Source organism: Coccinella septempunctata, chromosome 3, assembly GCF_907165205.1.
Source record: "Coccinella septempunctata chromosome 3, icCocSept1.1, whole genome shotgun sequence".
NCBI classification, from domain to species: Eukaryota; Metazoa; Arthropoda; class Insecta; order Coleoptera; family Coccinellidae; genus Coccinella; species Coccinella septempunctata.
In genome coordinates this window covers 4,005,691-4,067,257 of record NC_058191.1, presented here as the reverse complement: position 1 = coordinate 4,067,257, position 61,567 = coordinate 4,005,691, and the positions used below count along the sequence as shown (strand labels likewise).

The 61,567-nt window shown below is 34.0% G+C and overlaps 3 protein-coding genes across 4 annotated transcripts; all 3 read right to left on the bottom strand.

Moving 5' to 3' along the window:
• Positions 1–20,064: 20,064 nt before the first annotated feature.
• LOC123309484 lies at positions 20,065–31,225 on the bottom strand. The gene is made up of 3 exons (XM_044892633.1): positions 31,139–31,225; positions 20,964–21,197; positions 20,065–20,444 (listed from the first exon to the last, which is right to left on the bottom strand). Exons 1-3 carry the CDS (start codon positions 31,223–31,225, stop codon positions 20,067–20,069), a joined length of 699 nt encoding a protein of 232 aa, XP_044748568.1. The 3' UTR covers positions 20,065–20,066.
• A 4,793-nt stretch (positions 31,226–36,018) lies between these two features.
• LOC123309832 (protein cramped) lies at positions 36,019–49,935 on the bottom strand. 2 transcript variants are annotated; one of them, XM_044893115.1, is made up of 12 exons: positions 49,688–49,935; positions 48,802–49,041; positions 48,461–48,727; positions 48,206–48,406; positions 45,199–45,389; positions 44,451–44,685; positions 42,264–42,808; positions 40,819–41,109; positions 40,583–40,738; positions 39,994–40,354; positions 36,235–36,392; positions 36,019–36,180 (listed from the first exon to the last, which is right to left on the bottom strand). In XM_044893115.1, exons 2-12 carry the CDS (start codon positions 49,025–49,027, stop codon positions 36,079–36,081), a joined length of 2,733 nt encoding a protein of 910 aa, XP_044749050.1. In that variant the 5' UTR covers positions 49,028–49,041; positions 49,688–49,935; the 3' UTR covers positions 36,019–36,078. The 2 variants fall into 2 exon arrangements, with proteins under 2 accessions (XP_044749050.1, XP_044749049.1); XM_044893114.1 differs by having other exon boundaries at positions 49,743–49,934.
• A 7,081-nt stretch (positions 49,936–57,016) lies between these two features.
• Positions 57,017–60,364, bottom strand: LOC123309467. The gene is made up of 2 exons (XM_044892606.1): positions 60,262–60,364; positions 57,017–58,066 (listed from the first exon to the last, which is right to left on the bottom strand). Exon 2 carries the CDS (start codon positions 58,049–58,051, stop codon positions 57,413–57,415), a length of 639 nt encoding a protein of 212 aa, XP_044748541.1. The 5' UTR covers positions 58,052–58,066; positions 60,262–60,364; the 3' UTR covers positions 57,017–57,412.
• Between the last annotated feature and the right edge of the window lie 1,203 nt (positions 60,365–61,567).

The window sequence follows — 61,567 nt, the reverse complement described above, 5'->3', positions numbered from 1 at the left end:
GCAATAATTATATTCGAATGCTTATTATAACTAGATTATCGACTGAAAACAAATCGTTATGGATGCGTCAATAAAGCGATCAAGCTATGTGTAACTTGTAGTATTAGCCAAGGAATCTGTTGTGTCTTGATGATGACTCCTATTATTTCTATTGAATAGATTTATTGCAATAAGCAGTCCAAACAGGACATCTTGGTTTATTACATGTAGGTACGCTCATTCATCATAAATAAAATAAAACACACTTTTCGCTACTTCATGATGTTCTACCGAATGATTAAATGATTTGCAAGAAATCGAAATAAGTGATTTATAGCTACTTTACTTTTGCAAGGAGAAAACCAAAATGTCCACTATGTCCAGTTTCCTACGTTTTGTGTTAATAAAATGCAGATGCTCCCACTTCAATGATATCTTACATATCAATTACATACAATAATTCCGAAAATGACAGTCTTTCACAGATTATTTTTATACAGGGTTTGCCTAAAGTAACGTTACTTCTAATATTTCGATTTTTTTTAGTTTTAGGTTTACTCGGCTTTTCATAATAGACTTGCATGCTGTCAAATAAAAAAAAGGTAGACAATTTAATTTTTAATTAATTAAATAGGATTAATGCAATTCCTATTCGTTGCTGTTAATTATTTTGATAATAAAAACGTTCCCGTAAATTATTTCCCGATAACTCTAGAATAAGTGAGGTTATAATTATGCGGTCTACACTGTTGCACTTGTAATTTAATAGATTATGAAGAACTAAAAAAATATAACTACAGGGTGAACCAATTAAAATTTTTTTTATAAGTTATTTTGGAGTGACGGTGCACCCTGTATACTTCTAATCTACTAATGTAGATAGGCTGAGTTATTTAAAAAAAATTTCATTCGAAATTTTTGGTGTAAACCTAACAAAAATCGAATTATTAGTAAGTTACGTTACCTTATGTACAGGGTGGGCAAATTTCGATGTTTTAGTACTACAGCTTTTAAACCAGAGGAGATAGACAAAATCTGATACCCCATTCTCGTTTTCTTTTCCTGAGAAACTTACAATAGTTGTAGTGATTTTTGGCACTTTCTCTTGTTTTCGAGTTATAAGCAAAAATTGGAAAAATGGCGATATCGAAATAAATTTATATCTCCGCTAATACTGATGATAGAGCTCTGAAATTGAAACATTATACAGGCACTTTTTTACGTAGAATCCAGTGGCGTACTCGCCTTTTCAGAAAGATTTTTAATTACGAAACTATTACCCAAAGTTATGTTTTCTTAAATGGGAACACTAGTTCTCTGTGCAATTTTTTGAAAGCTTAATTTTTACTGATTTCAAAAATATATAACATCATATGGTTTGTATCAATATAAATAATAGAAAACGGTCAAAAACCTTTTTTCTCAATATTTCTATGGTTTCAACTTTTGACGAGCACAGAAAAATAGAGTTTCCTATAACAAAAGCAGTCTCCTTCCGGCAATGTCATGCTTTCTACCAATTTTCACAAAATTTGAATCAAGATATATTTCATAAATTTTCATAATAATGAGAGGATTTATAGAAGGAGACAGTGGTAATCATACGATGCTATATTTTTCTGTGCTCATCAAAAGTTGAAACCATAGAAATATTGAGAAAAAAGGTTTTTGACCATTTTTTATCATTTATATTGATACGAACCATATGATGTTATATATTTTTGAAATCAGTAAAAATTAAGCTTTCAAAAAATTGCACAGAAAACTAGTGTTCCCATTTAAAAAAACATAACTTTGGGTAATAGCTTCGTAATTGAAAATCCGACTAAAAAGGCGAGCACGCCACTGGATTCTACGTAAAAAAGTGCCTGTATAATGTTTCAATTTCAGAGCTCTATCATCAGTATTAGCGGAGATATAAATTTATTTCGATATCGCCATTTTTCCAATTTTTGCTTATAACTCGAAAACAAAAGAAAGTGGCCAAAAATGACTACTACTATTGTTAGTTTCTCAGAAAAAGAGAACGAGAATGGGGTATCAGATTTTGTGTATCTCCTCTGGTTTAAAAACTGTAGTGCTAAAACATCGAAATTTGCCCACCCTGTACACACTGTATGAAAAATACAATACAAATTACTTGAACAGAACTCATCTGACATATTTATGACCTAGGTCATAATGGCGTATGAGAATACCTATTCGAAAAAAAATCATCCGTTTCAATAGTGGTATTAATAGTGAACCAATGTGTAATAATCAAATAACTTGTCGTAGTAAAAATCCAGTATTTCAGTTTCTAGTTTAAATGTGGATTTTCATCAAGTATACTGTATAACGTATCGACCATATCAATTTAATACTATTCCTATATATAGACGCGCAATTAGAATACTTGTATCTATGCCTATAGTTACTCTAATTGCACGTTTTTAAAGGCTCGTTTATACATTTGTATCACTATGTTTCACGAAATAAAAGTTACAAATTTGACCTAGAATTAGGAAATATGCCACTGAAGAGATGATTTTGAATGAAGCCAAAGCTATTTTTTGTGAAAGATTATGATATGAAAAGCACCAGGTAAATTTTATATTTAGTGATCAATCATATCAATATTATTACCTATACTTTGTTTTGTTATACAGTGACCTAATTGAAAAATTGAACATTAATAGTCACTTGTGCTTTCAGTGAAAAATTTAATTGAAATGTTTTTCATATTTCAAACTTAACCACCCCTTTACCTACAATGTTTCAAAAGGATTAGGAAATGTAAAACTAATTAAAAAATACATTCAAAATCTCAAATATAGAAACACCAATTTCATTAAATAATGAGATGAATGATCAACATTTCCTATACCGCAACACAAAACCTGCCAAGTTCAATTTCAATAGACAATCTAATCGTTAGCCTCAACAAAAAAAAAAACAATAAAAAAAATAATGAAATATGTGTATTTACTAAAATTCATTAGGAATATCAGCCTTCTAACTAGATATACCCTGTGTTGTTTGTGATTGCCGAGACCACCAGAATGGAAAAATAAAATTTCTTAGTGCAAAGTCGGAAGTTGGTTTAATATGAATGAAAAGTAGGCTTTTCATGGTTTCTTATTATAGCAAAATGAAAATTGTAAAGTTTGTTTATGTTATTCTTCAATGTACCTTATTCCTCATATTTTTAATTCTAAAAGTTATTGAAACACTTGTATGGTTGTGAACGAAAAAATGGAGCTTCTACAAAAATATTTGATACTTGTGACCACTACTTTCACTTGCCTCAATATCATCATTCTTTTTTTGTGAATGATACAAATATAACTTATTGAAAAAAGTTATAAATTTTGAGAATAATATTTATGGGTTCTGGAATCAGTAGGTATTTGATTATAAATCTATAAACTAAGACTAAGTACCTACTAGGAATGATTTTGTATATTTATTGAAATTTTTTATTTAGTTCTTTATTTCCTCCCACATCCGTTCAAAATGAAGAATCTATGCGCTTTGGAAAAGATGGATCAAGTGATTTCGAATTAACAAATTGCATTACTCGAAAATTGTTATGCAACTAAATATTAGTGCTACTGGCTACTGTAGGTATATACTTAGCGTTGAAAATCACCATAATGAAAATTAATTTTGGACGAATTCAAATAACACATCTCTAATTGGGTACCTGCTGATGATGAAGAAACCGGCAATTATTGAGGAAGAATATTATCGACAAACTCGTCCACTTTTACTCTTGGTTACTTAATATTCGATCAGTTTTCGTAGTCACATCGAACTATTTCTCAATTTCGAACTGATTGTGATGGAAATGTTGACCGAGGTTCCTCTCAAATGAATCAAATATAATTTTTCATTGCTGTGTTTCAATGCAGCCGGATAGTTTCAGAAGCGAAGCGTGAGAAGTAGACTTCTCTATAGGAGAGAAAATTGCAAAATTTTCACATGAATTCACTATTGTCATTGTCAGATATCCGATATATTTTTTTATGACTTATGTCATGGCGTGCTGAAAAAGTATGATTCAATAAGAATGACGTAAACTTCACTTATTTCCAAAGTAGATTAGTATACAGTGTGTCAATTTGAAAGCTCTAGAGATGGTGGTGACACTTTGTTTAAAAGGTGAATCGATTACCTTTTTAAAAATGCCATACATTTAAGTTTTTATGTTAGTACAAAAAATACGAAAAAATTAACAAGAGTAGAATAGTTACCTACGGTAGCAGGAGTTGAATTGAAAAATGAAAATAATTAGAAATATTTTCACTATGCGAGATTTAAAAAAAAAATATATAACCTGTTTTCAAATTCGACCATCCGTTTTGGAAAACCTCAATCTGAATCTTACTTTCAATTCTTTTACATCACAGGGATGTGCTTTATAGGTACATGCACAATCGACTAAATGTGTCAAATCTGGGGAGCCTGATGGCCATTCAATTGGTCCTCGTCTACCGATCCATTTCTCTCGGAAATGATCCATGAGTCATTGGCTCACCAAATTTAAATTCATATTTTCAACCTTAAGCTTTTACAAGAAGACCTCATTCACTTCCAACTAGATGGAGTTCCACCTCATTACTTTCATCCAATGAAACAATGGCTCAAGAGCTCGACTTAACTTGAACTTGAAGTCAGTCCGCAGTTTGTCCGCATGCGTTTGTGCTGCATTTCGCATTGTTTATGATGGCATGCATGGTTTATTTTGGCGAGTGTACGCATGATCAAACAATATGTTGTTCCTCTACCAAGCCTATTTTTGTTGCAGTTTCACTTGCGCAAACCCAAATTATTTTCAAACATGGGTTATCCTTTCACAGGTAACATCAAAGACTCGAGACGAGATAGGTAATATATCATAGACGAGACGAGATGAGCCTTTTTTCGGTCTCTTCTCAGACCAAGATGAAAACAGTAAAATGACGTAGAGAAATTTCGAATTCTCTAAATTTGAAAAAATTGAAATTCTACGAAGACAGAATGAAAAGTTCTGTAATTATTTCTTACTAATTCCAAACTGGACGCAAATGAGCAATACCTAATTATCATTACATAAATTCATTAAATGCTCTTAGTTGTATCTGTATAATTTTGGCCTCATTCATAATTTGTAGCCTACTCGGTGATAGCGCATTCTTTGCTCAAATTGAAGAAATATTTTCGATCGAAAACTCTGTTCCATTGCACGTGCCATATATTTTGCCTTCGTTTTGATCTTTGAATAAAATAATGCATATGGAAGAAAGTAATACAATACACTAAAATTCAAGTATACATTCGAAAGAAAATTTCTGCCTCTTCAGTCCAAAATTATATTGAACCTATCTGGTCTGCAATGTCATAGCAAATACACTGCTAACCTGACCCATTGCGGACATTACTATAGCTCGCCAATGCTTGGACGAACATTTGACTATTTGACATAACATTCCTCACCTCAAACGAAAAGAGCTAGAGCAAGCGTCACCCGATGTTTATACAATGTGTTAGAAACAGAACGAACATTTTTTGAGCCCACAAGAGCTACCAGGTAGAATCTTCATTTCGTTCATATCTCTACTATGTTGTCGCTCTTAAACAGTTTTGCTTAGTGTTGTTATTTCAGGTGGGGGTTAAACTTATGCAGAAACCTAACTTAATACTAATACGTATAAATACGAAATCTTTTCTTTATTTTCCCTTATAAAAATTGAACAAATCCATAATCAAGTAGTCATCTTTGAAGCAACGTAACTCTTCAACGAAGAGTTTCCCGAAATGCCTCCATGGGAACTCTTCGAGGTTCAAAAAATATATCTAAATTTATCCCCTTTAATTAATCATTTGTTCAATCTTCTGAGACATTACAAAGCGACGACAAGGGATTGAACAATTTCAAAATCATCCTGAAATTTATAACTGAATGATTAACCAGATGGTTTATGGTTTCTTCTTATACTACGCATTCACAACTAGGGCTTTCAACTGAACTTCACCTGAAAAGCATACTATTGCGTGACCTGTTTTTATACGATTCAGAATACACCATATTTTCCTGGTAAGATCAAAACCAGGAACTATATTCGAGGGATCACTAAGTATTCAGACTGCCAAGGTCCTTGTCCCTTATATTCGAATTAAGAAAAGAGTTGGACCATAAAGGTTTACGCGACTTCAGTCTTGGAATCGTATTTTCTGGAATGTAGGACAGAATTGGAAATGAGTCGGTGTAATTTATTCCAAGAATTTATAATTGCAGTCTTTTTAAGAATATTATGGTGCGGTAAAATGTTTGAAAGAATTGATAACCATTGAATAGGTGAAGATCTAATAGTTCCAGTTATAGTTCTCATGGAAAGATTCAGCTGTGCATCGATTTTTTGCACATGAGCACTATTAACCCAAACGGAGAAACAATATTCAGCAACCTAAAAAACCAAAGCTAGGAGTGCTTTCCGAAGAGTAGTTGCATCAGCACCCCATGAAGTACAAGCTACTTTATGTAGGATATATTCCTAGTTTTCAACTTAAGACTCAAATTTTATTTAGGATTGAAATTATATTCCAAAATATAATTACCGAAAATTACACTAAATTTTCTATATTTTTGATGATTATTCAAATGGAAATTCGAAACCTAGGTTTTATTTGGGTTAGGACGCCAACGCCACTCGAAAAAGTAGGTAATTCCTCAAAATTTCTAAATCTTTAGATAGATTATTCTCTATACATCTAAAAGAAGAAATGACTAATATTATCATAAATAAAAATATGAAAACTTCTATCTGACAGCATGTTTTCTAGTAAGCGAACACCTCCCACACTTCATATGTGTATAAAGTTTGGAAATCAAACCATCCTTCCATATACACTGTGTCATGTGCTGCAGATTGCGGATAAAAGCACAAATGCTGTTCAACAACCTGATTGACGGCGAGAGAAACAGAGAATAAGCGGTTGTTCATATTTTTCCATATATTCTGTATTATTTCTCGTATTTGATGAAATTCCTATAATTGCTGATCCTTTGACAACACCCGAAGAGATAAAAATATTTAATAAGAATTAAGAACATTAAAATGAGAATTCCAATCCTGCCTAAAATCATAGGATGAACAATTTCTATATATCAATACGATTCGTTCAGAAATTCGACCTCTTAGTGCACTTCATTTCACTTCCAATGAATTTCCATACAGAAACGAACTCCAATCATAAAATGTTTTTACTCGACGATTTAGACACTTCTTCTCATCACCCATCACACAAATACAAATTAACCGTTTGCCGGAGGACCTCATACTTACGGAAATATTCGACTGAACTGTTTTCTTTATGTGGGCCAACCTGTATACCTTCAATAATCAAGTATGCTATACTTGTAGCTGTAGTACTCTTAGAACATAGATACATGGAACGGCCATTCAATGCTACGAATGGATTGTTGTCCACATATTCAATGTTTCTCTGTCTAGAGCGACACTAAGGCAGTGGCGTTTTATTGAAAAATTCACATGCGTCCTGTCTATTCGTATTGAAAATTGATGCGTCTTCGAAATGTTTATTTTCCATTCCATGTATCTATGTTCTAAGTTCTAAGGTAGTATCTTGAGGCCTTCGAGACACTTTGAAGGAAATCCATTGAGGAGAAATGCATCCAATAATAATCTCCACAATCACAAAACGAACGAGGAAGTTCAGCATTTCCCCGATATCGATATGTCCGCATGAGACAATCCGAGTGGAAAAAGTGCAAATTATAATGTTTCATGAGTTCGACTACATAATGGGATCGAGAAATGCATTGTGTAGTTCAATTAGTAAAGACCGCTCAAAGGCGTATTCGTATCGTTGCATAAACGAGTCCAGGGATTATTTTTTATACACGAAATGAGAGGGAGAGAAAGCGTTGGAATTCTACTGAATTTCTTCGGACGTGTCCACAGATGCGTAAAATCGTAAATTAGATCGAAACAGGGTTGGCGTCATTTATGGAAATTGGAGTTCTTATTTTCAACGTTAAATAGGTGCAAAAATACAGAGTATCGCCCAAACATTTTCATAAGGACAGACAACGATTTTTCCGAAAACTTTGATCCACTTTCTGCCATTTCAGTTTTCTTATTTCGCATTATTACGTCCAAAACTTCCGCGCCAGTTTCGTATTTGAAGAATATAGGTGATGAATACAATTCTGAAGGTAATCTTATTATGGTCATGCATGCATGCATTTTCACACTTCGATGGTAAAAAATGAAATCAAATGAATATTATAACCCAATCTTTCATTTATCAATTCAAGAATTTCCTTTTGAACAGAAAATATTGAAAAATCTTGCTTGCCATAAATTATCTCATTTTATGTCGATTTATTCAGGCACCTAAACAAATGGTTGTGATATTAAAATAAAATGTTTGTTATTACTGTACTTCTGGTTTCAGCGGAAATACTTTTAGAACTCTTAGAAGATATATAGAGGGTGTAAACCTCTATATCTTCGCAAATTTTGGAAAAACTTGTTGTTTCGAATTCCTACATACTAAACTCAGAAGAAAAATTTTAAAAGAAGGAGAAATGAATCAGTTCACAGTTGAAGACTAGGAAAATTCATATATTTCATATATTCATATATTTTTTTAATTTCAATAAGTCGTGGCCTGAGCAATATGATGAGTTATATCGATAAAATTAGGTATACGCCACTGATTTTTCAGAAGAAGGAAATATTTTGGCAATGTATCTTCATTTTTAGATCATAAAAATTAATTAGAAATTATTGTTGCTACTACTAATCTACTTTGATGCTGTAAAATTGAGCAAATGTTAAAAATAAAAAAATGAAAAAAAAAATAGAAGTGTTCATGCCGAATTCTTGTATGCCAAAATTATGCAAGTATACTTCATATAATACTCTTCATCGTATGAGTCTATGAAGGCTTTGTGAATAACTATAAGCTTATACTGTTTAAGTAACATGCTATCACACAAATTCGTCGTCAAGTAGGGAATGGAATTTTGAAGGATGTTGTTCTGTCTTTCCTTGAATTATTTCATCTTTCCAAAATGTAAACAATGATAACCTCTATCGTAATTTTGTATGGAAGGGCTATTTTAAGGAAGAAGTTACTAATAGATTTCCCCCAACTTGCCGAAAGCATTTCTTTCATTAAGTCACAAGAATCCAAGAATCCAAACAATCTGAATCGTTTAGAAAAATTCTTGGTAAAAAGCTAACAATGAATAAATAATCAGAGTAAGAATCTCAATATGTTTAATTCTCTATAAGTATTGATTTGATGTGGTCGATACTCAATGAAAATCCACAATTAAACCAAAGGAATTGTATACGGTGATTTTTATTAGAATGAGTTCAGGTTTCAGTGTCCTTCACAATTATTATAAAATAGTTGCTAGAAATGTCCTACTCTTTGCTCCTGACACTATTCCACATCTTCTGACATATTCGTTACATTAGAGAAAATGAAAATTGTTAATTTGATGAATTATTATTAATGATTTTCTTCTAGATATATTAAGAAAAAATCACATAGTGTTAGATAACACGATCATGGAAAAAATTCATGTTCGCTACCAGGGCTGATGAGTCGAATCTGAAACATATTTAGAGCAGTTTTTTTTAACCTGTGGATCGCGACCCCCTAGCTAGGGGGTAGAGAGAATCACCCCATTAAAAAATCAATAAAGTTCGAAAGCAAAGGTTTGATTTTGCAACTGTGATATTTATTCATTTTTCGAATTTGAGCGATGTCTTACTCTTTATTTATGCAATTGATGAAAATGTCAATTCGCACAAATACTAGCTGATATAAAAAAGAAATTTTAGGGGGTCGCGAATTATTTTTTCTTACAATGGGAGTTATGTCATGAAAAGGTTGAAAAACAGTGACCCAGAGCAGCAAAGATTTCTACAGTTGTTAAAAATAATTTTTGGACAATTCATCAAAATTCAATTCAGTTATAAAAAGGCATCATGATAATTTCTCTTTCATGATATTCCGTTGCATCTAGGAACACAAATTTGATATTTTCATTTAATCATTTATATTGTAGAAATTTTCGCAAGAAATTATTCTGGGTACAATAACATGCTTTAATTCACTTAAAATTTTGCATTTCTTCTTCATTTACACAATATGCTTGATTGACAATATTGAAGCACAATTCATTCTGTGAATAATAGAAATTTTTGTTTCGCCCTTAACTCGGTATTCAATTTCAGAAGGTTCGTGGTCCAAAATTGTATCTTACCGGATTATTACGGATAACATTACGGCTAAAAAGCTTATAAAAACATAGCACTCATTCATGAATATAATTTATTCTGTCGTATGGAAGTTGAGCATGCCAATAGGTAATAATTTATATTCACAATATCATTATAATTTTTATATATTGTGACTCACCGAATAGTTGAAGAAAAGTATATTTTAAAGAACATAATATTCTTGACAATAGTGAAATTCTCACAAATGCTTCTGCATTTCTCATACATTAAAATAAAATGTATAATGTATACTGTATGCAAATCGATTTGATTGCTTTTCATTTGTACGACAAATAAAAAGATGACGTGAATTCAGATAATATGTCCACAGTTCCACAAAGCATTGTCAAAAGTGGACGAATCTAATATTTCAATTTTATATACTCACTCGATATTATTGAAATCTATCAGTAATACGGTCCTGTTCGATAAATCTCTGAAATTTTAAAAGTTATCCCTGCAGGACAGATGGACATTGAATGGAGTGCCTACATGCATGTTCATTGTGCATTACATAATCCTTGAATGGTAGTAGGAACGCATGAATCAGCGATCAACGGTTATAAATCTAGTGAAGAAAGTAAAAGAGTAAACTGGACCGTAATGATTAGATCACCACTTTCCTCTATATCATTCAATTCAAAGTGCTCATGGCTAATTACCAGGGGAGTAAAAACGTCAGGGACTTGAAGTTCCTAGTTAGAGTACAGTTTTTACAATATTTGCATAATTCTATTTTCTATTTCAACATCAAGGTCATATACAGGGTGACTCAAGACCCAGGGGTGCGTACACGGTCCATAACTTCATTTCTATCCAATAGAACTTAATGAATCGACTGAAAAAAAAGGTTGGGTTTCGTTGAATGGTTTTGATGATGTTATAAATTTTTCAGTGGGTCTATGCTCGACGATAATTTTACACATAAGTCGTGGGACTGAAAATAAAAAAAATGGTGTATATGAAATTGGCACAGCATTCCATTGTGCTCAAAATGTGACCAGATCCACATACATAGGACTACCGTTTTGAGAATTATGAAAAATATTCTTTTTAACAACAGTTGTTTGAAAATATCCTCCAATTTAATAATCTGTAATGATTTTGATGATCCAAACTCCCGTAACCAATATCTAAACGGATTTTTATTGTCAGTTCAGCCCAAATTTATTTGGTGTTGATGATGATTTATCATCAACAAAAAACGTAGAAAGTTTTACACATTGGTTTACTATTTTCACTAATCTGACATCAACAAAGCTATAGTATAGAACAGAAGAGATAAAATCCAAAATCGTATTATAGGTTAGAGTGTCGTTGTAAATAATAAAAACACAAAAATTACATATTTTTGTATTGTGGCATCTGACTATCTCTCCTTCTATCCTCATCTTTGGACACGTCAAGAAATTTTGTCAGCTCTAACGGTCTCGGGCCTCGTAACTATTTGTGGGTCCTCTACACCTTTCTCGTAGTCATGTCCTCCTGGTCCTGTGGTCTCGAATCTACCGAAAAATCGGTAGAATCTACCGAAAATTCGGTAGATTCTGATCGAAGGTTTGCTTGCTTGTCTCACTGATTTTTGGCGACTTCAGACATTTCATATTGGATGGAACCCTTTTTGTCTATAGGTTAATAGCATTATTATCATGAGTCCTTCTTATCAACATTAGGATTTGTTCAGTAATGATGACCCATGATAATTTTTGTTGCTATCGTAGGCGAACATCAGTAGGGCTGTATTCAAAAGTGGTCGGTTGGTTGTACCTGTACTTGGAAAAAAGTAGTTTATTTGTTATTTCATGTATTTGTGCCTCCTCGTGGATCATCCCATTTTTGTGACTCACAAATATTGTTTTCTGTACCTGAAATTTTGAAGGGGTGCAGGTATATTTAAAGGTTTCACTGAAAAGATACGAAATATATTGGGCATGTGGGGCCTCGATGATTGAATGAGTGTTAGAAACTGGCTGGTCTTGGAATCTTAGCAGGGAACATTGTAAATATTATTGAGTATGAGAAGATAATAAAGGAGGATGATGAGTATGTGGGATGTGAGATCAAGAGAACTCCCTACCTTGATTACAGTGATAAGAGAAATAATGAAAAATCTTTAGTTGATGTTTATTAGTTCTCTTCTATTGGTATGTCGTTAGTTTAGTGGAAATATTGAACTACTGTGGGACATTTGCAACGTTTTTATCGAATAATTTGTTTGGGTTTGGTATGAATCCAATGTTTGGACCTTGGGTATTTAATACACAACAATACTTATTCTGGACATCCCTTTTGTCATTCATAGGTTACTTTAGAAGATATTTTCGAAGCACTAGTGTTGAAACGAATATTTTTCAAACATTTAGGACCTGTATAACGAAAAAGGGTGTTCTAAAATGACTTATTTCTTTAATGTTCAGTCCCGCTGGAGATATTATTGAAAATCCCCCAAAAACAAATATCTGCAATAAATGCTTTTGATTATGCAAACAGATATCCTTTCAAGAAAATTAGAAAAATTTGGTTTAAGAGGCAAGAAAGAGTTGATAGAGAGTTATCCGGGAGGGGGACAACAATCTGTTGAGATTCCGTAGGTTCTTCCGGTTCTTCCGGAAGGAGTAAACCTTCCGTCCTTCCGAGAGTTTTTTGTTAAATTTATCACCTTTGGCGAAGATGCAAATATAATTGTTGGCTTCGCTATCTCTGGAATGGAATTGACTGTTGAGAAAGCTTTCGTTTGAACATTCCATGTTCAATATTTTTTCCAATAATATATTTGGATAGCCTGTAGAAAGTACATATTAATCACTCTTCAAATGAACCCAATGAATAAGTCACAAAATCCAGTGACCCTCTTGTCCCTCTTACATCAAACGTACTGTACATTCTGTACATACTTCCAGATTTGACAGAGTAATTCAACTGGTGTAGCTCTAACTTCGAGTCAATAGATATCTTTTCTGTTCTAACATATCTGTTTGGAAATAAATGAATAGCGTTTCTCATCAACTTGTTGATAGTAGCTCAAAAGATGAGGAAATAAATGGATACGCTATGTTGAAAAGTTTTGCAAACAATACTTCACAATGCTGAGATAAAAGCAAGTTATGGAACTTCTTCTATTATCCATCTTCATATTATCTATCGTTTATAATATCATTCATTTATTTGTTGTCATCGAATACTTCCTCTTAAGCTGTTCAAGGTAGTTAGTGATTACATTGTATAGATATGGTTTGTGTCGTTCATAACTAGAAGTAACATATGAGTGAATGAGAACATCAGAATAAAAAAGGTAGCGCATGTTTCTGCAGCTGTATATGCTCTGGTACCATCTTGCCGAAAATAACTATCGGGCCATTCATCAAGATTCAATCCAGCTCTGAAAAGCATGATAATTTCTTCGTCATAACGTTTTTGAAACCAAATCGCAGAAATTAGGTGAATTATTCACATCTGACCGATAGCACACTAAACTCAAATCCAAACACTGAGAATTACGTTCAGACGCAGAATATTGAAATTCAGAATTCAAAATTATGACGAATTTTTCCGAAAGCATGTGACATAAATGTTCTGCGGTCAGTCAAACCAAATTTAAACTTGTGCCACGAGTGGGCCATCGAAAATGTTGTACCTGTGAATGGTGCTCATTTCCAGCATTTAATGAATTTATCAAAAAATTAGGAACTCTTCTACTATTTTACCTTTTATTTCGTTATCGATGTGAAGTTCTAAGCGAAATTTCAAGATCAGATAGTGCTCGATAAGATTTTCAACAAGAGGTATCGCAACACCTCTCATCCCTATTCAAAATCAAATAGTTGTGATTACCCCTTTAGGGAGTTGCAGTTACGGGGATGAGGACAAATTGACAGGTCCGAGTGGTTTTCCACATTTTCATTTTAAAGCTGGCAAATCTAGGTGTTCAGTTTTCGTTAGACCACACTGTATATTGATAGATTAGTTTAGACCATTGGATGGAGAATGATAGTTGGGGAGCCGACGATGCTAACTCGAGATTTAGTCGAGCGTCGTGGAGACCTAGTGGATTTTGAAGATTAGATGGTAGAAAGAAAAAAAGGTTCTATGATGTATGCACTCAGCGGTGGGGAAAGCGTCTGCAGGTTTTCAAAGATGTAAAAAAAATCGTCAGGTGTACATACTCGAGCGTGTCAGATTTAGATATTGTATATGCTTTGCGTTTCTCTGACAGTTTGCGTGGTGGGGCTGACCGTATCTACGGAAGAGTTGAAAATGGCGAAAAACAATTTTTTTTCGAACGTGTCAGTTTGAAGATGATAATAAGGCTTTTTTTTACATATCTCCTTTCTGTACCTCTAATCGTTTCTGTATTTAGTATAGAAACAAAAAAAATAGTTGTATATTCTATACAACTTTTGTCTGAAGCAATTTTACATACTCTAAACCGTTTTCGAGTTAGAGGGCGATAAGGGCGAGAAGCGTAAGTCACACATGCGAAAGGCCAAGGTCAAATTAGAAACCCAGTCTAATGTACTTTCATCGCCATATATCTCCAAATCGTTCAAACGTAGAAAAAATTGCTTCTGACATAATTTGGAAAAAATGTTATGCTCTACAACTTTTATAATGAATGCGAAAACAATTTGAAGCCCAGGAGAGGAGATAATTCAAAAAATCTGATTTTTGTGACCCATATGGCCAATTGTTTCGGCTTGCTGAAAGTGTCAGAATATATTTTTTCCGTTATTCTCGAATCATTAGCTTCAAAATAAGAAAACAGCCATCGCGCTCGTTAATGTACACGTGAAGTTTATGTTTGCAAGTTTGGCGCCTTCCCACACATTTTCGTCATGTTCAAATTGTCAGATTAAAAGAATATATTCTTTTCAACATGTAATTAACCACATATATATCTCTGACACGCTCGAGTACAATTATTGTGTTTTAAACTATTCTGACAAGCTGTCCTAAACAATGCCCCCTATATACATGTGTGATTTTTGGTAGTTTGCTACAGGCTACAGGGTCCAAGATCCCTTATGTTAATCTGACCTGCTAGAGTAAATCCCGTATTTCCCTCTTGGGCTCCCCAACTATAAGTGCAGGTCTGAATCAATGACGTCCGTTAAAACGATTGAAAGAAAAGAGATAGGGTAGGCTCATATGATTTATGCTCTGAGAACCAGGTTGCAAATTTGCCATATGTAGCGACCGAGAAAACACTAACCTTCTTAGGTTAGGATATCTCCGAAATGTCATCTAACACAAGATCATTTGCATGTAAACCGGTGGATGCATTTGAAATTAATTTTCATTACAGAATTCCAATTAGCATCTCGGGATTCCGACTTGCAACTAGGAAATACAAATTTTTTTTGTGTGGCACTTTGTGCAACGCTTCGTAGAATTTAGCGAAAGATATGGTTCATTTCCCATTTATCGAATGTTGATTCATGTGACACTAGGTGTTATAGTTATCTACCGAGGTATCTACTAATATGTTTGTACGTTCAACAGTTGATTTTCTGATTTTCTTAACACAATTTTCATCATTACGGATGGGTTTCCACATGTTACAAATAATCACTTAGGTATCCAATATGACCTACTTGAGGTTCCCAAGTTGAACAATTCACACCAAATGCAATGTTAACTGTAATTAATTCGCGAATAATTTGTCACGGTATCAGACTCTGCCTTTCATATACTCGCAAATTTGTTGCGATTCGCTGGATATAGCCGGGCAGATTTGGAAAATAATCAGATAAACTGTGCTTCGAGTATGTCGTTGCAATGCTATAATTACATCTCCTTAAGTAACTGTGAAATTTCAGGATATTGAGAAACAAGACAGTTATTATTATTCTTGGGAAACGAGCTCTAGGTAAAAGAAATTAAAAGGTACCTAGATTATTCGGAAACATTTAAAATTTTATGTTACATATTTAGCCGAAGAAGGTTGTTGCCTTACGTAACCTTTCCGTCAATTTTGATACATTCGAAAGCGAAAGATTGAGTAGTAAGTATACTGATTTCATATGTGATATTTTGAGGTCTACTTGATATTAAGAGTTTATTACTTCATAAATACATAAAATCTGGGTGTTGAGTATTGATTAATTGCAGTTCAATCCTACTCTTTTTCTATTCAATCATTTAAAAAGGCGTGTTCAACAAAATTCGTCATCAAGTAGGCTATGGAGTTATAAAAGTTAATGTTCTGTGAGCTGTGACTGAACGTTATTCCTTTCTTGAATCACTTCATGTTTCCAGAATGAAAATAAATATTGAAAACCTTGATGACAGGTGTTTACGGAAAACGGATCATACGATTGATCTGAAAAATTTTTTTTCGTCGATCTCACATAAAATGCCATTTTACGTAATAATTTTTCGTCCGCATTTTTATTCGCATAGAAGCAAATACGACAGTGGCAATTAATCTATTTCGGGAGCGAGGATTTGATAAAAACATAAGTGCCTGTGACAATAACCGTCAGTTCGTCACTTGTTATTGTCAAATTAATTCTTGAATGATTGAATATTTAAAAAGTGAACTAATAACGTAGTTTGAATATTAGTGTTCATTATAATCAAGAATTTATAGTGATAGCGATATGAATAACACTCTTCCAGAGATGAGAGAATTAGCAACTACTGCCAGGTTGGATTTACAGCGCACAAGTGCACTAGTACTTACTTTCATGAAGGTATATGAGGTCCACGAAAAAATGTAATATGCACCTCGCTAAAAAACTGTCTCAATTAATTGTCTCGCCTCCTTGCTAGCCTGGGCTGTCAATTTGCAGACTCGCCTGTAATAGACAGTTTTTTTGTCTAGTACTTCCATATCCCTATTCCTGATACTTGGGTTTTCCACAAAAAATTTCCAAAAACATGGATTCAGAGAAATAGGCATTGAAAAGACATTTTTTCTTATTTCAGGATGCTGAAATTTTGGAAACAGGTCTCTGAGATACTGAGTATGAGTCGCGTGAAAAACACTTGGTTTTAATGTACAGGTTGTTCCATAATTTTTGGTCTTTTCACTCGATACAAAAACGGAAGAATTGATTTTTTGAACATGGAACACCCTACTTTTTATCTGATATTTTTTTCATCAAATGGGTCAAAGAACTTCCATATTTAACTCAATAAAGAAAAGCTACCCGCTTTACTTCACATTACCAGATTCAAAAAAAGGAATATTCAAAAATACAACACTTTATCGAGAAATTCTATTTTGACATTCAATTCTCAAAAATTGACATTAACATTATTTTTTTTTCTAAAGTCCAAAACCTACCTAGTTACCCATAACTATCATTATTATATATGTCTCCAACAATTTTCATCAGAGAAAATCAATTCTCATCTATCGAAAACCCCATGGTTTTGCAGATAGAGTAAAATTTCTATGAAAGTAAGGGTTTTCAGCGTACGACTTCTGTTCAGTTGCTGCAGTAGAATTACTTCCACGTTAATTTTGTGAGATTTTAAAATTATTGAAAACTCGACCGTCATCATGATTACTTCCATTAAACATAGAAAAAAAAATAATGGTGTCTTGAAGCTTTTCAATCAACTTGGTCAACATTTTGAACATTTTTTGTAAAAGTCAGGATAGGTTTCATTGAACTTTCTCAACGATCTCACAACATTGTACCTACGTGAACAAATAATTTCAATAAAACTTCATATGAATAACCGTGATTTCCATCCATTTTTCACGAAAAGGCCTTGTCAATTTGATCTAACTAACAGTCCAGTTATCAATTATTTTAGAATCTCACGAAATTAACGTGGCAGTAATTCAAGGATGGGGATAGCAACTTTGAGATCTTTTTGTTCATAAAGTTCATTTGTTAACAGTCAACCGCCATCAAGTGTCAACCACTTGTCCATTGCGCATAAAATTTCAATTTTTCTTGATTTCCTCAGTTTCCCAGGTATTTTTTCTTCCGTTACAATCTTTCCCAAAGTTTGAAGAAGGTTTCAAAGAAAAAATTAATTAAATCGGTTGAGCCGTTTTCGAGTGAGACGATGACGTCGCGAAGAAGGCTTCATTTTCATTTATAAAAATTTATTAAGTAAGTATTCTTTTGTTGATGTACCAGAGAAAAATAAAATTTATATATTCTGATTGTTATTTGAATACCTACATTCATTTTTTTTTTGTCGAGGACCTCGAAGGGTAGGTACTCTGAGTAACGAAATATTAGAAGGGGTAGAAATATGTTAAAAGTTTGGGAACTACTGGTATAGATCAAGAATCAAGGAGTTCTTATGCGACTAGTTGATTGTTCGAACCATAGAGTTGAATTTTCCTTTCGTGTTCGAAAGGTTTATTATTATCAATAGTGAGCCCTAATAAATAGCATTACATCCTTTTTATTTCTGAAAAATTAATTTGGTAGCTTCATCACCCATAACTCAAGAAAAAGAATGAAGGCCCCGTTATTCTTATTGATTCATTTATTTATTTGATTAACTCATTTCAATAACACTAAGGCCCTTTATGACTTGTTCTCCACTATCAAATAAAGCAAGCACATGCACCCTAAATATTTTTTTTATTGAAATTAGCATTTTTCTGCGGAATGGAACTTACAATTAAAATATATGTATACTTTTACTGTGATAATGGGTTCGGTATGTGGGAATGCAATAATAGAAGTAATTCCTCTTTAATGAGTTCTTTCGTTATTCTCCTCGAATATGAAATTATTTTCATTTCATTCAACTGAATGTATCGAATTATTCGTGTTCTATATAATTGAATTTACATGGAATTTCCCTCCGAATAAAAATAATTCATGAACAGTTCGTATAAATATTGACGTAACTTTATCTATTTTGAATTTTTGAATATAGGAAACCTTCTCCTCGTCAGAAACATTGTATTGCACTGAGCAATCAGGAAAAGCTCCATGTCTCATAATAATCTTTTCGATTGTTTTATGAATGCATTCATTTAATTTTCACTTTCTCATTCAGCTCACCTTTTTCGCTACACCTATCATTACGCATATAAGAACGGGAATAAAAATAACGGAGACTAACATAGTTGAAGAAAACAACAAACAAGTAGACAACCCAATCTAGGGCGGACCAAGACGGATTTTCTGGGGGGAGTAGTAAAGAACAATTGAAATTTCAAATAACTCGCATTTCCATATTTTTTTCTTAAATGGTACAAGGAATCTCTCCTTTTCATCTCATTATTAATGTTGTTTTTTCTTATTTTTTTCATATAAAAAATTCAAAAAATCGAATTCTTCATGGGCTCTGGGGGGTAATTACCCCCTTTACCCTCCCACCCCCCTTAGGACCGCTTTTGAACCCAATTCAATTAAGTATATCTATATCCTTAAAATTAGGATGGAAAAAAAATGTTATATTTCAAAGTTTTCAATGAAACATAGAATTCAGTTTGGAAATATTTTATTATAATAAGACAACAATTATGTATAAAGTGAGATAATAGATGAAGTATGTATATGTACAATAACAACAATAATGTTATATATATATATATGAAGGTACTGAAGTGTTTGTTGAGATCTGAAAAAAAAACGAAATATGTAGATAACAGTAACAGTAATTTAAAAAATGACAATAGTAGAAAAGTTTGATGTCATAATCAAACAAAATATAAAAATATATTCCGTTTTAATGAAACAATCAATATTTCACCTGAATACTTCGGTCCCAGAAAGACTGAACAAAAATTCTAACTTTAATGTGTTCTCAAGGCTCCATAGACATAATAATATTTTACAACAACTCGGTCCTCACCACATACAACATTGACGATTTTCAGTGGAAACTATGCCCAAAGCTATGTCCACCATTACCATAACCATGGTGCTCTTTTATGAAGACTGGCACTTTCTTCTCTATCACAATCGGTACCTTGACTTTAACGGGGTAAGGTTTGTGCACGGTAACTGGGTATGGCTTCGGCACTGGGACAGGATAAGGTACTTTCACTGGAACCTTAACGGGCACTTTGACTGGTACTGGATAGGGTTTCTCAACAGGATATGGAACGGGCTTGTGAACTGTCACTGGATAAGGTTTGGGAACGGGTACTGGATAGGGTCTATCCACAGGTACTTTTTCGATGACTTTGTATGGTACTGGAACTTTTTTTATCACTGGGTACGGAACCGGGTGTGGTACTGGGTATGGTACCTGAAAAAAAGAATAATCGCAATCAAGAGGAGTTTATACCACGGGACTTTCTCGCCATCCGTATAAGACGTAAAAAAGGGTAAAAGACTACCAGAATGTGCGGGGTGTTGCCGGAACATTTGAACGATAAGTAGAAGTTACCAATATTACATTAGTTTCCACTTTCGTCGAAAAGATGGCAGCACTTAACGAACGTCTTTTTTCAATTTCACCAGGATACGAATTGTAGCCAATAGCGAGACTTTTAGACAAATTTTTTCATGTAGAAATTCATAGAAGAGATAATTTCATCTTGGAAAGTTTATAACATGAATGGATCTTTGTTCTTCAAGAAATAATTATCTTTATTTTATACATTCCTGACTTTCCGAGGTGACCAACTGATTGAATTGAATAATAATGAAAACCCCATATAAATTAATGGTTTCTGACGTAAGATATTCATTTTTCCTTTTTGGAACTGACCACTAAAACGGTGTGGACCCCTCTTAACTGTACAAAGATTTTGAATCATAATACCTTCTTCTCGATTGTGATAGTTTTAACTTCATGATGGCCACCATAGTCATGACCTCCTAGATCAAATCCGCCTCCAAAATCTCCACCGAAACCATGGTAGGATCCAAAATCCAAGCCTCTTTTTTTCTGATTTTTATCATCCGTCGATTCCACTGTTTTGGTCTCCTTAGAGTCAGAAGCAGGGGAGGTTTTCTCCTCTGCAGCGAGAGAAAAAGCAATTACTGCGAAAAGAATCTGTAAATAATATAAATAGTGTCAGTACCTAGTTGACTTCATCCTGTGATGCATGTAGTCGAAATGAAATAATGAGGAATTAATTTATTTATTTATTTTAATGTACAAAGTGAGTGAAAAATAGGTCACGCACAAAATAAATATCTACCCGCTACGGTATTACAATTTTGTAGAAAAATGGTAGAAAAAATTAATTTTTGCTGAATTCGATAAATGGGTGGTGTGGATGTTCGATCACATGGTAGGGGAAGATTTCATTTACGAATTACAGATTGATATTGGTTTGACCTTGATGCGTATGAGTGCATTTTTTAATTTGAAGCTGGTGTCAACTGTGTTGGAAGACTCAATGCCTAAGCTTATTGTCTACATGTTGGAAATTACAGGGGCATATCGTTGCGTGGCCGGGAAAATTCTCTAGAAGATTATGGCTTATCGTCTGATTCCACTGTTAGAAAAGCTTTCACCTGACAGTGGCGTAGCTTGCCTTAGAGGGGCCCTGTATAAAAATGTGTTGAGGGGCCCTAAGGAAGGGTGAAGTAAAAATAAAAGTAGCAAAAAATGTTCGATTAGTATCGAAATGATTATATGTACTTATAATTAAAAGTTCTAACTCATACTTGGTGATGGGAGCGAAATAATACACAAACAAATAACATACAAATAATATAAAATAATATACAAACAAATAATATACAAACAACAAAAAAAGATAGACAAACAAATAATAAACAAAAAATACCAATAATTGAAGATACGCTTTTCTAGCATTTATTTCAGCAAATCTATTTATCAAATCAGCCATAGCTGATGACGATTTCGGTTTTTTAAGTTGTTCCCCCTCTATTGACAATAACGACATGTCTGACAGCCGTTCCTGTCCCATAGAAGTCCTCAGATAATTTTTTATGAGTTTTAATTTTGAAAAACTCCTTTCAGCGATTGCAGTTGTAACCGGAAGGGTCTAAAATAAAAGGCATGCAGTAATATCGTCGGGAAAACTGGATGCAAGGCTATTGAATTTTATCAGGATAATTCTAAAAGTTTTTTGATGGCACGAATTTTCTGAATTTCAGATTTTAAGTATTCGTATCTATCTGAATGATCGATTCGGTGTAATAAACGGGATTTTGAAATGAATGGTTGTCTTAGCAGTCATTCTCAAAAATGCTATTGTAAAACCTGTAAGAGGTTTTAGATAACATTTTTAGGAATTTTTTGCTTACAGACATTCGGGGGCCCCGTATCACTGATACCGCTGATACCGCGGTAGCTACGCCCCTGTCACCTGATTCCCAGTGCGGCTTTCGACCAAATCGAGGTACGGTGGACCTAATTTTCATACTGCGACAGCTGCAAGAGAAGACCCGTGAACAACAATCAAGGATCTATACAGCCTATATCGATTTAAATGAGGCGTTCGACTCGGTGAATCGGAGAGCGCCATGGAAAATCATGGGACGCCTTGGAGTACCAGAAAAATTCTTATCAGTATGTAAAAGCATTCATACCAACAACACCGCTAGAATACAGCATAATGGCTCTACAACCGACCATTTCTCAACCAACTCTGGAATAAAACAAGGCTGCGTGTTAGCGCCTTTACTGTTCAATATTTTCGCTATAGCTGTCCCGATAATTGCTGACATGAGTATGCCTGTAATAGGTTTTGGAATAAGATTCAGATTTGATGGAGACCTATTTAACCTGAAGCGCCTCAGAGCAAAAACCCGTTCAAAGTTTATCACGGAACTTCAATATGCAGACGACTGCGCACTAATCGCTAGCAGCCCAGAGGATCTACAGATAATGCTGGACACTTATACACATACATATGAAGCGTTAGGCCTTAGACTCAATATCTACAAAACTAAAATCCTAATAAGTCCGCCAGAAAGCCTTCAAACACATATCAGCCTGGAGAATGAAACTCTGGAACAGGTCGAGCAGTTCAAATACTTGGGAAGCTTCACAAATGCTAGGGCTAACCTGGACACGGAAATACAACAGTATCAATTCGGCATCACGGGCGTTCGGGAAGCTAAAGGACAGAGTGTTTCAAAATCACGACCTCAATCTGAAGACCAAGAGAGCTGTTTACAAAGCAGTGGTCCTCCCAACGCTTCTTTATGGAAGCGAAAGCTGGACGCCCTACAGGCGACATATTGAACAGCTTGAACAAACGCAACAACGTCATCTAAGACAGATAAAAATGGTTCCACAAAATTTCGAATGCAGAAGTCTTGAAATGCGCGAGTTTTACGACAATTGAGACTCAAGTAACGAGGGCCCGACTCAGATGAAGCGGCCACATTTTGAGGATGCTAGACACAAGACTCCCCAAAATAGCTCTGTATGGCGAATTGACAGAGGGAGCCCGGAAACCAGGAGGCCAGTATAAGCGGTTTAAGGATACACTACATCAATCCCTAAAATCAATTAATGCCAAGCATAACTGGGAACAACTAGCGTTAGACAGGTCACAGTGGAGGTCCATGGTGCACGGTTATAAGAGAAGAATACACCGGCGGCCAGATCTGGTTGGTGACTATCCATGCCCGGAGTGTGGAAGGATCTGTAGGTCACGGTTGAGTCTCTTCAGTTACAGGAGGGCACACAGCCGCATTAGCCCTAGGAAATTATTTTAAGTCTGTTCTTTTTTTCATGTCTTTTTGTAGATTTATTCCCGGTAACGGGATAGAGCAATGAATAAATGACATGTTGGCTAGTTTTCATGTCAAACTCATAAACCCATGTCTCTTTACCGATTCAGTTTTTGCAGAAAATAAACAATTTTTGGCACTTATTGTTCGGCGATTTAATTATCTTCACACCCCTACGATCGTTTTGTCAGACTTGAACGATAATTTTCAGCCTCCACTTCCTTTACTTAGCTGTAGCATGTTTGGTGAGAGTAGGCAAATCTTCCACCAAATTTCGACCACATTTAAAAGCACTGTATATAGGGTATCCGAAGATGAAACCAACAATACTATGAGCGGGTTATCCGGGTTATCAGGACAATATGATTGTGAAATGCCATCTATATACTCTCCAGAGTAGCATTCACTTATCTCAGATATCAAACAGATTGAGCAATACGAATGGTCTTGATTTCTTTCAACTTCAATTGTCTAGTAGTTTATTCCTCGAGGTCTCTGTATTTCGAAATCTTTTCGACGTGCCTATCTGGTAGGTTGTTGTTATTTGGAATTGCCACGTCGGTGAAAAGTGCTCTATTCTTATCTTCATTCTGTAATATAAGGTCAGGTCTATTGTGCGTAATTTTCCGGTCTATTTCAGGACAATGCAGTTCCAGTAGAGCCTGTGATGATCATTTTCCAAAACATAATCTGGACGGTAATTGTACCTAATAGGGAACCTTTTGTGACCTTAGAAGTGGATATTTTATAGCCAATTCTTGGTGTAAAATCTTGGCAACAGCATCATGTCTATTCTTGTAGTCAGTGCCTGCGAACTTCTGCCATCCCCCGGTGATGAAGCCATAACGACAGCTATCGTTCGCCACTGTGGTATCCTTGGCGATATATTTCATATCCTTGTTGTTATCACTTGATCCTGGTAGCATGGATGAAGCCCTCTCTGTCTCGGGAAACAAGTTTCCGGATATCAAACAGTAGTTAGACGCAAATATGTCATGATTACCACATGGTTGACCGTTGACCTCGTTCTGGTGCCTCCAAAGTAATCAGTTTCTGAATTTTGCTTTCTGCAGAGTTGTCGACGATGATTATGTGATCCTGTTGCAGCTTCAACGGAGTGGAATTATCCGCATCACAAACTACTTGATGAAGTTCTAATGAAGCAGCCTTATTCAGGAAATATTCTCGAAGTCTTCAATGTCCTGAGACATACGGTTGGACAAATCAACTACTCCTCTAACCTCAAGATGTCGTGGCAGCTCTGCTCTGTAGGGCTGCTGAATCGGTGGTGGTCCAAGAGATGATAAGGAATGAGTAGCTAAGTGCTGAGTAAGCGTAGGTATTAATCGCTTTGATCAGATTCTTGCTGTTTTGACTAGTTTTTATCATCCTTTTCAGTCATCGAGTGAACTCATCCGTTAATTCTCTATTCATCTGGCTCTGATTGATTCTTCTACACTGTTTGATACCTAGATACTTGTATTTCGTTCCGATTACATATTAGGGGAGAGTTCCTTTGAATTGGAGAGCCCATGAACCGGACGCTACAGTTTTCTACTACACTCGATAGTAATTTAGCATCCTTTACGTAAATCCCATTTTCGCAACAAGGCGCGATCCACAGGGTCAGCCATTTTCCAAGAGATCGCGATCGATGTTACGAAAATGGGATTTACGTAAAGGATGCTAAATAACTATCGAGTGTAGTAGAAAACTGTAGCGTCCGGTTCATGGGCTGTCCAATTCAAAGGAACTCTCCCCTATACGACTGTGTTAATGTAAAAGTTTCGAAATAAAATGTATTATTATTCTTGACTTTGATTATAGGTACCGTCTTCTATTTTATCTCTTGTTTTATTGAGAAGATGACTTTCCAGTGTAAACTTCATTTTTATATCTTCAGTATTCTTCTACCAATTTCAGCATTTGTTGCATTTGGTTTTTAAGTAGATTCAAGGAGTTTCAAATCGCCCATGTAAAGGAGATGATTTAGCTTCAGTTGAACTGTCGCTGTGAATCCGTAAACCGTAGAATTCAATCTATGAGATAAGGGATGATTCAGAATCATAGTAGGCTGAACGAGTCTCCTTGAAAAATTCCGCGTTTTATTGGGATAGGACCAGTTTAGATGGAGCCATTAGCAACTTTCATTTGTGGACTGGTGCGCCATGTTGACATGGCTTTTTCTAGGAACTTAATAATACCTACTGGGATCCCTTGTAAACCCTCAAAATCCACAAAATCCATTCATGGGTTATGGAATCGAATGCTTCATTTGTAGTCTACATACGCAACATTAAGATTGATTGCAGATAACTGAATCTATTATTATTTGTTCTTTGCATCCTCGGCTGTCTTTGGTGCATCCTTTCTTTTGCCTGGCGGTTCAAAAATGCACGATGTTATTAATTTATATAGCGTTGTAAGTCATGTGACTGGTTGCTATTTGGTTGTGCTCTTTAGATAACAGGTACGTTGTGCCATTTGTTAGAAATATTGGATTTCATTCGGGGTTTTTATGGCATCGCTTATTGCAAGGGTTAATTTTTCATGAATGATCCATAGTTTCTTGGTCAAGAAGTTTTGTAACCCATCAGGTCCAGGTGTTTTCCAGTTGTGTAGTTCTTTAATCGCCGATTTCACTTCTTTATCATGATGATCATGTCATGCCGCATCAGTTCGTAAGTCCAGTAGCACCAGCAATATCGGAACTCTATATTAACTATAAGCGAATGGAATTCTTAATTGCAATCTGCAACGTAGAATGCAATACTACATGGTCAGATTAACCAGTGGTGAATGTGGAGGTTATTCGATATTTGAAACAATGACTGAGAATATCAAGAAGTGAAGGAGTTTGCGAATAATTACGAAAACGGTTTAACTGTATCAGAGAGAAATACAGTCAGGTACTGTATACGCTGCTTAACAAACACATTATGGAATCTTTGTTATAAATTCTCACTTTTGGCATGCTGAATGTCCAAAACCGTTTCGTTACTGACATACAGTGTGATTTTTTTAATAGGACATTCTAAATTCAATCCTCCACATTGAATATATAGTTGAAATTCTGTACATGAATTGAAGTAATAATAAAATTTTCTGGTATCATTTCAGATATAACCTTCTAGTTAATCGAAAATCAGTGAATCATCTAGTGGCACACCCTCAAATATATAATTTTGATGGAGTTTCATTTTGAATATTTTTTCCAATATATTAGTAAAAGCTTTTTGAGATTTTTTTTGTTATATTTATTACAAAAAATTATTGTCCGTTATGTTGTATTTTCATGAAGTCAAATTTATCACCTTATTAGAACAGATCAGTCCATTTCTTTTTTGACAAGTACCGAAACGATTTTCTCAGTAAATTTCGAATCTGCGATCAAATATTATAATAGTTGTGTGTACAGGGTACGCAAAATTCGTTGTCAACTTAGGGGATCTAGAGAACTATAGCATCTAGAAAAAATAAACGGATAACATATTCTCGAGCTTCATTTTCCTGACATCCTGACTAATTCATAGCTCAAAACAGAACCGGCCTATCATTTTTTGGGTTGTGAACAAAAATTATAGACATTTTCAATAGTGCTGAATTACTCGCCTGATTTCAACTCGTATAAGAAAATGATTATTAGATACATACTACACGCATTTTTTCATGAGTAATTCGAATATGATTTTATTGCATTTTTCGATCAAGCAATTTTCAAGATTTCATAGGGATGGCTGATTTCCAAATGTGAACTATGGTTGAAAATTCTTTTATCTCATCCTTTTTTTCTTTTAAGAGTATTTTCTGATATTTTTCTACGAATTCATTGAAGAAAATAACAATATATAGGGTGGTTCTTTGAGACGTAAAAATATTTAAACAGTAGATTCTTGAGGTAAAAAGAAATACTTTTTCCCTTCACCATTGTTTCTGAATCGGCTCGGCTTAAATGATACAGGCTGTTGAAAAAACATTGAAAAAAAAAATTTTCAGTTCTATCTGACAGAAGGTTTTATCGAATGAAATGAATTTCGTAATATAGTCTTTCATTTATTTGATGAATCTTTTTCGAATACAGAATATCACCCACGTCTTCCAGTTTTCTCATTATGACCATTAAGTACCATAAAAATACCAAAAATTCAAAGAACCCATAACTCTTGAAACTAAGTTGGACACTATCTGATGAATATTTGAACGAATCTTGAAATTGAAGTATTTCGCCGTTTTCGAGCAATTGTATGTATAAAATAAAAAATCTCTGTGGAATTCGGAAAATTGGGTACTTTGACCGCATATAACTCTTATTAAAAGATCCACAGATGTGTAGTGTCACAGATTCAGCTAGTTGTTCTGAAGGTAATTTTGTTATTCCAGGAGTGGCATGACAAGTTATGAATACTTAATGGCTATATCTTTTTATCAGAGCCGAACCGGAAGAAATGTTATAGGAAAAAGGTGTTTCTTCTTACCTCAAGAATCTACTGTTAAATTCGCCAAAGACTCACCCTGAATATTAGTTCTTGTTGTACAATGATACTTGATCCAATAATTAATTTTTCTTGAAGGAAAAAAATTTAAAATAATAATTTATATTATTATAATTCATGTACCAAATCAAATCGGCTAGTCAATTTCCCTTATGTATTAAATATATATGTATAGAATACAGATTTTAAATTAGATATTAATGGGACAAGGTATCCCAAGTGACCAGTAACATATCTGTTATGTTTTCTTGGGAGATCGAATGGGGAACTCTGTTATGTGTTATTTTTCTGTAACCATTACGTGTCTGATGCGATATTTGAGATGTACCTGTGCTGTATCGAAATTATATCCACATTTTGTAAATTTCATGTTCCCGCTCCCTGATATCCACGTATTATATTTGTAACATTGTTCTTTATTTGCCATGTATCATTTTGAGATCATGAACATAGCATGACACCATAAGCGTTTAAACTACCGTCGAGGGCGCTGTAAAACGTAAACAAATATGGAGGATTGTGAGAAATGCTATTGATACTGCTGTCGTTTCGATATGTATTTATTATCATTTAGACGTTTTGTCAGTTGAATAGTGGATTACTCAAAGTTAATAAGTGCAGATATTGAACGTTTGATAAGTTATTTGTGTGTCATAGTGATTTTCCAGTGAAATGGTGAATTACTGAAAAGAATTAAAGTGCTATGGATATCGAACTGTAGGTCAATAAAATCATTTCTCGTATTTTCATAGCAGTCCTATAACACATAATAGGCTATGTTTTTATTATATCCAGCATATAAAAATTATATTTGAATAAATAATGTCCTGTTTGGTGTAAATTTCGATATAAGTTATTTCCTCACGTGTTGCATGTACCTCATATGTAGAAATAAATGAATAAATCATATACTTATATTAAAAATTTTCTTCAGAAAGATATGAAATATGCATATAGTATTCTTTTCAAGCATTAAAAATTATGGAAATTAATATAAACTATTGCAATATTGAACTCGTATTTTGATTTTTCAATTAGTGTGTATTTATCGATCATTTTTGAAAATAAAATTGATTATTGTTCTCCAAGAAAAATTAGGGCATGTCTTTCTGGTCTTTGCACTTTCCTGCATTAATGAACTGTTGATTATTTTTTTTTGGAATGCAGGAAATTGCAAAGACCAGAAAGACATGCCCTAATTTTTCTTGGAGAACAATAATCAATTCTATTTTCAAAAATGATCGATAAATACACACTATTTGAAAAATCAAAATACGAGTTCAATATTGCAATAGTTTATATTAATTTCCATAATTTTTCATGCGTTTTTTGAAAGCATTTTCAATAACAAATGAAACATAATAAACATAGCACATGAACGTAATATATATAGATCTCCCATGAAACAAATATTTGCATGATCCATGTTTGAACTATTTATGCTCCTTTCAGAAAGGAGATGTGTTCCTTGTTTGAGGCGGACATAGGAGCATAGCTGCTACATAAGCGCTCTGTATTTGTACTCTTAGTGTGATATATCTGTTATAAAACAAGGAGCGTGGGATACATTTCTGCTTCATAACTGTTATGAGATATGGTCAACTGGGATATTTTGGCATATATTTATTATGTTCTTTCCGAGAAAACGATTCCAACAAACTATCACCCTAGTGGTATACTTCAATGTCTTTTTGTCCACGACGTAGCCGAGTTATTGAGACTATAAGTAGCGAAGTTTGTAGAATTGCAAGAAATGCAAAATGCATTTACGAAGACCAAGACGGACAATATATGAACATCTTCTTTGAGAATTGAGAAAGTTTTTTGACCACATTTTTTCAAGAAAAATGAATGAATGGTAATTATTTTTTCACCTTGTTTAACTCATCACAAAAAATAAAGGACTGCCCAAATATTTATATATACGGGCCACAGGGTGACCCCAGACATTTGCAATAATGCAATAAGGATATTGAAGTACCTACATTGAAGGATTATAGAACTGTCAATATATACTGGTTGTCCCTTTGATAATTTTGAATCTGATGTCACCTGACCAACAATAAAAACTCATAGTAACATAATATCAAAAACAGCTGCACCAATTGCTTTATTTTACTACCCCAAGATTACAATTCTATATCACTCTCGGGTTCCGAGATATTCCCTGTCCTAAACGTCGTGGGACACCTTGTATTTATATACCTTCACAAATAACATCTATATTTATCTGTAACGAAAGGGTTTTGGTCCCTACAACCTTATAAGTTGTTGGTTTGATCTCCAGACATCCTGTATTAATTTATTCTTGATTGAGTCAATCCTCCGTGAACTTTATGTAACACTTTCGTCAGTTTCAGATGACTGCATTGCACATTCTTTGTACGGATGAACTGACAAAATGGAGCACTTTGAATAACTAAACTTATCATAAGTATGTGAAGAGGGCAGTTGGTCTTGTATGCTTATATTGTGGATTAATGGTATAATTATAATTAATATTGAGAATTCCCATCTATATTCTTATTTCGAAAATAGTGAGCTTAAAATTCTGACAAGAATTCTTTTGTTCAACGAGAAACACTTGGTGGTGAGAAAATGTTAAATTAGTTTCTCGAAAATAAATTGACGCTGAATAGTTCACTGACAAATCATCATTTGCTCCCTGTTAACATTTCTTAATCTATCACTAATTGTCCGTAATGTTGATTAGAAAAAATCCAAAAGTGTGCGAGTTAGAGAAAATTTTAATTCGAGAAGGAAAAAGTACTAAGTCTACACTCACGAATAGTCTCATTTCAGACCACCTCTGCATGACAACAAAAGAAGAACTGACTCCTGGTTCAACTACAACCGCTTTTATATAGTCCATCAACTAAATCTAAAATACCTTTGTGCACTTGGAGAAGCGTAAAAATTACTTATTAGGTCATTCAATACCCGTATTATCTTGATAAAGAAGTCTTACAAAATAATGCACATAAGGTAAGTAATCAGCAATTTCTTATAAAAGTTGTAGAAATTGTTCGGTAGCCATCTGATATAGACTTCCTCGACATTATGACATAATAGTTTCAACAAATGCATGCGAATATATCGAGTCGCAAGAAACGCATTGTTACATAAAATTTACGAGATTATACGGGAAATAAAGTGGATCTAAAAATCATGTAGTGATTGTCACCTAAAATCACTCAAATTTGGTTTACTTTCATAACTACCTTCACCCATTCAGTTCGTTAGTTCGTTTGCATCACCAACAAACGACACACTTTATGGATTTTTTACGATATCTAGGCTATGAGTAAATAAACTCAAATCGTTCACCAGAAGTTACCGGAAAATTTCAAGTGATCATAGTAAGACAACTGGAAATTACATTATGAAAAACGATTTCTTTATGACGAGCAATATGAAGAAAAATTCAATTTTTTGATACAATTATGCCTTCGCTCGATGTGCAATAGTAATGCAATATTTTTCAAATTATTTTTCGTTGACCTCAACAAAATATGGCATTTTACGAATTGATTTCCGAAAATACTCAATTATTTTTGGTCCGCAGACACACTGTTCGTCCGAGATCTTCATTCTTCATTCACTATAGTGAATGCCGTCTCTTATAAGAGACGGCACGTGTACTAGAAATATATACATTTAGGTTGTCCCATTAATACCTAATTTCAAATCTTTATTTTATAATACCTAATTTCAAATCTGATGTCACCTGTATTCTATACATATTGAATACATATATGTATTCAATATGTATAGAATACGGGTGACATCAGATTTGAAATTAGGTATTATAAAATAAAGATTTGAAATTAGGTATTAATGGGACAACCTAAATGTATATATTTCCCCTATAGGGAAATGGACTAGCCTATTTGATTTGGTTCATGAACTTCCTTAATAATAACGAGTACTACTCCTTTGGACGAAACCAATATATCAGAATAAGAGTTTTTTTTTTTATTTCTTGCGAGAACAACACAACATGTATAATAACATAAATTATTATTTTAATTTTTTTTCCCTCAAGCAATTAATTATTGGATAAAGTATCAGTGTAAAAAAAAACTGATATCCAGGGTGTCTTTGACAAATTTAACAGTTGTTTCTTGAGGTGAGAAGAAATACTTTTTTCCTACAACATTTTTTCCAATTCGGCCCTGATAAAAAGATATAGCCATTTTAAGTTTTCATAACTTGTCATGCCACCCCTGGGAAAACAAAATTACCTTCAGTGACACTACACATGGCGATAGAATCATTTCCATGAATCCACGATTTGATAAAAACATAAGTGCCTGTGTTAATAAAGGTCATAACCAAACCAAACGCAAATCCACGGCAGATATAAATTAAGAGAAGAATAATAATATTCACGGTAATACAGGGTGCGGCAGAGGAATAGGGTGTATTTGAAATGGATTGTACTCATGTGGTATGCAAGCGTGGGTTTCTGTTTATGGGTGAGTTCAGCCATTGTGTATTGAAGTTTAATACTAAATGCAGGAAATCCAATAAACTTTTGGACAAACAAAATGTAAATAGTATAAGTGAACTAATGGTTATGTCGACAGAACTCCCAGTACGTCGGGTATAAAAATGACGTTCACTCTGCAGAACTTCACGGCGAACTCCCTTTGAAAACTTAAAATGGCTGTATCTTCTTATCAAGATCTTTGACGTTTACTAAACGCAAATGAATCAAATGATAACAAATCCATGTCAGTTTGATAAAACTGACCAAATTGAGATTAGCACGGATCATCAGATTATGGGTTTTTTTGTGACAAATCGGCCCATAAAGGTAGATCTCCTGGCCTACTAATGGTCAAACCTCTTCGACTCAACATAATACATTAGTCTTACTGAAGGTGGAATTATTCGATCGAAATTGCAGCATTATTCTTTGTACTTTTTTTTCTCATTTTTAACCTGATATTATGAATTTTATTTGATTTACTTAGGTCCATCTTGTAGTCAAAACTTGACTAACTAGTGTGGATAAACTGAAAAAAGAAGCCGATGGCGTATCTTGCACCTTAACTCAAGTTAAAATTTAGGGTGTTTTGTGGTTTCTTAACCCTCCTTTTTCACTTCATAGAGAAAGCAGATGACAATTAAAAATTAATCTCCAATCTTTGCTTTGATGTCAATGTTAGAAAGAGTTTGCTTGAATTTTGATCAGAGTTCAAGTAAGAGGAGTTTATGCCACGGTATTTTTCCGCCATCCTTATAGACCATATTAGTGAGGTTAGGCGGGAATTTTGAATCGCGATCCATCCGTGGATCTGGTCCCTGAATTCCCTATGCATTTCTTATGGGACTAAAAATGCCGCGTACCTCTCGCCTGTTTTTGGATATTTTAGCGAATTTCTTAAGATTTCTGTTGGAATGTGTTCTATGATCCTTTCTTAACAAGTTGAAAACAAAATTTCAAAATAAAATGGTATATTTTTTTAATAATGGATCAATATAAAATTGGTCGGCAAGATCCATGGAAGTTTGTCGTAGCTTCATTTCGTTTCTAACCTCTGAAGCTGACATCATTCTAACGCGCAAGCGTAGCATGTCATTTTCCTTGTTACGGTTCATGATTGACGTATAGCAGAAATGATCTACGACATACGGATATATTCCGTATAATAATGTGTTCAATTTTGATTTTAGGACATATAAAAGTATTTTGTGATGTAAAATGTACTTGGAAACAACCTCTAATAATGGCGGCACCTAATTTTGCATGTCTTTATATTAACATTTACTTCTAGCTAGCGATATTCCATCTTAAAGTTGATTCCTATGTGAAAAAATTTGAATATGGATCTCCCGCCAATTGAGTAATTCTAAACTCACTAATATGGTCTATTAGCTGTAAGGGGGGAAAGACTAGCAGATCGTGGGGTGTTGCCAGAACACTTGAACGATCAGTAGAAGTTGCGAATATTAGGCTTGTTCGTAGAGCGGTTCACAACGGTTGTGAACTGTACAGAGCAGAGCAAATCGATTTTCGCTACCCTAAAATGGAATTGCGCTTGCTCTGTGCAGTTCACAACCGTTGCAAACCGCTCTACGAACAAACCAATTATATTAGTTTCCATTTTCGTCGAAAAGATGGCAGCACTTTACCAACGTCTTTTTTCAATTTCAGCAGGTTTCGAATTGTAGTCAATGGCGAGACTTTTCAAGAATTATTTTTATGTAAAGATTCATTGAAAAAATCATTTCACCTCGGAAAGTGAATAAAATAAATGAACATTTGTTCTTCAATGAAAAAATTTATAATTTTTTTTCTGTCTGATGAATAAAAATGATTGAATTGAAATATGTATAATGAAAACCCTTTATAAATTAGTGGTTTCTGATGGAAGATATACCTTTTCTTTTTTTGAACTAAGCACTTGAAATCATTCAGGGAAAATATCTTAGGTCATATGAAATTTTTGTGTTTTTTTATTCTATGCTGTCTTTCGTTATTTTTTGTATTTTATATTCGCATTGTCCAGTAAATGGATAGACTGTTGGACAATAAAGCTATTATTATTATGACTTTAGCCTTGCGTCTTTCACACTCCTCTCCAGAGGAACATTCACTTATCCCAGATATCTCAGATATCAAAAGGATTAAGTTCTGTTGTAGCCCTTTCCAGGTTTTCGGGCTCGTGGTGGTGGTCGGGTCCGGATCGCTCCTCAGCACCCTGCCGCCGGTTGGATTCCTGCTCCACCCGCACTTCCTGTCGGAGCAGACGGTGTTCCTCTGCATTCCCCATGTACTTGCGTACAGTTCTCGCCGTTCCCAGCAGTACGTACCGCCTTTTGCATGACTCTATAGATATTTTCGTCCAACTAAAGTTTCCTCAAGTTCTCTAGTAGTTTCTTCGGTATCAGGCCTGTAAATGAAATGACAATAGGGATGGTCTTGATATCTTTCAGCTTCCACTGTCTCCTGGTTTGTTTCTCGAGATCTCTGTACTTTGAAATTTTTTCAGTGTGCCTATCTAGAAGATTGTTATTATTTGGAATCGCCACATCGATGAATAGTGCTCTGTCCTCATCTTTATTGAGCAATATGAGGTCTGGTCTATTGTGGGATATTTTCCGGTCTGTGAGAACCGTGCGATCCGAGTAGAGCTTGAGATGTTCATTTTCCAATACAGCATCCGGATGATAATTTTGATAAGGAACCTTTTGTGAGAAGATGGTGTTTTAATGCCAATTCTTGGTGAAGAATCTTGGCAACGGCATCATGTATATTTTTGTTCCCCGTGCCCGCGAATTTCTGACATCCCCCGGTCACGTGCTGGATAGTTTCATGTGTCGCACAGCCATAACGACAGCTATCATCTGCCACTGAGGCATCCTTGGCGATATATTTCATGTAGTTCCTTGTTGGAATCACCTGATCCTCTGGAGCCCTCTGTCTCAGGAAACAACCTTCCGGAAGTCAACCAGTAGTTCGACGCAGATATGTCGTCGTTATTTTCATCATTGAAAGGAATTATTCACCGTTTGGTGATATTGGCCCTTAAACTGCGTTTTACTTCCTTGTTATCGCCAACAACTTAGATGACGCCGAACTGTGTATAGTACTGGGATAGGTTTCCTCTTTCAAAACAATAGTTGACACTCAGATTGAAAGAAAAACTAAAGTGATAGACATATAAGTAGTACTATATTTTTTCTTATAAAATATACATTAAATAAAATAACAAATCAGTTTGCTGTGTCACCTACCACTTTATTAGCCAAATCAGCGAATTTAGCTGTATAATCAAAACTATTCTCAGTCAAGAGAGACCGGAACTGACAATCCACCTAGAAAAGTAGAAATTATGAGAAATGAGAAAGCCACACCACTCACTAACTTACTACATCCTCAGTTACATCCTCATGAGATTTCATTGGGGATTCTAGATGACCTAAAAAACTACTCAAGGAAAAATCAGCCACATCTGAACTGATCCACTGGTTTTCATTTTCTTTGAGGAGTACCGAAGGACTAAGAGATCTTGTAGGGTCCAATAAGGCTGTAAACAGATATGAACATGTGTTAATATTTAGATTTTCACCCGAGACCTTGAAACAGAGGAAAAATTGGATTTTGTCACTGATATCGCAGAATGATTTTGCCGATATGTTAATTATGTTATTTCAAGAATAGAAGATAGAAAGAGTATTTAGAAAACTAGCCGTCAAAATTATGGAACAAATTCATTTTCTCAGAAGAAAAATATTTAGGAAAAATACTGAAACAGGTCAATTTCTGTTTAACTTTCACCAAATTTTTATGTATTTTTGAAGGATTTTTGTTGCACTCTGTGCCATCTCCATCAACCCTCTAAATTTTATGAATAGGGAAAGTGGATCATGTGGTACTTTATTGGCAAGGCCTTTGTATCTTCTTTACAGGCATGAGGAAATTTTCAAGAAAACATTTTTTTTTTAAATTAGTTAGGTTAGGTTAGGTTTTCAGTTTGTCATGGCGCATTTACTTTGAGACGATGGTACCTGAATAAATTTGTCACCGAATGAAAGTCGACCATTACAGTTTTGTTCGTGCATAACTTTCAACCCCTACAAACCCTTTTTGGGTTGTCAGAAATCTTTCCTTGAATTGAAACATTTTATGGAAAAGTTTCAATTTCAGTAGAAACGAACTAATAACATATCTACTTAAAATCATAACTGAAGCGCAGTGTTTCACACATTTTAATTTTTCACGTGAGGGGGTTGAAAGTTGTGCATAAACAAAACTGTAATGGTCGACTTTCATTCGGTGACAAATTTCATCAGGTACCATCGTCTCAAAGTAAATGAGCCATGACAAAGTGCACATACTGAAAACCTCTTTGAACAAATTTAGAAAAAAAATTTTTTCTTGAAAATTTCTGCATGCCTGTGAAGAAGATACAAAGGCCTTGCCAAAAAAGTACCACATGACCCACTTTCCTTCAAAAATGCATAAAAATTTGGTAAAAGTGAAACAAAAATTGACCTGATTCAGGTCAAAATATTTGTTGACCAATATTTTTCTTCTGAGAAAATGAATTTGTTCCATAATTTTGACGTGCACTGTACACAAGAGATTTCATTATACAGGGTGTCTTACCCTAAACTCTCAAAAATATAAAGTTGTGTAGATGAGATCAGAAGATACCCCGTTTTCCAAGCATGAGTGAAATATTTTTTTTCAGATATATTTGTGAATAATTGTAAAGTTCAAGATTTTTCTCGCGGTTGGCAAGTTGAATTAATTTTTCGAATAAAAAATTTCCGTGAAATTTTATTTACAGTGAAAATGAAATTATTTTAAATGTCCGGTCACAAAGATGTCCTGAAAATACACTGCGCAAAAAAATTAACGCACATTATGGAAATCTCAAATTTATTCTACAACTGAAGATGTTCTCAATGATAATTATTTTTATCAGAATGATGCATGCATATGTTATCCACTTTCAACGGTTTTCTTCAATACAGATGTTTTTTCCCAGCAAGAATAAAAAAGATGATATTATCAGATTTTGAATGTATTGGCTCCATTCTAAAATCAGTTGTTCTCGATCAATTCTAGTGATCAATAGTTTTTCTTTCGTTTGATTTTCTACACTCGATTGCTATGCAACGCGAAACACGCAATTTGACCCAAGAGGAATGTGCCCAAGCGGTAGTTTTGCGAGAAGAAGGGTGGACATACACAAGAATTGCAGAAAGGTTTGGAGTAACCATACAAGTGTGTCCAGAATGTTGCAGCGATTTAGGGAGACAGGTATGAATGTCCGAAGATCAGGACAAGGTAGACCACGGGTAACATCTGCCATTCAAGAACGTTACTTGAGAGTTTCTTCGTTGAGACAACGGTTTGCAACCGCTCGCCTCCTTCAAATTCAGCTTGAGCAAACTCGTGAGGTGCAAATTAGCACTCAGACAATAAGAAATCGCCTCAGAGAATATGATTTAAGGCTTCGTGTCGCGGCAAGAGGCACAGCTCTTACCCCAGCCCATCGAAGGGCGCGTTTGGATTTTGCGAGAGAGCATATCCATTGGGAAGAGGCCGATTGGGAAAGAGTTCTCTTCACAGATGAGTCAAGATTCTGCCTCTACCATTGTGATCGACGTTCCCTTGTATACAGACGTCCACATGAAAGATATGCTCAGTGCAATTTCCTGAATACTACTGGCTTCGGGGGAGGATCGATTATGGTATGGGGTGGAATATCTTTGATTGCTCGCACAGACCTAGTGGTCGTTGATAATGGAGCTATGAATGCTGATAAGTATATAAGGAACATCCTTGAAGAGCATGTACTGCCATTTGCCCCATACATTGGTGAAAATTTCATTTTTATGGACGATAATGCCAGACCCCATCGTGCGCGCATCGTTCAGGAGTACCTTGAAGAGGTTTGAAGTCTCCCAAAAAATGGCCAGCAAGAAGTCCAGATCTCAATCCGATTGAGCAGGTTTGGGACAACCTCAATAAAAGGCTGAGAAGTTCAGAAAATCATCCAGCTACTCTTAATGACTTAGGAATCCAACTTGGAGAAATCTGGGAAGGATTAGATCAGAACATTTTAAGATCACTCATTTTGAGTATGAAGCGTCGTTGCCGAGCTGTAATTAACGCAAGGGGTGGAAATACCAAGTATTAAATCACTTATCAGCATTTCAGTATTTTGAAAATTGTTCATTTCTCTTCTTTCACATAAGATTCGGTGAAATCCTGAATTTTTCTTCCATTTAATGTGTCTTGTTTCGTTCAAAACCTTCCCGAGAGAACATAAAAAATAAGTTATAAAGTCAATGTAGAGTTAACTTTCAAAAATTGAGATTTTCAGAATGTGCGTTAATTTTTTTGCGCAGTGTAAGTGGTGTTCGATTTCTGTGAGAATTTGTTTACGGAAATTCGTTGAAAATCGTGTATATTCAAAAAATAGGATCCAACGTTTCGGCACTTTATTAGGCCTTCTTTAGGCTGAAAAACAAGTAAAAAACAAAAATCAGTGACGTATATTAACAAGCAGAATATAAACATCACAATCAATTTATAAGTCAAGAAAAATTTTAAATCTACATAAAAGACAATTAGAAACACTCATGACAAAGAAATTCAAACTATAAAAAACTCTACAATCTGGTAAAAATATCACAGCGGACCCAACAAGACACTTAAATATATTAAAGTCATAGAAAAAGGGAGATACTCATTGTCAGAATAATTAAAACCAAAAAACTTCGACCCTGCAAGCAAACAAACATCGATATTTAAATCCATTCTCGGTTTTCCTGGTTAATTTTTAATGCCGATTTTCTATATGCAAGTGTCTGTGATATTTTTACAAGATTGAATTGTTTTTCCTTGTTTGAATTTCTTTCTTATGAGTGTTTAATTGTCTTATATGTAGATTTAAAATTTTTTATGACTTATAGATCCAGTGTGATGTTTATATTCAGCTTGTTTACATATGTCTATGATTTTTGTTTTTACTTGTTTCTCAGCCTGAAGAAGGCCTAATAAAGTGCCGAAACGTCGTGAAGGAAAATGGTAGCGTGTTTTTGTTCCTTAGACCGATATTTCCAAATTACATTCAATATATAATAAGCTCAGTTTATAAATAAATCAATTACCATCTAAGTTATTAGGTTGATAGGTGCCGTCCATTTCATTCGCATTCATATTTGTATCCGCCGATTTATTTTCTATCACTTCTGAGAATCGACGACAATCTTCTTCCATACACACAACTTGCTCGAAATTGTTATCAGTATCACATTCTATGGCGCCGGTATCTGTTTCTTGTTCTCCATTACCGACACTCGTTTGATGGCTGGAGTTTTTGCCACCACGGGAAATGATGTTCATACAAACTATTTGGTGACCGCTGCTTGCCTTTGGCATCAATGGTAATTCCCTCTCCACAACCAGCTGTTTGGTTATAAGTCTTCGCCCTTTTCTTATACTATATTTAGGTTTCAATTTTTCAATACTCTGAAAATTCGATTAATATTTCTTATTTTCAATATTTCATACAGTATGGTATGTAAGTTTAGATGAAAAAAAAGAAGAGACACACACACAAAATCATAAGAAAAGTACAAAAATCAAACTGTCCTTGGCCACTTATGCACTGAATGGACTAAAAATTTCGATCTTCCACAGCCACCCTAGATATCAATAAAACTTCAAGCGAAAAGAAGAAAACTTCATCATACTCACATCGAGTTGAGCAATTAAATGAACTGGTGGCGTTTTACTTTGTGGCTTCACAAAATCCTCAAATTTAGGAATTTTTTGTTTTTGTTGTTGCTGTTGTTCTTCAATACTTGCTGTGCTCGGTGACGATTCAGTCTCCGTTTCGGCCTTATTGACCTTCTAAAGATGGAAAGAAATAAATTTTCAATAATGCCTCTACAACTCAACAGTTTTAAGTGTGAAAAATTATTTATAAATACCTCTTCGATTTCAACCACTTTAGTGGGAATTTTTTTGGATGATGTATTTTTAGGGGAGCATATATGACCGCAAGAACATTTCGGGGTAACATTTTTTTGATGCATTCTCATTAAGTCAACTAGCTTCCTCAATGTGTCGCTATATCCGAAATTGTCCAACCTACTATCACTCGATTCATTCAATTTTGTTTCACATTCCAGGTTTGGAACCTCACCATCTACACTACTTGAATTTCGGTTTACTTTTTTCACCCAATGATATTCCAGAACCAATTTTGATGCAGAACCAAACTGAAGAGAGAGAGAGAAATGTCTATTTATATAATTTTGTTGTTACTGAAAACGTACGGAACCACATAACAGATTATTTTCATAAAACAGTTGGAAAATGTTAACTTCATGTTATAGCTCAAAATAAAACTGTTGGAAAAAATCATCGTACAACGTCATCTTTGTTCGCACCGCTTTTTTTTGGCTTTTTGTAGATTTATTCTCGGCAACGAGATACAGCAATGAATGAGTATTTCAAAATTTGACCAAAGTTGAAATCGTCCAAATTTCAATTTTGGCCTCTAACTCGAAAACAATAGAAGATAGTGAAATGCAGTTGATGGCATTACAAGTTTCTCGAAAAAAGACGAACGTAATGTGCCATTCATTCTCCTGTATCTCGTTGGGTTAAAAAGTTGCAGTTCATGTATCACCAATTTTGCCCACCACCCACCAATAAATTTGTATTCACAAACAGTATGTTAGTGTACTGCATGCAGATTTCAAATGTGCTACTTAGATACGTTTGCACTAAACGCACTTATTGTTAAGTGTCCCTTAAAATGAACCCTTAACTTAAATTACGTTGCACCAACTGTTAAGTGACATTTAAATGGCTAAAGCTAGCTTTAAATTTAAGCGCTCCTGTAATGACCACTTAGGTATTTAAGGGCGGGATTCTAACCTAAAATAATTTGTTGAACTTATAAACTGGCTGCAGAACTGCTGTGGTTTTTCTAATAACGTCAAGTACCTTTTATTTGACAATCCATTTCATTATCAATAATAATGCTAATTCAGCAACAAAAAGTTGTCACTCTTTGATAATAATATAATAGTTTACTTGACACTGACTGACAGGACCATAAAGTTGGGTTAATGAAATGACAACGATCATCGCCAACCGGCCAACCAATGAAAAGGCTTTATTGGACTAGAATGAAGTTGCACCAAAATGAAAAACTGAAATATCACTAGATATCAAAACTTAAGGGCCCCTTACTTAAGATTCTGTTAAGCGGCAGTCGTGAGTACTCATTTTAAGGGGGATTGGTGCAAACGGCCCTTAGTATTTAGTACTACATACTACTTGGAATATGTTGCTCAATGTAAAAAGAAAAATTTTATATTCCTGCAAAAGAAATTGAGAGCTAGAGAAACAATAAGTTACTTACCATTAAGTACAGTTCTCCTATAGTTAAATTATCACAGTCATCCACAGTCCAGCCATTTCTTATTTCATCTAATTTGGATAATTGTTCTTCAACAGATATGTCCTTGTTCTTCCTATTATTATCATCGGAAATTTCATCGGGAATTAAGACAATCGGTGATTTATCAACAGGTGCAAACGACAAGTCCATTGGATGAACTGTATCAAACGAATTATCTTCTTTTTTGAATCGTGGGGTTTTCGACGTACTAGGTGAAGAGAGCAGATCTGAGCTCTTCTCTTTGTTCGTTGAAATACACATAACCTCTTCATTAACTGCTGTGTCACTTTCTATGTGCGGAAGGCATTCCTCTGTAACAGTAGTCGGACAAGCTAGATTTTCCACGGCGTTCAGAATATAAGTTGAATTATTAGGAATTGATACATTTTCAACGTCATTCTTATCAGTCAGAAGTTGGATCCCATCCCTCAGTTCAGACTTCACTGGCAACTTAGTGATAGTTTCTGAGAAACTATCAGTTCTCACTTTCTGCGTTGATTTCTTAGCTGAAAATAAATGTATGTTTATCGTTCATTTCCATATATGTTTGAACTTGGCCTAGCACTTTATGATTTTCGAAAAAAAAAACTTTCTGCTGAATTGTGCTACAAAATGAATGATCCCAGCACTTTTCGAAAATTTGGGTTTCAACGGCTGAAATATATTGTGCCAAGTATAAAGGGTGAGCCTTCGATTCGTACAAATATTTTAACAGTAGATTTTTGAGGACAAACACTTTTTTACCATACTATTTTAAAAATATAGCCATTTCAAGTTTTCATAATGAGCTATGCCACCACTGGAAAAACAAAAGCCCTTCAGAATCACTAGCTAAATCTGTGACACAAAACATCTGTGGATTTATTACACAGAGTTGCATTCAGCCGCAATTTTTCGAATACTACAGATATTTTTTATTTTTGAAGATCAAATTACTCGAAAACGGCGCATTTTGCAAAAAAATATGAAGAATACTTTTATTTTACAAAACGTTCAAATATTCCTCAGATAGCGTCCAACTTAGTTTCAAGAGTTGGGTTCTTTGAATTTTTGCTATTTTTATGGTACGTAATGCGGTCATAATGTGAAAACTGGAAGACGTGGGTAATATCTTGTGTTCGAAAAAGATTAATCAAATAAATGAAAAACTATATTCCGAAATTAATTTCATTCGATAAAACGGTTTGTGAGATAAATTCCTATTACATTGAGACAAGACCTTTTTTTCTTAGTAACAAAAATTCTAAAATTGATTTCATTACTCGAAAATATTGATTTGATAACTATGGGATTCAATAGTGAAAAAAAAAACCGAGGAAAAGCAAGAATTATAAAATAAGTATAGTCTTAATAAATTAAATTTTACAAAAGGTGTTCCAGGTGGCCACTATTAGCTCTAATCCACGCTCTACACCTTCTAATGAATGATTGCTTTATTGTGCTTGTATGTCTCATCTCAGTTGTAACTCATTGCAATATTATATTATTTTGTATTCAATTCTGGAAATACAGTGTGTCATACCATTTTGGAATCTCAATAAAGCAAGCACGTTTCTTCTGACTTTAGTAGTCAGTTATCCATATTATAATTTTCAATTTTGACAAAATATAATACAAAGTAAAAAGTAGCAAAATAGATTGGTGCAATAGACCCCTGGTGTTTGAAAAAAAATGATTCTGTTTTCGGTCACCTTTAGAATGAAAAGTAGTTCAATCACGACAAATTTTAACTATTTTTTGCCCTGTCGACACATTAAAAATAATTGAGCACGACTTTGGTAAGACTTTTATTTCAAGAAAATCGACTGTATTGAAAGAATGAAATCCAATTCCACAATCGCGATTTTTTAAGGTCTTCCACCATTTCAGAGTTGTTTTTTCCGAATTCCACACTATATTTGGATTAAGCATAAACAGATACTAAGATGTGACCAAAAATCGTGAATACAACTGGCTGAACAATGTGAAATTGAAAAAAAATTTAATTATATATTTATACTGTTTATTTTGTGTTATTCTGATATACTAAGTGTAAGTCCTGTCTATTTTATCAAAAAGTGTTACTAATGACGAGTATCCTGCGATTAAATATAAACTATAAACTTGATATCATATAAACTAAAATAAAAGAATGTTTCTTAAACTTACTGTCTTTTTTGTCGTTTACTTTCGAACCATCAATTCCCATCCTCTCTTCGTAAGCCTTCAGACATATATTCTCTTTTGTGATGAAATCGCATACTTCAGTTCGTGCCAAATTTAATTTTGCCCCTTTGGGGGGAGCGAATTTCAATTGTGACGTAATAAGTGTAGCATCTATATCCAGTATCTCATCATCATTCTCTCCATTCAAAACTTCTTCCCTTGGATAATTGTTCCTGAGCTGTTCCAAAAATTAAGGAAAATCTCGGAAATAATATTAACTTGAGACGTTTTTGAAGTTGACTAATGGAAGGATAAGCTTAAAGGAGGGTTTATACAGTCTTAGAAAGTACTAAGAATTGAAATAAGAACTAACAGATATTCGCCATCTGCCAATAGGGCTTTTTTATTCTGTTTTATTTCAATTCGTATTTCATCTTAGTTGCTGTATAAACTGAACTTTAGCTTTTCAATTATAAACTTGCGGTCAAAGTTGAACACATTGATGTTTTCCAAAGATGCATAGTTGCCGTATTAATATTAATATTTTTTCAATCACATCAACTTATAACGTTATAGTATGTGCATTCTCATGTGCAAATCCAGGAGGCTGTAATTCCTGAATAGACGGCCTCTTGGCAAAATCATCCATTATGTGTGGAGAATCTATGGCCAAATTTTGTTGTATTGATTTCAGGACATCCTGTATAATCCTTCTTTGAAATGAGTAATTTTTTTTGAGACAGAAGGATACATATTCCAGTTCTGCAGCTTTCCATCTTCTTGAAACGCAATTAATGAAAGTGCTAAGCTTTTTTTGAAGTGGTAATTCAGTTTTTACTCTTGGATTCAAAGCAAAACTTTGCACTTTGAGGAAAGCTTGCATATCTCTTGGTTGCAGTTGAATAATCACCCTTGGTGGTAATTTCAGGTCATCATCCTTGTCTGAAAAAAATTGGTACAGATGCACAATCTCATATATGAAATATATATAGATATATACCCTAATCAAGAATGATTGACATCAAGGGTGGCTGTGTGGATAATAAAGTAAGATTTTGAGTTGCAGAATTCTTGTTGGTTATGGGAATTGACAGTGATCCATAGAGCAATTAGATATAAATCTATGCGCTGACTGAAAATATTTTCAATTTTGTATTACCGTTTATCTTCTTAATTTAATCGAACAAGTTGAGGAAATCACTGTATCAATTTTGAATGCTGATTCATTTGGCCTGAATTTGAGTATTTCTTCATTTGAAATACTTTTCTATGTTATATTTATATATTTTAGTTCTGCAATCGAATCTACAGAAATTATTGGGGATATTTTGTTGCTAGATATTGAGCTGGGAGCTGGACTTTCAAGGCCTACTGGGATGTTGATACTTTTTAGGGTTTTCACTCCCAATCTCTGGAACAAAATCAATAAAAAAATTGAAATAACCGATTTGCTCCTGCGTAAATTCTTGCACTAATTTGTCAGGAGCAAATCAAGTAGAAAAAATTAGTGCAAGGAGCAAATCGGTTATTTCAATTTTTTAATTGATTTTGTTCCCTAGATTGGGAGTGAAAACCCTAAAAAGTTTCAGAAGATAGTTTTTGAATAGACTATATTAGGAAATATGTTGGTAATAGCCCATTCGGTGAAGGGTTCTCTACAATGAACTTTCTCCCCAAAATATTTTCAAACACCTGTAACTTCCAGTTATACTGGAAACAGCCTACCACTTTCTTATTTCAAAAGACACACCCAGTATATCTTTGCATCACCTTCGGTGAAACTCAACATGTTTCATTTTGATGAAAAAAAGGTGAAAACAGGAGGTCACACTTTTTGGAATATTTCTGCTGAGGAAGTTTTGTCCAAAAAAACTTAAACCTAAATTCTATAATGAAGTATTATAATTTTGCTGTTTGGATCTAAAATGTACAGGGTGTAGATCATGACAAAATCATCCAATTGGACAAGATCATCCAGTTGGACAAATAGAATTCATGATAACTTAATATTTTCAAATTACAACCTATATTTTTCATTATTTCAGTCTGTTCTACCTATAAAAAGAGGGAAGGTAACTTAGGTAAACACTATCCCTAAAATGGAAAGAGTCTTCAAAGAAAAACTTGAAATAAAGAGAGCCATTTTGTACTACTACAAACAATTTATGAAAAACCATTCATGATATTTCAAAACTACTTAGAATTTCAGTTTTATTCTGCGATTTCCAGAAATCTCAGTTTCAAGTTTATCTTTGATAACTCCGAAAGTTTCTATTTTAGGTATAGGGTTTATTCAAGTAACCATTCTCTTCCTCTACATAGAACCGACTAAAGTAATCAAAAATATAGGTAGTTATATAAAGATTTTGAGTTTTGATGAATTCGATATGTCCAATTTGATGCTCTTCTCATAAACACCCCGTACTTTTTAGTTCTAAACCGCAGTGTTATAACACTATATAATTAAAAAAAATTAAAATGCTAAGGGTTCTACTGTGAAAAATCTCCTCAGCAAAAATAATTAAAGAAATAATGTGACTTCCCATTTTCATCATGGGAATAGCAATAATTCATAAACCTTTGAGTTTTTACCCAAGAACACCACACTTTTGAAAGACAAATCAGCTATGTAGCGATGCAAAGATGTACTGGGTGTACCATTTGAAATAAGAAAGTAGTAGGTTGTTCTGGTATAGCCAGAAGTTGCAGAGGCCTGAAAATATTTTACTATTCAAAAAAATTACAAAGTTATTCATTGTCAAGAACCCCAATGTGCAAATTTTCAGCACAAAATTATGATTAGTCCTCCATAAACGCCTAATAAGCCTTCCCAGAGAATCACCATGTTTATATCATTCAAACTTGGATGTTAAACTGGATGGAAGAATAGTTTTCTGGATTGCAGCCACCTTGCTCTCTGATTCCATTGATTCAGAGTAATCTATGTGTTTATGAATTTAGAAAAATCTTTATCAAGAACATCAAATTAATGTGCTTGAAGAAATACTTTCTTGAAAATAGAAAAGAAATGAGAAGGCTATAACTGTAGACTTTTTTTGGTATGATGATTTGATTACAAAGTTCACTACAATTGCAAAAATCTGCGCCTACAAACCTTTTGATTTCAAATCAAAGGAAAAGTTAGGGAAGTAAAAAGGTGCATTTATTTTAGTTCTGAATTGATTGGCTTTGAAGATGACTTACATTTTGAAAATCCAGGATTGAGTTAATAAAATCTTATTAATGTCTTAGTTTTTTATATATGACAAAAAAACACTTCAAAGAAAATTAAAATTTTTAATTAGGATAACTTTAGGTGTGATATTCTGCACTTGCGATAATTTTTCTAAATAAATATGTGCACTTGGACCCTCAATTATAATAATTTCATAGGATTTTCATTTCATCTAAAATTCTTGATCTTCGAATAATGGCAAAATTTCATCAGGTAAAATTTTGCACACAGAGGCCCAAAATAATGGTTTTATTCAGTATAGATCCAATATTACTGACTATCTATTCGCTAAATAAATAAATACCGACTGTCAAATCAGTAGTCAAAAAAATTCTTCAATATTTGAGCATCAATGCAGTCTTAACTGTTATTTTGTTAATCCTATAATGATGATAAATTTCAAAAAAAATATCGAAATTCGAAACAATCATCTAAATTGGTGATTCTGCATAAAAAGTATGCATGGGATCACACTGTGCAAACAGCCACACCATATGGAAAGAAAATTCACTTTACTACTTACCATCTAGTTTATTTAGTCTTCGCAGGGCAGGACACATGGGAGTTCTCACTCTTAGCATTTTACCTTTCACTCGTACAGTAACACATCCTAGATGAACCAGCTCATTCAATTTGAAGTAAATTTTTTGTGTGGTCGGTACTTTTTTCCTGAGTTCCCCATAGTTTATAAGTCCATACAACTCTTGAACTGTTCTTTTCACACCTGAAAAAGTGTGAAATGTAAACTTGTTCTTATGACATTCTCTTTCTCATATACCATCAGAAAACTTTAAGTACTTGGATATTTTGTGCCAAGTTCTGTAATAAAGGTGCCTAACATGATCTTTTCTGAATTCATCAGTAACACCCTTCTTTTTCAGTTTCTGCAAGATGAAAGCATAAATATTTTCAAAATCTTTTCCATACTCATTTACTGCATCGAAAAATAAATTATTAACTTCTTCGCTTATCCAGGATATATTGAATTTTCGTTGTTCTTTATGAGGAGTTTGATCAGATTTTTGTTCCTCCTTTTTGTCCGGAACTGAAAACAAAACAGAATATTTGAAGAAAATATGGAATATCCTATGAAATCATAAAGTGATTTATAATTCATACCTGATTTTTCAGGTGTATTTGCAGCACTCAACAAGTTAGCATCTAGCTTTATCTTCTTGAAAACTCTGGCACTGGAGCGTAAAGCCTGATTTTTATCATTTCCTTCAGAATAAGTTGTAACAGATCCAAGAAGTTCTTCAACAGGAATATTTTGCAGAAGAATATCAGGATTTATGCGCTGAGTAGCATGCAAATTCGTTTCTTCCTTCTTGGTTTCATTATTCATTTTTTCTGAAAGATCTACACAGACACTTCAATTGTTTGTAAAGGAATGTTTATAATTTAACATTTTAACAATAATAAACCCGACAAATCATCTCCAGTTGAAGTCAAAAACAGCATGAATTGATTATTGAAAAATTAAGAGTAATATTTAACGAGTCTCTAATTTCTAGCCAAAAACTGAGAAGGAATTAAGATAGAAAGCTTGTTAAAACTATGTATGCAAAACTCGGATAAGGGAGCATAAATACCAAATTGAATTTGAAAGAAAACATCTGTATTTGTTGCGTTCAATGGAAATTATTTCATGAGAAATTGAGACCTGAATACGTGAAAATGGAGTCGTGTCTGTTATCGTGAGGAACTTTCTAAGTTCATTTCCAACAAATATCTGGCAAAAATATAATTGAAAAATATCAGTAAATGATTCTTATTAGTTGCAAGTTCCTTTTCACTCAATTTTCCATGGATAATGGTTCTCAAACGAGAGAATTCCCAAATTTATTAGTGATGAATATGACCTAAAATGGATTCCATCTGACTAAAGGATCAGTGAAGATTTTATAATTAAAGTTCTTATAACTTAAATAGAATGAAAACTCAAAAATCCTGAAATAGGAGATCAACATTTAGGATATTTAGATCTAATACTTGATTTTCTAACCTAAACAATTATTCGAAGAGCTATTTATTTACATCATCACTGACAGAAAACTTACTTGGAATACCGAACTTTTTCCACTCTTGTCACTCACAGTATGAACTATTTGGATGAAAAACTAATCAACTCATATCTGAAATAATTACCCCCAAACATTTTTCAATAAGAAAAAAGAACAAAATATCAAAGCTGCACAAAATACAAATGCAAATACAAAAATGGTTAATGGAGCAACTGATGAGCAGGCGCAAGATTACTACCCAAGTCATGTACTTCAGCGTTGTTTTGCGCAAGTAGGTATATACGAAAAAGGGAAAAAAATGTATTTTTTTGTGAGTAATGTCTTCAATATAATCTTTTATATTATAAAACGATAGTGATATTTTTAATTCTCCAATCTTTCTTCAGTTTTGAAATCTTTGGTAACTAAAGAAGAAAATTCATTCGTATCTGAAATTTTTGAATAATAAAAGGTATAAAGCTAATACAAAACAAACATAAAAATAAAAATATGTTTATTTCAGGAAAATAATCCTCGTTTGCACCGACTTATTTGAGGATTATTGAGGCTTCCTTAAGCAATACTTTTATATTTCAGTGATTGCTATATGCCATGAAAATATATTGAACTCAATAAAGAAACGAATTGAAATGTTCAATATATGAAAATCAGAGTAATAAGTTTATAGTTATATAAGTCTCAACATTAAGCCTGCCTCAAATAAGCTGGTGCAAGAGGGCATCAAATTTGATTGCTAGAAATTTGACAATTTTAAAACAATTTTGTTGGTGTGTTTTTTCGTTTTTTCCATTGCTTTTGGTGTGTTTTTTTTGTTTTTCCATCGCTTGTTTTTTTCGGTGTTTCCATTGCTTCAACGATATCGATATAACAGCCTTTTTAAGTTTTTAATCAGTTCTTCATATTTCTGACGTGTATTATTTTTTGATATAATTAAGTATTGTACATTGTCAGGGCTGTCGCTAGCCTATCTGTCCACTATGAAGAATGCAAGTTTTACTTCGTAAACGCGGTTTCCGATGAAGGATGAAAAGATTGTTAATTATTCTCGAAAATCAAATGCATCAAAGGAATCAGGCATAGAAATCATCGTATCTTTCAATAACAGAAAGATTCGGAAAATTTCACAAATAATATTCAGTATTTTTCAACTTGAGGCTGCATTCATTATAATAAATAATTCAGCTTTCGAGCTATATTTGTTTTGCATCTCTATATTTGGAGTGAGCCTTTCATCAAAAAATGTTTTCAGCCCTTATACTCACTTTGTCAGAAAAATCTTGATCACTCATCTTTCACCATAATAAGGTATTTCCTGAATTGTGAAGACATTTACGACATACTATTAACATCAGATTTCGATAGCGAGTTATTCTTGTCTGTCGCCAGTTTTTAGATGAACCGAAGCAAAATAGTATTCCTTTTAGCTCCTTGTGGAGAAAAGTTAGTCTTGATCTATCATCCAAAAATTAACTGAGCGATAGTTGACTAGTTATTTGATATTCGTGTTCTCCAAGAGTACCTATAACCAAAGAGTAACAACTTGCTATAACCTTAGCAAAGTGAATCAGACTGACAGATATATCTGTACTAGTTCTAAACGGGGAATGGGAGACATAAAATAATTATACAGGGTGGGTCTTTGACTCGTACAAATATTTTAACAGTAGATTCTTGAGATCAAAAGAAACACTTTTTTCCTTCACCATTTTTTCCGAATCGGCTCGGTTTAAAAGATACAGGCTGTTGAAAAACCATGAAAAATGTAGTGGTAGTGTTAGTCAAATGAACCTAATCATTTTAATTGGGAATTTAAAGATGTTGTTCGGACAGGATCTCTATTGATAATTGAATTTCTTACATGAATTCCGAAATGAGTAGGTACCGTTATAATGAATTATTTATTTATTTATTTTCACTGGAACACAAACAGGAACAAGTCCCAGAGGCAGTGTTCACTCAGTTACAAATAAAACCTCAATTATACATGTAATATACCTATCAACTAAACAAACAAAACAAAACAAAAATCACATGTAAAATACCGTATTCAAATATATACATACAATTAACCCGGAAAAATCGAAAACGAAAGATGACGTTTCAGATATTTTTTAAAAGTTGTCAGCGAACAAGAAAAGAAATCGACGTGTGGGGAATTTGGGGTGTAGTTTTTTCTCCTCAGGGAGACCTGAAATATGTTTTCTGACCTGAGCCTTAGATCAGATACCCTAAAGCGAATCTCCTCCAAAATACCAGGAGCAATGATCAAACCATTCAACAGCATGAACATGCGAATAAAGCATCATTATAAATGAATAATCTGTTTTTTGTGATTTGAGGGTATATTGTAGATTTCAGGGGTGTTTCATTGTACTGCGACCCTAAGATCCACTGCGTGCCCCCCATCAGAGCTGTTCTGGCAATCACGTAGGTAGTCTACAGTTCGCCCTTCAGTTTTGGAGTTATAATGAACTCCACTATATCTGAGATGGCTTCAAGGATGTTATTACTTCCTCAAGTTACAAATTTTTTTTTTTCCAAAGCATATTTTGCGTTTAGCTATCAATGGCGATTGGAATTTCACAAGAGGTAATGAATTCTCAATTGTGTAATAACTATGCCCAATTTCAGTTGAATATCTTGTGAAGTGTAGATACTCGTACTAAGACCTTTTTCCTTAAAATTCGTTAAGGAATCTCCCCTCTTCGATTGTACTTCCAATTTAGGAACACACAGTATATAGAGTATAGGAAGAGTATACAGAGTACTTTACCATCCATAGTGAACACTATGGTGGGTAAGGTACTCTTCATAATGTAAACAAACAACTGACTACACAAAATTGACACCAGGTGGCGCACTATATAAGATGAATCTTTGACTCTCAAAACTATTTTAACAGTAGATTCTTCAGATTACAAGAAACACTTTTTCCTATACCATTTTTTCCGATTCGGCCCTGATAAAAAGATATAGCTTCATAATGAGCTGTGCCACCCCTGGAAAAATAGAATTACCTTCAGAATAACTAGATAAATCTGTGACACTATACATCTTTGTATCTTTAAAAAAGTGTTGCATTCGGTCAAAGTACCTAATTTTTCGAATTTCACAGATATTTTTTATTTTTGAACATCAAATCACTCGAAAATGGCGCATATTGTTACGAGTAAATATAAAGAATACTTTTATTTTACAAAACGTTTAAATGTTCATTAGATAGCATCCAAACTTAGTTTCAAGAGTTTGGTTCTTTGAATTTTTGGTATTTTTATTTTTAGAATAATTAGAAAATTGGAAGCCGTGGGTGATATCTTTTGTGTTCGAAAAAGATTATGAGCTGTTTATACCACGGGACTTTCTAGCCATCCATATAAGGCGTAAAGGGGGAAAGTCTACCAGAATGTGGAATGTTGCCAGAAAACTTGAACGAAAAGTAGAAGCTTGAACGAGAAGTAGAAGCTTTGAGTATTCAACCCTCACATTTTAATACTCAAGGGTAGAAGTTACTAATGTTACAATAGTTTCTATTTTCGTCGAAAAGATGGCAGCACTTAACGAACATCTTTCTTCAATTTCACCAGGATACGAATTGTAGTCAATGGCGAGACTTTTCCAGAAATTTTTTCATGTGGAAACTCATAGAAGAGATAATTTCACCTCGGAAAGATTATAACATAAATGAATACTTGTTCTTCAATGAAAAATTTTTTTTTCTACAAGCGTGCGCGTTCAACCTTTTTCCGTTTGATGAATAAAAGAATTTCTAATTTTCCGAGATGATGAACTGATTGAACTGAAAACCCCATATACCTAAATTAGAGGTTTCTGAAGTAAGATATTCATTTTCTCTTTTTGAACTGACCTCTGTGGACCCCTCTCAATTAAATAAATGAAAAACTATATTCCGAAATCCATTTCATTCGATAAAACCGTTTGTGACATAGAACTAAAAATAACATTTTTCTATGGTTTCTCAACAGCCTGTATCTTTTGAATCGAGCTGATCCGGAAAAAATGATAACTAAAAAAAAATGATGTACTAAAGAAATTTGATAATTACAGGAGCAAATTTTCAATCCAACAAACTGCTCTATTTGGTCTCTGGGGTTTAGTTAGATGTGTCACTTCGCCCACATTTAGGGCTGCCAGATTTTCAGAAATGAAAGGCCGGAGGAGGGTCCCATTTCACAATGAATTTAAACCCTATTTTATGATATCCAGACACCCGAATAGGTTGTCTATGCAGCCGAATATTGGAATTGATGATAGTTCAGTATACAGAAAAATCGGGAGGTTAATAGCTTAGTTTGAATCAGGAGGGAGTGCAGTGGCGGATTTACATATTTGCCGCCAGTAGGCTATTCAAATTTTGCCGCCCTTACCATAATTATTTAGTTCAAGTTCAGCATTTACTTCTGCAACTATAAAAACAAGTAACAAAGACGAAAACAAACAGCAAATATAATATATACATGGTGCATAGGAATAGTTGCGAAAAATTAAATTCTTTGTCAAAAAATAGGGTATATCTTCAATGTGAAATTTTTTTTCTGAGCCCCCTGCTTGGTTACAGCACCATAAAGGTGGCACCCGAAAAGCAGTTTTTGATTTTTTTTTGAGAATCGAAAAACTGACAAGAATGAAATTAAGCGGATATTTTATGCGGGGAAGTTTCCGGTGCTATTCCTCTATGATTGAAAGTGCTAGCTATTGAAAGCACCACTAAACATTGTTCCGCAAGAAACTTTTTTCCATATCCATATTTCACAATAAGAAAATTGATTTTGGATAGCTTGAGCCATTCTTAATAAATAAGGTGTTTTGTAGTATCTTGCGAAAATTCACGGTTTTTCAGAAAAAAAAGACCGTAAACAAAGTGCATATCGAACATTTCTTCATTTGCGCACACAATCATTTTACAAAATTCTCAAGATGATAGCCAAATCAACAAATAATTTTAAGTGAATCAAAGTTAATCAAAACTAGTCAGTTGCCATATCAAAATTACATCTGCTTACTAGATAAATTCTTGTTCTGCAATTATTCCAGCCTCTACGACTCATGCTATCATCATGATTATTTTTTTATACCGTGAATTTTTAGAAATCACAAGAGACCTAATTTTTGAGAATGGATTTAGTTAACCAAAATTAATTTTTCATTGTAAAATATGAATATCGAAAAAGTTTCTTGCTAAACAAAGATCAGGGATGGCTTTTTCTACCCCTTTCTATCACAGACAAAGAGAACCTAACATTTTTTTTAATGCCCGTATAAAATGTCTGCTTGATTCAATACGTGTCAGTTCATTGATTTTCAATTACAAAAATTGAAAACTGTTTTTTCGGGCGCCATTTTTAGGGGACTGTAACTAAGCAGGGGTACAAAAAAGGAAAGACCTTCCCTATTTTTTTGAAACCCCCTAAATTTTCTGCAACTATTCATATTATTATATATAGGTATTATATGGCCACAAACTAAATGACGCTGACAATAAAATAGGAAGGTAAGTCATAAAAGTCTCACCTCGGGTTTCATAAAGCATGATCAGGGAATCAACCAATACGTCAATTTGTTCTTGTTTTCAAGTTATAATTCAGTCAAGATCATTTAGAATATCATTCTCGCATCAAATTATAATATTTATAGGTCCACTAAATTATTCTCAATTGCTACTTGTTCAATATATTCAAAAATGAAAAGGTTTCAGTGATTTCATTTTAGAAATCAAGTGACTGTCAAATCGTTGATCACAAAATCAAAGTTTTATAAAACCCGCTGTTAAAATATCTTTCTGTTATGTCGTCTTATGAAATTTTGTTAATTAGTTCTGACTCTATACATAAAAAAACCAAAGCGTTCAGCTTTTCTTGTCCTAATGTGGTTCTTACGTACCAAACTTTTCACCTTTTTCAAGCAAAAAAAAGCTTCTCTCCCCGAACCATTTGTCGCTGGTGTATACATAGAGCCATAGGTACGAACTACTATATCGAAGTTTGGACAAACATTTCTTGAATTGTGTTTTCGGAGGCACCGAAGCAACACATCCCAACGATTCAGAATCACCAAAAATTTTTCACCCTCACGGAGTTTCAGTAAAGAGTCCAGTGCGGCCGAAATAAGAGGGAAACAGGAAAATAATAACCATGCAGGGCAACATAATGATGCACTACTTGTTCAGTTTTTTTTTTATATTTCGGGAAAATCCATAGACCTATAAAACACATGGACGCGGACGCGCCCTTTCAGTGAGTTTCAATAGCCACGAGTGCGGCCAACATGAGATGGAGCTAGTATGGGCAAGATGGTATTAATTTCCTAGCTATATTTGTATATTTGCGCCCGTTAGAGATAAAAACAAGTACCTATAATCGAATATAAAAAATTGAACGAATATTAGTATCATTTAGATTGCGTTTAATGATCCAATTAGAACTAAAGAGCACAATTTTTGCTTTCGGCAACTATTCCTCGGAAAATACAACAGATAAGTTCATGAAAAGTTTGTAAATAAATTGATTTGAATAAAAACAATTGAGCACATTTTTAGCCAACACAATATTCTGATTTCTTGTTCAATATCTGAAAAAATATTTCATTGATCAATATTGATCAAAAGGTTGAAAACTAGACATTACAATATGCATACTAATTTTCTCTTCTAATCTCAAGTGCTTCTTGAGTATTATTTTATCTAGATGAGAAAAGAATTGACATACATTTATTGATTTGAAATGAATAATTCAACTATGATATAATAAATCGATTAATACATTCGAAGTTACTATACCTGTGAAATTTCACTTTATCTGTCTTTTCAACTCATTTCGTACTATTAATTGCACTCTACGAGGACACCATTATTAATTTAATAATAGAAAAAGGATACGACATTCAAAGTTGATCTAAAATTGATGAGAAAATTCTGAAAATTTCGATAAATACAAAGTTCAAACGAATGTTTTGCCCATACTAGCTTTATCTTATTTCGGCCGCACCCCCTCTCTCTCTACGCCGTGTCCATGTGTTTAATATGTCTATGGGAAAATCAGATGTAGATAGATATTAAATTGGTTTTGAAATACAAGTATTTCAGTTTCTATTATGGGTTCAACAAAAATTGTCCCCAAATTTGCCACCTCCTAAAATCTGCCGCCCTAGGCTTCAGCCTACTCAGCCTCTATGGTAAATCTGCCACTTTGGGAGTGTGAGAAATCGGGATACTCCCGCGTAAATTGGGATTAGATTTGGAAAAAATTATCCAAAAAGCTTTATTAAGGGATTAAGGTACTAGTCAGAAACTCATCATGAATTAGAAAATATATTGACCATCAATAACACTGTAAACATATAGGTATGTATAACAAATATTGCTAAGATGATGTACTAAGGAGAAACATGAAATTCTATTCTATACAGAGCACCTTATTATATAGCACCATTGAGTTTAAAGTATATGACGATATTTGATACTCAATGATATACCTAGCATTAATACGCTCATAAAAACCTATACCTACTTTCTTCTTTTTTATTTTATTCATGATTCATGATAATATTTCAATATCGCATTGATTCAACACTAAATTGATAAAGCATATCGAGATAAATGTGTAGGTACCTACCTACAAAATCAGTCCACATATTTTGCGAGTTTATATTTTAATGCCGATCCAATATACGAGAATTACATTTTTCGATTATCAGAGATTGGTCCTTAGTTTTTGTAAAATATCTCCTTGGACATATTTACCATTTTTTTCTTTCTCAGAAATCCCAAAATCTTCTTTTTCAGAACAGTAACTATATTTTAAATCAATAATACCATTCGGAATATTTTCACGCGTAACAACGACACCTATCAGTTTGATAGTCTGATTGGCATAAAATGCAATCAGAGCCATGTTACACATTTTCAGATTGTTAGTTACGTGATACTCATTATTATGTCTTATATTTTTGTTTCCAGTGTCGATCGCGATGTGACATGTTCCATAATCTCTAAAATTAATGAAAACTTTCCTAACTTTTCCTTCCATTTGATATTGGAACGATTCTCTTTCTGTTACCCTCGAACGCCAATGAGATAAGTGTTCATAATCAGCAAAACCAACACTGACATGCTTGCCATCAGTTATTTCAAAACCAACTTCAGTTGGGCGATGAAAGGCTACATACAATAAATTGCATGGCCTCTCTCCAACAATCTCAAATTTCCTTCCTTTTATGGTGAAATTACAAGAGTTGTCGCTAGATTCTAGAGTATCTACATATGCCCTTACATATTCGGTGTCGGCTTTAACGCCGGCCAGTAAAGCCAAAATCCATAGGGCCCTCATCATGCAGAAAGGAGTAATCTGCAAAAAAAAATTCTGTTGGTAATTTTCAATGAACGACATGCGTGATAATATATGCTTCTGAACTTGGCTAATGAATATATTATTGAATTAAAATATTGTTATACAGGGTGGTCCACAAAATTTAACACCTCGCGAACAAAAGCTGCTTTATTTAACGTACGACATCTTGGAAAAAATATATCCGCTGCTTACGTTGTGCAACTGGTTGCCAAATTTGACCTTTCTGTTTCAGTCGGTAAAAAAAGATTCTGTGGTACTACACTTCTGTGGATCTTTCAAAAAGAGTTGCATTCGGTCGATGTACCAAATTTTTCAAATTTCATGCATATTTTCCATTTTTGAACGTCAAATTACTCGGAAACTATATTTCAAAATTCATTTCTTTCGATAAAACCGTATGGGAGAAATATAAAAATAACATTTCTTATGTTTTTCAACAACCTGTATCTTTTAATCCGAGCCGATTCGGAAAAAGTGGTAAGGGAAAAAAATTTTTCCTTTGATCTCAAGAATCTAATGTAAAATATTTGTACTAGTCAAAGACTCACCCTGTATATGCTATGGTGTTTATGCGTTAAAACATAATAATTTATTGTAAACAGAGAAATAATAAAAGTTTATAATAACACAAAAACGAGAATATAATAATATTAATACAATGTGCATTACACTGTGGAATGAGATTAGGGCTTCGGGCGTTGCTAGAGAAGCTGCTACATCTTCAAAATTTAAATGTCTGAAATATTTGATCAGGGAGAAAAACGCTGCTGCATTAACCTTTTTTTTATGTTTGTAACTTGAAACATGCAGTACAATATCTCTTCTTTCTCCAAATGCAGTGTTTAATTGACCCAAACACTTCGTACATTGGAATCGAGTTTTGTTTTTTTAAGGAATGGAAATTCTTTTGAAAGATCTTCCGTAAATTTGCACTTTCTTTTTTATTATCCATCTCGAATATTCTTGAGAAAAATACTGAATTGAATTCAAGATTTTGACGGACATTTTGACGGACGTTTTCCAGTGACGGACTTCTCGAACGATTGACGGACTGTCCGTCACAATGACGGACGTCTGGTCACCTTAAATGAGGATGATCCCGATCGCGGACTCCAGTTCTGTGAAGTGATCAGATGATTTTGATTAACGGTTTTCAAAACTACATGTTTTTCGGACGAGTGTTCATTTTACCTTAACGGCATTGTGAACCGGCATAACTATCGCCATTGGTCAGATGAAAACCCAAGATTATTTCGAGAGGTGCATACTCAGCTTCCCCAAAATTCCCCAATTACCACGTGAGAGGTAATATTAGGAATATTGAGTAATTTTCAGTTATACCTGAATTTCAGCGTAATTTTGGCATATATGGCTATGAAAATCTTTGCAATATAAAGAATTGAATCGCAGATGTCACCTCCTCGTTATTTTTATCGAAATATAGGGTGAGCTTGAAACGAAACAGACGGGATAACGGGCGGAATAAATTTATTTTGAAAAAATGCTCGAACACGTCGATTTTTGTTCCGAAGGGGACTGGTACTGTACGAAATTCAAAATTGAATATCTCGAAAACGAATGCAATAAATGAGGAAAAAATTAATACGCTGAATTCAGCATAAAAAGGTCTTTCAAATGAGGTATCACTCACCCTATCTTTCCTATTCAAAATTTAGGGGTTTGTGTTTTAACACTAAGGGTTGAAGCGATATAGTTGTGAATTTGACCTTAAAAGTGGTCCCCCTCGAAACAAAAATCGATGTGTCGGAGAATTTTTTTGAAATGAATTTATTCCGCCCGTTATCTCGTCTGTTTCGTTTTAAAAAGCCTCTATGTCGAAAAACCGTCGAAAAATGATTGTGAAATCAAGTTTTATTGACACTAAAGTTTTTTCTCATAAAAAAACACTAAATTGAAAAAAAAAGACACGGAGTGACAACAAGACGTCCTTTAACTTCAATTTAAAAAAAAAATCAAGGCTTCACGTAAGAAATTGAAAGCTTAAATTAGGAACTAGTGAAGTGAATGCCTTTTTTTGAACGGACATTCTTGAGGTATTACTTCTCGAAAAATTCGAGTAGTTCCGGTGTGTAATTATAAATCATTCAATGGTCGTGGCGCGTGCCGTTTATGCGAAAATAACATACTGATAAGAAATAAAAATAAAGAAATATCATTAGTTGTACTCTTACCAAGTAATGTCAACCACGACCTACTCGACTGGTGACTTTTGATGACTGATAACTGATGGTGATTGATGTCAGTATTTATATATATTTTATACATATGCTTTTTCTATCTCTTCAACATTGACTTTTGGCCTCAGATCAAAGGATTTCTAGATAGACTCACGCAGCGCTAAAGTGAAACCAACCATATTTATGTTTCACCCCTAATTCTAAAAACTAGAAGCATCTATTCAATATTGCCAAGGAATCAGGAAAAATACATATATGTAGTAAAAACGTTTTTGTATCTGGAAAAACTCATGAGGATGAAGGTGATACCAGTATTAAATACAACCGTCACTCTACATGACTAGTTGAGATATGTCACATTAGTTTTCAGCAGGGGAAATTCAACATTGTTACCAGAATGTGATAGTAGGTTACTCATCAGGTATATATGTGTAACACAATATCAGTTATTTTGGACAAATTTTAGCAGATACTCAAATCACTTAACTGGAAAACGAAACAATTTGGAAAACTTTTCTTCAAAGAGTTTTCCACAAGCTATAATAGCTTTTTCAGGTGAAAAAGCAAAACAATCAGTTACGTTTATTGTTTTTCATCATTGTATGACCGCAGTTGAACGACGATCATAAGGAAAGCGGTTTTCATAGGAAAACTTACATTAGTGTCCTTAAGTCAACGAATTAAGGCTAACGCCTAGGGTCGTCGCCCAAAAATCTTTGGAATTCATTGTCGTACTTTTACACCACCGAACAAGTCGATTCCAACGCATCCAAATACCTATTTGCCTTAACATATATGTTAATCCTCTCACCTCTCACGAGGTTTTGAATTTGAATGCGATCAGGGGTGGAGTTGATTTGATTAGTGAACATCTAGATTAGAAGGTGTAGATTTATTAATGGGGGTTTCAATGCATTCGGACCGGCCTATTGTGCCCATCAGAGTTGTTTTCTCTCGCCTTCCAGTTAGAGTTCTAATGAACTCCAGTATCTGAGATATCTTCAACAATATTACTCCTTCACTTCTACAAAGGCGATTTTTTGCGCTGTTAGCATATCCACTATGGTTTATGTTATTTGTGACGTCATAGTTACTGACTGACATTTTTTGGAAGGTGTCAATCATGTCATCCGTCAGTTCTGTCTGATTTGTTCGATTTATTGGAGATCGATTATGGCAAATAGAATAAGTGAGGACTGTGAGGAGGATAGAGTAATAATAAGAGAAGAAAATCCATATCAAAATCTTCTTCAACAGGGAGAAGATGAATACTTTTGTGGAAAGTACAACTTGATGGGGG

Coding starts and splice junctions, on each gene's coding strand:
- LOC123309484 (XM_044892633.1), bottom strand. CDS start 31,225: ATGGACTATATAAAAGCGGTTGTAGTTGAACCAGGAGTCAGTTCTTCT. Junction 21,198..31,138: donor GGTCTGAAATGAGACTATTC/GTGAGTGTAGAC, acceptor TATTATTTACAG/ATTCTTTTCGCAGTAATTGC. Junction 20,445..20,963: donor CTATCACAATCGAGAAGAAG/GTATTATGATTC, acceptor TCTTTTTTTCAG/GTACCATACCCAGTACCACA.
- LOC123309832 (XM_044893115.1), bottom strand. CDS start 49,027: ATGAATAATGAAACCAAGAAGGAAGAAACGAATTTGCATGCTACTCAG. Junction 40,355..40,582: donor ATTTAATTGCTCAACTCGAT/GTGAGTATGATG, acceptor TCGAATTTTCAG/AGTATTGAAAAATTGAAACC. Junction 36,393..39,993: donor TCAACCTAATAACTTAGATG/GTAATTGATTTA, acceptor ATCTGTTTACAG/CCTTATTGGACCCTACAAGA.
- LOC123309467 (XM_044892606.1), bottom strand. CDS start 58,051: ATGATGAGGGCCCTATGGATTTTGGCTTTACTGGCCGGCGTTAAAGCC.